Below are 72,089 nucleotides of genomic sequence, written 5' to 3'. Positions count from 1 at the left end.
GTTAGTGGGAGCGGTATTATCAGTAGTAGAGATTCAACACCCTATTCTAATGGATTTGGAGAGGTTAGGCATGGAGTTGATAGAGGATGATCACCAATCATTCATTGCTAATTTGGTGGTTCAGCCTATATTGCAAGAAAGAGAGTTAAAGCTGGCCAGAATTTTGATCCAGAGTTACCGGAGTTGATAGAGAAAGTGCAAAATAGACAAGAGGAGAATTTCAGCATATCAGATGATGGAGTAGCCCTGCAATTCCGTACCAGACTATGTGTTCCTGCAAATGTTGAGATCAAGAGAACTATATTGGAGGAAGCTCACAGATCCCTATACATCATACATCTAGGAAGTACTCAAATGTATCACGATCTATAGGAATCTTTTTTGTGGAGTGGCATGAAGAAGGATATTGCTGAATTTGTAAAGCAGTGCTTGACATGTCAGCAGATAAAGGCTGAGCACTAGTGACCCGCGGGGCTGTTGCAGCCACTCTTCATTTCAAAGTGGAAATGGGACCACGTCTTTATGAATTTTGTTACTGGGCTACCACTAGTGCAACAAGGGTTGAATGCTATTAGGGTGAGCATTGATCGTCTGACGAAGACTGCTCACTTCATCCCTATTAAAGTTAGCTATTCCATGGACATACTGGCAGAAATATATGTTTGGAAATAGCTCGTGTCCATGGTGTACTGGTATTTATAGTCTCAAACCGAGTTCCTTGGTTTACTTCACGATTTTGAAGAAGCTTTTAGGAAGCTATGGGAACACAGTTAGCATTCAGCATTGCTTTTCATCCCCAGACGGATGGTCAGACTGAGAGGACAATCCAGACATTGGAAGATATGCTTCGTGCATGTGACAGTTTTTAGGCTAGCATCAACATGGCACCTTACGAGGCACTGTATGGTAGGAGGTGTCGTTCTCTATTTTCTTGGATGAAGTAGGTGAGAGGTGAGTTTTGGGTCTAGAGATTGTGTAGCAGGCATATGATAAAGTTTGACTAATTAAAGAAAGAATCTGTACAACTCAAAGTTGGCAAAAAAGTTACGCAGGCACTCGCTGCCGGGAGTTAGAATTTGATGTGGGGGATTAGGTATTCTTGAAGGTAGCTCCTATGAGAGGGGTTATGAGATTTGGGAAGAAGGGCAAGTTGAGCCCCAGGTATATTGGCCTTTTTGAGACACTAGAGAGAGTGGGGTTAGTTGCCTACAGGTTAGCTCTGCCACCAGTTTTATCTAGAATACATGACGTATTCCATGTTGCTACGCTAAGAAAATACGTCGTAGACTCATCCCACATAATCAGTTACACAGAAATAGAACTTAGAGATTCACTAGCCTATGAGGAAGCACCAGTACAGATCTCAGATCGAAAGACACAGGAATTGCGTACCAAGGAAATTCAGTTGGTGAATGTTTTTTGGAGAAACCATGCTATAGAAGAAGCCTCGTGGGAAGTTGAGGAAGAAATTAGATAGAAGTACCCATATTTATTTAATGAATTATAGTACTAGTTAGTATTGTTTAGATAAAGATAAAGTTTGTTTAGTGTAGAGTGATATATATATATATATATATATATATATGGTTGTATTTTAGTTTATAGGGTAGGTAATATTTTGACTTTGGGAGTAATCTCCTAGGACCTTGAATGTAACCATGATATTCCTCCACTACAAGTGAGGGTAATTAATAAAATAAGTAGTTAATTTTCTTCAGAGAGTGGTGTATGGTACAAATAGTAAATTTCAAGAACGAAATTTTATAAGGAGGGAAGAATGTAATAACTCGGATAATTATTGAAATTAAATAATTAAGAAAAGATAGGGGAAAAGAATTTTAAAAGGGGATATAGCAGGGCCTTATCGACGAACGCTCTGTGTTTGTTGACGAATCGTCTGCTTGGGCTCGTCGACGTGGACGCGTCTCTCGTTGACGAGAATTTACCGAGAGGCTATTTTTCAAAGTCTGAAATTCGTCGATGAGGGCACCGTCTTCGTTGACAAAGCGCCTTTATGGAATCTTCGACGAGGTGATGAGGCTCGTCAACGAGACGACGTGGACAACATTTTTATATATAGCCTAAATCAGATTTCCTGCGAAAATATCATTTTCCCCAGTTTCTTTCTCTTTCTAAAATACACGTTCTCACTTCTCTCTAGATTTCTGGTTTCGATTCTCCCCGATTCGATGATCAAAAGTTACCACGATGATCCTGGGGGGATTGTCTACAACCTAAGTGGAGCGAAAAATCGATTTGAGGAGTTTGGAAGCCATCCTAAAATTAGGGTAAGTAGATTTTTAGGTATTTTTAGTATTACCAGTATTATTTGAGGCCAGATTTGGTATACTATGAGAATATACTGGTGTTATATGGAATAAATTTGGGGTGTCATATTTCCAGGAATAGGGTGTTTTGGGCCCCTATAGTCATGGGTTGAGGACCCTAGCAAGTATATGTTTGGGAACCCAGGTAAATTATGGTTTAAGAGATTTATGAATAGGCAATTTCTAGAATTATGGGCGTGTTGATTTACTAGAGAATATGTGTATATAAATGCAAGTTTTTAAGGTTGATACACCAAGGGTGCGAGAGTGGAGTGTTGAGTGGAGGCCAGCCTCACAGTCAGATAGGTAAGGGAAATATGCTATTATAGGGATTTTAGAACGTATATCAGAAGATTATATATATATATATATATATCAGCATATTAATTAGTTATTCTAGAATATTATTATTATTATTATTATTATTATTACCGCAGGAGTTATAGATTTTTGAACATGAGAATCTAATTGCTTAATTGTGTGGCATGAGTTCATAATAGTTTAGTAAGTATTAATATAGTTTTACAAATATCATGTTTTACAGTATACCAGCAGAAGATATCTATATACAGTTTCTAGAAAATATAGTTTATAGTATTTTTCAAAATGCCATGACTATAGAACCAAAACACTCAGTTATTTAGTTCTTCAGCTAGATATACAGATTATGCAGATCATTTTTGAAATGTTATGGTTATTTCAATATCATGATAAAAATAGTAAGATAATTATATATATATATAAGTACTAAATAGTATCAGACCATGTGGAAATATTTAGTTAGATTCTGACAGTAAAGCATGGTACCATTACTATTTTAGACCAGGGTGCAACCACATATCTCAAATAGTGTGTGGATTCTGTCTAACCATGCTAGGAGAGATTGCAGTCTCCCCAGAAAACTGGGTTTAGGTGGCCGGTTTGACGAGATAGAGTAGTATTGTGCCCAAAGAGACTACAGTGGACCAGATTGTTGATTTATAGAGATTCAGATTGACTTACCTGGTAGGTCAACCAGAGTTAACTCCCGCCTATGGGCAGTACAATCCTGTCATGAGGGGTTAAATCATGACATTCAGTTCTTAGGGTGTTATCACATTAGTTTCTATATATATATATATACAAATTTACAGTGCATCAGTAGTTTTATTATATTATTAGAACTATGTGTAACTAGAAAACTTAGATATACAGTTGTATTTTAAACTATAATAAATGAAATCTGCACAATATACTAGACTATCAGTTTGATGATGTCATTGGGTACTTTGTGATGTATATTTGGGACTTTTTAGATTTTTGGTATTGTATATATATTGTTTACAGTTTTATGTTTACCGCCGCTTAGGAAAGTAATGTGGATAGAGTTTCCTCTGTGCTCCCTTGGGGCCTAAAATGTTTCAGTAGTTAATACAGAAAGATTTGCTGTATATTTTTTTTTACATATATTAAGGAAAAAAAATATGGCATGTAAAAGATGGTCGTTACAGAAATGTTAGGTAACTTGCAAAAGGGGAATGTAGTGGACACAGAGGATGGGAATGTGTCGCATATTGGTCTTGAATCTAGTTCAGTAGGTAGCATACCTTATGATCCTAGTCAGTTAAATCAATTCAGTAAACCATTTGCTATTCTTGTGAGGGATGTACAGGTGCCACTATGTCCAAACTGTAAAAAGTTCTCAAAATTGAAGTTCCTGATAAAGTTGCTTCATTAATAAACAATGCATTGTCAAACTTAGAGTGCATTCAACATGAATTTGAGGCTAATTAAGGATGAATTTCTTGATGGTGAAATACTCCTAAAGTATTTTTATGAGGCGAAGACATACATGCGTGATTTGGGTCTCAGTTATACTCCAATACATGCATGTAGGTACGATTGCGCACACCTTTTTATGATGAATTCAAAAATACAAATGATTATCTAGAATGTGGAGAAACGAGGTACAAAACTAATCACAAGAAGGGTAAAAAGATCCACCAAAAAATTTTGCGATATTGTCCATTGATACTCTAGGCTTCAAAGATTATACATGTCTAGAAAGACTGCTGCAGATATGAGATGGTATAAAGAGAAACGTCTTCAAGAGGAAAACACCCATTGCCATCCAGTGGACTTGCAAGCTTGGGCTGAGTTTGATAAAATGCATACGTGGTTTTCTAGTGATCCTCGCAACATTAGACTTGGCCTTTATTCAGATGGTTTCAATTCTTTTAGTAACATAAACAACCTGTATAGTATGTGGCCATTTATGATGATTGCATACAACTTTCTTCCATGACGATGTATAAAAGAACCTTTTCATTTACATGTTTTTGCTTATTCTTGGATCGAGGGCACCTAGTAATGATATTGATATTTACATGAGACCGTTAATTGACGAGCTGAAAGAACTATGGGAAAAAGGAGTGGAGACATTTGATGTGGAAACTAGGAAAACATTTCGATTGCATGCTATACTGTAGTGGACAATTAATGATTTCTTCACTTAAGACAATCTACCAGGATAGGGCACAAAAGGATACTTCGTATGCCCAGTTTGTAATTAGGATGTTGGGTCCTTATCCTTGAAGCATGGACGAACGTTATGCTTTTTGTGTCATCGTCGTTTTCTACCACCGGGGCATCCTTGAAGGGCTTGTTCCAATAGAAGCTTTAATGGAAAACTTGAACGAAGGTTTTAACCAAATCAACTAAGCAAGAAAGAGATATTGAACCATTGAAGTTGATAAGAAATGTGAAATTTAGGAAAGCATCGAGCAGTTGAAAAAAAAAAAGGAAATGTACCAAGAATGAGTTAAATTAGACAAAGAGAAGCATCTTTTTTGAGTTTCCATACTGAAAGGATCTTCCACTACCCCAGAACTTGGATGTTATGCACATTGAGAAGAACATTTGTGAGAATGTGATTGGTATATTTTTGGATAAAACTGGGAAGACAAAAGACAACACAAATGCTTATTGGGATATGGAAGAGATGGGAATACGACCTGAGTTGCACCTAATTCGTGATGGGGACAAGCTTTCTTATGCCATCGGCATGTTACACATTATCAAAGGATGAAAAAATTAATTTCTTTAAATGGTTGAAATCAGTGAAGTTCCTTGATGGATATGCATATAACGTATCTCGATGCATAAGTACAAAGGAAGGTATGATGTTAGGAATGAAAAGTCATGAATGTCATGTCCTTCTTCAAAGGGTTCTACCAGCTTTCCTTTGTGGATACTTAACTGACAATGTTTGCTCAGCGTTGGTTGAGTTGAGAATTTTTTTCCTGAAAGTTGTGCTAAAAGAAATCGGCCTTAAACACACTTGAACGGTTAGAGGAGGACATTGTAATTATACTATGCAAGCTTGAGAAAATATTACCACCAACATTCTTCGATGTTATGATCCACCTAGCCATCCATTTACCAAGCGAGGTCATAATTGCAAGACCAGTGCAATATCGTTAGATGTATCTAATTGAGAGGTAATGTTTATGATGCAACAATTTTCACATGATTTCCTGACTTTATTTTGTAGACATCACTAATATTATGTAAAATGAATACGTTCCCTTCAACTTTAAAGAACTATGTGTGTCATATGGCACGACCGGAAGACTTAATTATTGAGACATACATTGATAGTGAATGTATTGCGTTTTTGTAACAACCTGCTTAAATATTCATATAATAAAACATAATTAATAATAAAGTCAACCCGAACATGTGGGTATCGGGGACACTTGTCATACACAGTGGAAACCTAAGCACCAGTAAATTTAAATCACATTTTCATAACCATAAAATCCAAATACCAGAGTTAACTACATTCCCAAATATCTATGTTTATATATAATCTTCAAAAATACAAGATATATTCATATCTAGGAACCCATCACACCAATCTATGGCTCCTAGATAAAAAACTTACCCTCCTAGTAGGGTAGAACTACACTATATCAACGGCGGCCTCGATCCTCTGGTCCTCCTAGGTTTCCTGAAAATTATTTAAGTTCGGGGGTTAGAAACTTCTTAGTAAGGGAAAATAAACTAAATACAGTTGTGTGACAACATGAACATTTAATGCAATTATACATATACAATACATTTCATATATCTGTAAACATTCATCATAATTTTTGAATAATCATATACTTTCGTATTTTCTAATAAATCATATAGTTCATAAAATGTCTATTATAGCTGATAATACTAAAAACATACCCACGATGAATAGCTAACTGGTGTCATGTATTACGCCCCATGTATATAATACATGATAATATAGCATTTAACATAAACGAATTGGTAGCATTTCTATAATTTCATAAATACGGCCTCACGCCAAACATTTCATAAATACGATCTCGCGCTGAACATTTCATAAAAACGGCCTCGCGCCGAACATTTCATAAATACCATTCAGAATAAATAAATCAATTATCATGTATTTTCAAAACCATAAGGTACTGTATTATTTCATAATCCTTAAAAACATGCTTTACTCATAAAATTGCTATAACATAATACTTGTCACGTAAAATAATGTTCATGCCACACAATGTTGAGAAAAATCATACATTTCATTCTAAAATTACATTTCCTATATAACAGCAGTTTTTTCCCAAATATGCATTTTCTCAATAATAATCAAATATATCACATGCTTTCCTAAAAATTAATTTTCTAATAAATAATACTAATTTGCATGGAAAATTAACTGCTTTAGTTTATTCCCTTACTTGACACTGAATAGAAACCTTCTAACAATTCCAATCCTGCACTCGCAGGGTTCCTCGTTCAACTCCCTAAAATCAATAACTCTCAGAACTAAATTTCAGTATTTTCACGTGAGTATCATTTCCTATTACTGCTAAAAGATCAAATTTGGCATAAAAAGCCTTACCTCAACTGAGGGATGAACTTGAACTTGCTTCCACCAACGATCCGCTTCGGTAGATTTGGAGAGAACTTCCCTAGGAGCGTCGTGGTGGCCTTAGATCATCGATCTGGCGAATGATGGAGCCGAAATCAAAGAGAGAGGAGAGAGAAACCATAGGGAGGGAGAGAGGGAGTGATTTTTGATTTTTTTTGCGTTAAAACCGAGTTGCACACTATTTATACTGGGGGCTTAGTTGACGAGCCACGTCACCTCATCGACGAGGTCAATAGGCAATTCGTTGATGAACTCTCCCCTTCGTCGACGAAATTCAGAGTTGCGCAAAAATTCTCTCGGTATCTTCTCGTTAACGAAATTCACCTTTGTCGACGAGCTCATAATGCAATGTCATTGACAAACGTGAAGCGTTCGTCGATGAAGCCTGCTCCCTTTTCCCTGTTTCCATTTTCTACTCTCTTAATTATTATTTAGATACCATTATACTTTGGGTCATTACATTCTCCCCTTCTTATAAAATTTCATCCTCGAAATTTATTATTCATACAACTCATCATCCCTTAAAGGTAAAGTGGTCTACTTATTTTATTACTTACCCTCTCTTATAGCGGAGGAATACCGTGGTTACATTACGATTTCTGGGAGATTACATATATCAAAAGAAAATTCCCCCAAAACTAAAATACCACTTACTAACAAAAGTATTACATGTACATGCAAAGGAAATACTACATATTTACTTACATTTCTTAATTACATTTGAACTTTTTGGAAGAATTGAGGGTACTTCTATCTGATCTGTTCCTCGAGCTCCCAAGAAGCCTCTCTTATTGCATGATTCCTTCTTAAAACTTTTACTAGAGGAATCTTCTTATTACGTAGTTCCTGTTCCTTTTTGTCCAGAATCTGCACTGGTACCTCCTCATAGACTAGTGAATCACTGAACTCTAACTCACCATAACTGATAATATGAGAAGGGTATGGGACGTATTTCCTCAACATTGATACGTGGAATACGTCGTGCATCTTGGATAGTGTAGGTGGCAACGCTAGCCTATAGGCCACCGACCTCACTTTCTCTAAAATCTCAAATGAACCGATAAACCTAGGGCTAAGTTTACCCTTCGTTCCAAACCTCATAACCCCTTTTAATGGAGCTATCGTCAAAAATACATGATCACCAACATCCAACTCCAAGTTCCTGCAGCAATTATCGGCATAACTCTTTTGTTGGCTCTGAGCTGCACTGATTCTATCCCTAATGAGTCGAACCTTATCGTACGCCTACTATACAAGCTTTGGTCCCACAACTCGCCGCTCACCCATCTTGTCCCAATATAAAGGAGATAGACATCTCCTACCGTATAGTGCCTGAAACGGTGCCATACCAATGGTGGCCGAAAAACTGTTATTATATTCCACCAGCAGCATGAACTGAGTCCAACTACCCCCAAAATCTAATACACAGACTCGGAGCATATCTTCTAGTATCTGTATCGTCCTCTTAGTCTGCCCATCTCACTGAGGATGGAATGCCATGCTAAACGATACCTGAGACCCTAGAGCTTCATGTAAGCTTCTCTAGAACCGTGATGTGAAACACGGGTCTCGATCTGACACTATGGACACAAGCACTCTGTCAGAACAAACTATCTTTTGGACGTAAATCTTTGCCAAACGGTTGATGGAATAGCTGATCTTGATAGGGAGGAAATATGCAATCTTAATTAACCGATCCACTATCATCCAAATCGCATTCGGGCCATGCGATGTTGATGGCAGCCCTGAGACAAAATCCATAGATATATAATCCCATTCCCACTCTAGGATAAATAGCGGCTGCAACTGACCCGCCAGCCTCTGGTGCTCAGCTTTTACTTGTTGGCATGTCAGACACTACGCTACATACTCAGCAATTTCTCTTTTCATACCACTCCACTAGTAAAACTCTCGCAGATAACTGTATATTTTTGTACTGCCGGGATTAACCATATACAAATATTTGTGAGTCTCCTCTAAAATACTCTTCCTAATGTTAGCATTAGCAGGAACACATAATTTAGAATGGAACCATAAAGCCCCATCATATGAAATGTAGAATTCCTCTCCCTGACCAATCTGCACTCTATCTATCACCTATGCTAATTCTGGGTCTTCCTTCTGAGCAGCTATAATTCTTTCTTACAGAGTAGGCTGCACCACTAAATTGGAGATACATACTAGAGGATCACTCTCTACTAACTCTATGCCGAGTCTCTCTAGATCCATCATGATTGGATACTGGATCTCCATAGCTACCATCACTGGTCTTGCAGACTTCCTGCTTAACGCATCAGCTACTACATTTACTTTCCCTGGGTGGTAACTAAGAGTACAATCGAAATCCTTAATAAGCTCCAACTATTTTCTCTATCTCATATTCAATTCCTTCTGGGTGAAGAAATACTTTAAACTCTTGTGGTTGGAGAAAATCTCACACTGCTCACCGTATAGGTAATGCCTCTAAATCTTCATTGCGTGTACCACTGCAGCGAATTCAAGATCATGGGTAGGGTAGTTCTTCTCATATTCTTTTAAATGTCTGGATGCATACACCACCACCCTGCTTTGCTGCATCAATACACAGCCAAGTCCTTTCAAGGACGCATTATTGTAAATAGTATAACCCTCAGCCCCTGATGGGATGATCAGCACTGGTGCTATGACTAGCCTCTGCTTCAATTCCTGAAAACTTTGCTCACAGCTGTTGTCCCATTCAAATCTGGCATTCTTCCTTGTTAGTCGTGTTAGAGGCCATGATAAAGCTGAGAATCCCTCAACAAAATGACGGTAATATCCAGCTAACCCCAAGAAACTCCTGATCTCTTGGACGTTTCTCGGTCAAGCCCAATTCACTACCACATCAACCTTACTAGGATCCACAGAAATTCCATACCCTGAGATAACATGCCCTAAAAACACAACTTTATCGAGCTAGAAATCACATTTATTGAATTTGGCATACAACTTCTTCTCCCTGAGCATCTGTAAAACCTGCCTCAAATGTATCTCATGCTCCTTATAGCTCCTTGAATAGACTAGTACATCATCAATAAAAACAATCACAAACTAATCTAAATATGGATGAAAAATCCAATTCATCAAATATATAAATATCGCAGGAGTATTCGTCAAACCAAATGGCATAACAAGGAACTCGTAATGCCCATACCTAGTCTTGAAAGCTGTCTTTGATACATCTTTTGCTTTTACCTTTACTTGATGGTAGCCTGACTTGAGGTCGATATTAGAATATACCCGTGTGCCTTGGAGCTGGTCAAAAAAATCTTTGATACGGGGTAGAGGATACTTGTTCTTGGTGGTCACTTTATTAATCTCCCTGTAGTCTATGCACATTCTCAAAGACCCGTCCTTCTTCTTCACGAACAGTACTAGAGCTCCCCACGGAGATACATTAGGTCGCGTGAAACCATTATGAAGAAAATCCTACAACTAATCTTTCAGTTCTTCCAACTCTGCTGGTGCCATTTGGCACGATGCTTTAGAGATTGGCGCTGTACCTGGAAGTAGATCAATGGGAAAATCTACCTCACGATCAGGTGGCAAACCTGGTAATTCATCTGGAAACACATCAGTAAACTCCTTTACTACTGATGTACTGGTGAGCTTCACTTCATTCCCTGTTGTTTCCTTCAAGAAGTCCACGAATCCTTGACAACCACTTAAGAGCAGTCTCCTCTCCTGAACAATTGAAACCATCTGAGGTAGAGATTACACTCATGACCCTGTAAATTTGAATTCTAGCCTTCTTGGCGATCTAAAAATTACTTCTCTCGCATGGCAATCTATACTCGCAAAATTAGCTTCTAGACAATCCATGCCGAAAATAATATCAAACCCATGCATGTCCAACACTACCAAATCAGCAGATAGAATCCTCCCCTGAACATCAACTAGACAACCATGAAGTACCTTACTACATCTCACCACTGACCCCACCCATGTCGCTACAAATAATTCAACATTTAGTGTCTGTGTTTCAGCCCTACACAATTTAACACTTCCCACAGATACAAATGAGTGTGTGGCCCCTGAGTCAAATAGTACAATAACTTTAAATGAAAACGTAATAACCGTACCTGTCACCACGTCTCCAGCTGTCTCAACATCACCTGACCTTAGAGCAAAAACCCTGGCTGGAGCCATATTCCTCTACCGGCCTCCACGTGGCGCCTGGTAGCTTCCTCGAGTAGGTCTAGGAGCAGGAGCAGCACCAATCTGAGCCTGACAATCCCTCATCATATGCCCTGGCTCCCCACACCTGTAGCAAACACCTCGCCCGGCACGACGCTCCCCCATGTATCTCTTTTTGCAAGATGAGCAAGCTGGAGATGGCCACGCACCCTGAAAATCGCGATTCCTGGTCTCCCACCTCCAATCTCTGTAGTAGCCACCTCTCTTCCATGAACCACAACCAACTTCCTACTGTGAACCAGAAGGTGTGGATCTCTTCTTCTGGCTCTGCTCCTCAGCCTCCAACCGCTCTCAAATCTCTTCTGTAGTGGCTCTATCCACCAGCTTTACAAAATCCTGCAACTTCAGAATTGACAGTTGCTTATATATTTCTTTCCTCAAACCTCTTTCAAACTGTTGTACTTTTTTTAGTTCATCTGGTATAATGTACGGAGCGAAGCGAGATAGTTCGATGAACCTCGCTGCATACTGTTGTATAGTCTGCAGTTTCTGCTTCAGATTCAGAAACTCTTCAATCTTAGCTTCCCTGGATGAGGCTGGAAAATACCTATCAAAGAATGTTTCCTTAAACCGCCCCATGTCATCTCCACAAGTACCATCCTATGCTGCTCAAGGAGTTTCACCGTCGTCCACCACCTCTCGGCCTCTCCAGTCAATATGTAGGTAGTAAACAACACCCACTGCTCCTCTGAACACTGCAGCACTGCAAATATTTTCTCTATCTCCTGCACCCAGTTTTCACCAACTGCAAGATTTGTTCCCCCTAAGAAAGCCGGAGGATTCATCTTTATGAATTTTTCTATCGAGCTATTGTGACCCACCAACAAACCACCCTATTCCCTTGAACTCCTGGCAATTTTTGCCATAACCTACTATGCCATGTTGCCTAAGACGGCATCCGAATCACTACCTGCAGTGCTTGAAGGTCCAGCACCCTCATTCCCACTGGCATGGGCACTACTGCTACTAGGGTCCATCCTAAAAAACAAGTAACTTAACTCAGAACCTCTTCACTATACATATCACCCAACCAATATAGTATATATATACATTCCTAATTAATTCATCTCTCATGATCTTAATTCGAGGTTCAATCCTACAACCTAGATACCCAACCCAATGATAGTTTACCATGACTTTCCTGAAATTGTCACCCTAGGAAAATCACACAAACCATCACGGAAGTCCTACATCTAGACTACAAAACCAGACCTTAAATTCCCTTATCCTATACTATGTTATTATTATTGCTGCATTCTAAAGTCTACAGAACCTAGTATCCTAGGCTCTGATACCAAACTATAACGACATGCTTAAATATTCATATAATAAAACATAATTAATAAGAAAGTCAACCCGAACTCATGGGTATCAGGGACACCTGTCATATACAGCGGAAACCTAAGTAGCAGTAAATTTAAATCACATTTTCGTAACCATAAAATCCAAATACCAGAGTTAACTATATTCCTAAATATCTGTGTTTATATACAATCTTCAAAAATACAAAATATATTCATATCTAGGAACACACCAGTCTATGGCTCCTAGATAAAAAACTTACCCTCCTAGTAGAGTAGAACTACACTATCTCAATGGCGACCTTAATCCACTGGTCCTCCTGGGTTTCCTGAAAATTATTTAAGTTCTTCGACGGTGAGACACTTCTCAGTAAGGGAAAATAAACTAAATACAGTTGTGTGGCAACATGAACATTTAATGCAATTATACATATACAATACATTTCATATATCTGTAAACATTCATCATAACATACTGAATAATCATATACTTTCGTATTTTCTAATAAATCATATAGTTCAAAAAATGTCTGGAATAGCTGATAATACTGAAAACAAACCCAGGATGAATAGTTAGCTGGTGTCATGTATTACCCCTCATGGAGGGTTGTGTAGCTCGAAGGCGGGACTCGACAATGGCTGGCCAATCACTGCAGAGTCAAAAATGTTTGTAAGTACGATGGGCCCGCCACACCCTGGTCCAGACTTTAAGATGGACGTATACAACTTTACACTAAAAGCCACATTGACTATCCATCTCCCACCCCCTCGTGTGATGGTTAGCACCAATCTGAACATAGATATCTGATCTATATAGCTACGGTACCGTGCTGCTGAGCTGAACTAAACTAACATCCGGGTTCTGATAATATAGCGTTTAACATAAGGGAATTGGTAGCATTTCTATAATTTCACAAATACAACCTCACGCTGAACATTTCATAAATACGGCTTCGTGCCGATCATTTCGTAAATACAGTCCTGCGCCGAACATTTCATAAAAATGGCCTCACGCCGAACATTTCATAAAAATGGCCTCACGCCGAACATTTCATATATACCATTCTGAATAAATAAATCAATTATCATGTATTTTCAAAATCATAAGGCACTGTATTATTTCATAATCCTATAAAATATGCTTACTCGTAAAATTGCTATAACATAATACTTGTCACGTAAAATAATGTTCATGCCTCACAATGTCGAGTAAAATCATACATTTCTTTCTAAAATTACATTTCCTGTATAACAACAGTATTTTCCAAAATATGCATTTTCTCAATAATATTCAAATATATCACATGCTTTCCTAAAAATTAATTTGCTAATAAATAATAGTAATTTGCATGGAAAATTGACTGCTTTAGTTTATTCCCTTATCTGACACTAAAGAGAAACCCCCTAACAATTCCGGTCATGCACTCGCAAGGTTCCCTATGCAACTCCCTAAAATCAATAACTCCCAAAACTAAACTTCAGTATTTTCACGTGAGTATCATTTCCTATAACTGCGAAAAGATCAAATTTGGCATAAAAAGCCTTACCTCAACTCAGGGATGAACTTCAACTTGCTTTCACCAATGATATGCTTCGGCAGATTTGGAGAGAACTTCCCTAGGAGCATCGTGGTAGCCTCAGATCATCAATCCAGTGAATGATGGAGCCGAAATCGAAGAGAGAGGAGAGACAAACCGTAGGGAGGGAGAGAGGGACTAATTTCTGATTTTCTTTCTGCGTTAAAACTGAGTTTCACACTATTTATACTAGGGGCTACGTTGACAAGCCACGTCACCTTGTCGACGAGGTTAATAGGCAATTTGTCAATGAACTCTCCCCTTCATCGACGAAATTCAGAGTTGCCCAAAAATCCTCTCGATATCTTCTCATCGACGAAATTCACCTTTGTCGACGAGCTCATAATGCAACATGTTCGAAGCCTGCTGTGTCCCCTTTTCCCTGTTTCCATTTTCTACTCTCTTAATTATTATTTAAATACCATTATGCTTTGGGTCATTACAGTTTTGCTCAATATATCTACATGATATTGAAACAAGGTTCACTTGTGATGAGAAAAATGTAGACGTTCATGGTAATGATGAAGATGAAGAACCCATCAGCTCTGTATTCGGAGAAAATATTCAACCATTGGGTGGATGGGTATATGATTTCATTGATATGGAGGACCTAGAAAAGGCGCATTTTTACGTCCTTAATAATTGTGATGAAGTTGTTCTATATATCTAGTAGGTGGTTTCTAAATCGATACTTTGCATTGTACATATATACATACGTACATACATATATACATACATATATATATATATATATATATGTACTATTGTTGCATATAGTGAACATAAAGTTGAACTTGTGAAGGAAAATGAAAGGAATGTTTTCACATAAGAAAGAATTTGTCAATTGGTTTGAGACATAAGTAACAAATTTTTTGTGAGTTTGAAGCAACATAAATTTTCAATGTGGATTAACTCATCTAAACTTCTTTTTACTAGATGAAAGTCATGTATTATAATAAAGAACCAATAGAAAGTAAGGATTTTTATGCGTTGGCATGTGGCCTCGATCAACTAGTTAACCACTACACTGGTTGCATTGTCAATGACTTAAGATTTCATACGAAGTCTCTTGAACTGCATAGAAGAACCCAAAATTGTGGGGTTACCATGTTATGCATAGAAGGAGATTAGGATATTGACTATTTTTGTATCTTAAATGAAATTATTGAGCTAAAATATGGAGCCAATAGACTTGTCTACTTGTTCAAGTGTGATTGGTGGGATATTAGCAATAAAAAGAGTGGGATAAACATATATACCTACTTTACTAGTGTCAATTTTTGTATGACATGGTATGAAGATGACCCTTTTGTACTAGCAACGTAGGAAGAACAAGTGTTCTACCTTAAAGACACAAAGTTGAAGGGTGATTGGCATGTGGCACAAAAATTTTAGCCTAGAAGTTTGTATGATATAACAGAAGCCCCAGATGGGGAGAAGAATGTAATTGAAGATGCTTTCTAACAAGATGAACCATTTTTCAGTGCAAAAACTCAATATGATTCGAATGTGGCATCGTTTGATGAAAATTATGTTACATAGGAAGGAGCTAATCCTATACCATTGAATAGCGTTGGTGCCACGGCAGAACACGTAGGGATTGTCGACATTGAAATTGATGATGTACATGTTGATTTCATTAATAGTGATGAAACTGATATTGAAGATGAAACAATGGTGGATTATTGTACTGAGGAGGAATAGATACTAGAAAGTGATAATGATACCGTTACTAAGGATTTGTAATCATACTGCACTTCATAGAGGGTAAGCATGTTATGTTGTCATATTACATTCCATATATCTGATCTGTATAAATAACTAAAAATATATTTACTATAATTCCATTTAATATGCAATTATATTATTCAATGTTGTTTATAATGCAGACATGGCACTAGGAGGTCTTAGACAACTAAGGTGTAGGTCAGTCAGTATGACTAGTCAGGACCATGCTGCGGCGCTGATACAACCAAAGCATGTTCGTACCAATGTGTCACTAACACAGCCACAAGAAAACCATGCCGATGTGGATCCATCAGCTGAGGAGACCAGGGCGATTTGCACACCCACATGAGCAGCATTGGTAAGATTATGATTCTTTATTTTTTTAATAAATTGATTGTCTTAGATAGGTGTGTGTGTATATATATTATGAATCCTTGAAATCTATTTTTAGCATCGACCTCATCATCATAGATGAGGTTATGGTGTGGTGTAGTGAAAAATTCCACGCTTAGGAGGCATCTGCAACTAATGAAAGAGCATACTAGGATAGAGATTCCTGCTAGCTACACGACACCGATGGATGATTGGTGCTAGCCCTGGGTGCGTGAGTCGGCATTATATGCTGACAATTTTCCAATCACGTGCTATAGTTGGCAACAGGTGACTGAGGAGCATTGCTTGGTTCTATGCGAGTGCATATTGGTAAGCTTTCCAATAAGTTTTATTACTTTTAATATACTTTATTATTTACTCTTTAACATTCTATATGTATTTCATATGTAAGCTTTGTTTGATATTGACATTTTCACCTACCCTAATGTCAAAAAAGCGGTGAATAGGAACTTATGCTTTCGGTTTAAGAGTCATCGACATAATATACACAAACATTTTAAGAAGATAGGTGATGAAACTGAACGACACCCGTTCGATAATATCTCCCATGAAGATTGGGAGTTGATGTGTTGACATTTTCGTGATCCTCACTGCCAAGTGAGGTGTTTAAATTAGTACTACTTTTTGGTATCAATGTGAATTATTATCTCATTAAATCTTTTCTATAAGAAATATGTTGAATAAATGCTAAGAATCGAAGCAAAGTAGATATGCCGCATTGCGGTGGGTCAAGGTTATTTGTGCATCATAGAGGGGTAATTTCAATTAAACTAGCATAGTATTACATTACTAGTGTTATATATGTTTACATATACAAAGTTGTTAATATATGGTTTGATATAATAATGTAGCGTGATCTAGTCACTAGAGAACCAGAGAGCAGGTCTAGTCTCTATCAGAGAATACATCAAAGGAAGTTGGGGAAAGTGGTGCCAGGGTATAGTGAGTTAATGAATGTTTGAAATGAGGAAATGATTGATTAGCTAACAAAATTTCGAGGACAAAATTTCTTACAGGAGGGAAGAATGTAATAACCCAAAAAAAAAAAAAAATTAATTAATTAAAATTATCAATCAATTAATTTATTAAGTATTATTAAATTTGATTTGTTGATTAAATAATATGATATATATATATATATATAAAATATAATATTATTATCAAATATGATAAAGTAAGTAAAGGAAAAAAAAAGAAAAGGGAAAAAGATAAAGAAGCTTACCTGAGAAGCTTCCTTTGCAGATTGAATTGCAGAGAGAGAGCTACTACGCTCTCTCTGTGTGTGTCACTTCCTCCGTCCCTCCTTCTCTCTCTTCTCAATTTCTTGACAGATATTTGGTCGATCAAGAAATGGAAGGTACCGTTGGATTCTTAATTCCGCCTTTGACATTTATACTGGAGCAGATTTATCATGGGAGCGACATTGACACTACTCCTGGGGAAAGGTATATATCCTCTAAATCCTTAATTTCTCCTTAAATTTGTCGTTAAATCGATGATCAGGCACCACTATGTGGTCCTAGTCGCGATCGTCGTCATTTTTTCGTGAGTAAATTTCCAATTTGGGTTTTCTAGGCCCCACTCTAAAGCGAGAGTGAGATTTGGGGAATTAGGTAAATTGGTTATATTTGAGGGTATAACTATTTATTTGGAATTTATGGGTCTAGGAAATATTAAAGTAATATTTTATTTATGGTTGATTTAATGGAGCTATGATTTTTGATTCAGGGCTTGGGTGAGCAGCCGCAGGTATGTTTTCAGGGTCCCTGTTGGTATAGAAACTAGGTAAGGGGAAAAATATATAATAAATCAGAATTTTTATGAATTTAATGGAAAATGAATTGTGTTATATATACATGTATATGTTTTGGTATGAGTTTAAAATGCCAACCATTTAAATTATGTTTTTCCAAGTTTAGGGCTATTTATTAGATACGTATATGTGAAAATAAACTGATGAAAGTGGAAAATATTTTAAAGATAATTATGTAAGAAATGAAAGGTATTTTCAGTATATAAATGTTAAATGTTGGTTGGATTATTATACAAGTAATGTATGAATTTTATTTCTAAATTGTGTGGCATGAGTAAATATAAGTTCTGTGCATATATATGTTAAATGTATGAGATGCAGACTAAGTAAGTAATGCATTGAGAATGAAATATGATATGAACTATGCTGCTTGTGTACGTTAATGCAACCATGTAAATGAAAGATAGTTGAAAAGAGTCATGTTAGCAGATTCTAGCGCATTTCCATGTGGACTAATTGATGACGGCTAAAGAGCAGCTGTAGTACGAGTGAATGAAATGAAAATGAAATGAAATGGCAATGAAATGATGGTCCTGCCATACCCTGGTCCAGATTTCCAAGTGGACGTCTAGAACTCTACACTGAAAGCCACATCGACTATCCATCTCCCACCTCCTCGTGGGGTGGTTAGCACCAATCGGAATATAGATATCTGATCTATATAGCTACGATTCCGTTCTCCTGAAACTGAACTAAACTAATATCCGAATTATGATAATATATAGTACATGATAATATAGCATTTAACATAAATGGATTGATAGCATTTCTATACTTTCATAAATACGACCTTGCGCCGAGCAATTCGTAAATACGACCTTGCACCGAAAATCTTATACATATCATTCTGAATAAATAAGTCATTTATGATGTATTTCAAAATCATCATATACTACATTATTTCATAATTCCTGAAAACATGCTCATTCGTAAAATTGCCATAATATAATTCATATCATGTATAAACAATATTCATGCCTCACAATGCTGAATAAAATCATACATTTTATTCTAAAATCGTAATTCATGTATAACAATAGTATTTTCCCAAATATGCATTTACTCAATAATATTAAGACATAATACATATTTTTATAAAAATTACTTTGCTGATATTTTATAGTAATTTGCATGGAAAATAACTGCTTTAGTTTATTCCCTTACCTGACTACTGGAAAGAACCCCCTAAAATATGCCGGTCCTGCACTCGCAGGGTTCCCCGAGCAACACCTTGAAGCCAACAACTCTCAGAACTAAACTTTAGTATTTCTCTGTGAATAACCTTTCCTATAACTATGGAAATACCAAATTTCGCTTAAAAAACCTTACCTAAAATCAGGGATGAATTTCAACTCACTTCCACCAACAATCCGCTCTGGCAGATTTGGAGAGAACTTCCCTAGGAGCATTGTGGTGACCTCAGATTGTCGATCCGGTGAACGACAGAGCTGAAATCAAAGATAAAGGAGAGAGGAATCGTAGGGAGGAGAGAGAGAGAGAGAGAGAGAGAGAGAGAGAGAGAGAGAGAGAGAGAGAGAGAGTGAGAGAGAGAAAGAGAGAGAGATTTTTTTCTGATTTTTGCGTGAAAAATTCAAGGTTTACACTATTTATATAAGGGACTTCATCGACGAGCCACGTCACCTCATCGACGAGGTCAAGAGGCAATTCGTTGACGAACTCTCCCTTTTGTCAACGAAATTCAAAGTCGCCCAAAACAACCTCTCGGCATCTTCTCATCGACGAGCCACGTAATCTCGTTGACGAGGTTATGAGATAATTTTTCGATGAACTTCCCCTTTGTTAACGAAATTCAGAGTTGCCCAAGTTGTGCCTAATATATTATTGGTTGATGGTTTGAAACATAATTTGTTAAGTATTAGCCAATTGTGTGATAAAGGGTATAAAGTATCTTTTGAAAATGATAAATGCATTGTTGAGAGTAAATATGATAATGAAGTACTTTTTACTATTGAATGTCATGAAAATGTGTATGCAACTAGTTTTGATAATTTAGCTTCTCAACAAGTTACCTGTTTTTTTGTAATAAACGAAGCTAGTTGGTTGTGGCATAGACGTTTAGGAAATGCTAGCATGGATATTTTGTCAAAACTTGTGAAAAAGGACTTAGTTAAAGGCTTGCCAAAAACACATTTTGTGAAAGATAAAATCTATGATGCATGTCAAATGGGTAAGCAAACTAAATCAAGTTTTAAGAAAAAGAAATTCATATCTACCACTAGACCACTTGAAATGCTACACTAAGATTTTGTTTCTTTCTCATAAAGATGAATCATGTGAACAATTTAATAAACTATGTAGAAGAATTCATAATGAAAAAGGCTACAAAATCACACACATAAGAAGTGATAGGGGAACTGAATTAAAGGTATAGAAAACTATTGTGACTTAGAGGGCATTTCATATAATTTTTTTGCACCTAGGACCCCACAACAAAACGGAGATGTAGAAAGAAAGAATAGGTCCTTGCAAGAAATGGGTAGGACTATGCTAAATGAACATAAATTACCTAAATATTTATGGGCGGAAACTGTGAGTACTGCATGTTATGTCATGAATAGAGTGTTAATCAGACCTTCACTTAATAGGACTCCATATGAATTATGGAACAACCATAGACCTAACATTTCCTATTTTCATGTCTTTGGTTGTAAATGCTTTGTACTTAAAGATAATGAGCACCTAGGGAAATTTGACTCTAAATTTGATGAAGGTATTTTCCTAGGTTATTCACTGAACAGTAAAGTATATAGAGTTTTTAATAAGAGAACTTTAAAGTTTTTGAATCTATTCATGTTGTGTTTGATGAATATAATCTTTTAAAAAAAATGATGAAGAAGATATTGATATTAGAAAAGGTTTAGATAAGTTATTTATTGAAAATAATGTGGATATCAATTTAGAAGAAAACGATAAATCAATTGAAAATGACAAAGTTGAAAGTGAGGTTCAAGAGCTGCCTAGGGATTGGAAATTCATTAGGAACCACCCTTTAGACCAAATTATAGGTGAACCTTCGCGTGGTGTAGCCACTCGATCTTCCTTAAGAAATTTAGTTAGTCATTTTGCATTCTTATCTCAGGAAGAGCCCAAAAATATTAAGGAAGCCATAGAGGATGAGTCTTGGGTAATGTCTATGCAGGAAGAGCTTAACCAAGTTGAAAGGAGCAAAGTCTAGACCCTAGTTCCTAGGCTTGACGATCATACTATTATTGGAACTAAATGGGTTTACAGGAATAAAAATGAAGAAAATGGGATAGTAACCAGAAGTAAAGTTAGACTAGTTGCCCAGAGATATAATCAGGAAGAAGGGATAGATTTTAAGGAAACCTATGCTCCTGCAGCTAGAATGGAAGCCATCCATATGTTGCTTACATTTTTCGCTTTTAAGAACTTTAAATTGTACCAAATGTATGTTAAAAGATCCTTCTTAAATGGCTATATAGATGAAGAAGTGTATGTAGAATAACCTCCCGATTTTGAAAATCATAAATATCCTGAAAATGTATACCGGTTGTCCAAAGCCTTGTACGGATTGAAACAAGCTCCTAGAGGTTGGTATAAGAGGCTTAGTGGTTTTCTATTAGAAAATGGGTTTACTCAAGGCAAAATTGCACAACACTTTTCATCAAATCCAAAAATGATGATATGCTCCTTGTTCAAATTTATGTTGATGATATTATTTTTGGAGCAACAAATGATGATTTGTGTAATGAGTTTGCCAAATGCATGCAAGGTGAATTTGAAATGACCATGATAGGTGAATTGAGTTTCTTCTTAGGACTTCAAATTAAACATGCTAAATATGGGACTTCATTTCCCAATCTAAATATGTTAGGGACTTGCTAAAGAAATTAAATATGGGAGATGGTAAAATTCTTAGTACTCATATGAGTTCTTCCACCAAACTTGATAAAGATGAGCAAGACATCCTTGTTGATGTTAAACTATATCATGGCATGATTGGAAGTCTCCTATACCTTACAGCTTGTCGACCTGATATCATGTTGAGTGTGTGCATGTGTGCTAGGTTTCAGGCCGCTCCTAAGGAGTCTTATCTATTAGCTATGAAAAGAATACTTAGGTACCTAGTTGGATCTATAAAATTAGGCTTATGGTACCCTAAGCATACGAAATTTCAGATTGTTAGTTATACTAATGCTGACTTTGCTAGTAGCAAGGTAGATAGGAAGAGTACTAACGGCACTTGTCATTATTTAGGACAATCTCTGGTTTCTTGGTTCTCCAAGAGACAGAACTTTGTTGTCTTATCCATAGCTGAAGCTGAATATATTGTGGCTAGAAGCTGTCGTGCTCAAACACTTTATATGAAACAACAACTTATGGATTTTGGATTGCACTATGATACGGTTTCGAATAAATGTGATAATACTAGTGCAATTAACATTTCAATGAATCCTATCTCATATTCACAAACCAAACATATTGAGATTAGACATGCTTTCATTTGTGATCATGTACAGAAAGGGGATGTGGCACTTGAGTTTGTGTGCATTAATGAGCAATGGGCTGATATTTTCCCTAAACCTCTTCAAGAAGATAAGTTTATACAGATTAGACAAGAGCTAGGTCTAATGCATACTAGAGAGGTCGCATAGAAATTTAATAGAGTGCACAAACTTAGGGAAAGCTTCTTATCATAAAAAAAATATGGCTCCGAATAATTTAAATCTATCATTGCTTCATAATTTTTGAACATGTTTGTGGTCTGGAATGCATTGCTATCATATCTCTTGATAATTATACTTATGTCTTCTATTTTGATTATAATGTTTGAGTTGTTTGTTGTGGATAAATTGTAAACTTGAACTCAAATCAGGTCATTTCTATAAAATTTTTTTTTGGGAAATGTTCTATTTTCAAATGGCCTGTTGCCAAATTTTTTAAAAATCTTCCCAACCATATCTTGTATATAAATGATTCATACTTAATGCCTTGTTTATATGCTTTAATTTTATTATGAACCTTTTTACTGTTGTCAAAAGGGGGAGAAGAGGCAAAATTGGGTACATATGATATGTGTTTAAAATTTTAAAACTTTAAATTTATGATTATGTGAACTGTTAGGGGGAGCCTTTCTTGGCTGCACCCACTTTTGCATGATGTATTTGTCATCATCAAAAAGAGGGAGAATATTGACCTTTTAAGTAATACCCTGTTTTGATTATGAAAAATATTTCGGTAAATAATGTCAATCAAGTTTGTGTTCAGGTTCATATTAGCAAGATCGTATGATGGCAAATGTAATCTTAAAGCAAAAGAAGACCTAAAAGATTCATTTTTTGTAATTTTATATTAAGCTTAATTTGGGTTTGTAATAGTAAAGTAGGAAAGGTCTATAATAATTAATGCATATCATGTATATAGGAACTAATAAGCTCAATGACCTTAGAAACACCCTAGGTCCTTGCACTTCCACTTACGATAGTCCCCATTATCACATATACTATCAGGGGAACTTATTGAATTAAAACACGACTTAAGGTATTATGTTATTAGGGTTTCGGGCAACCGAACCTTGGTTTTCAAAACACCTCGGTTAATCGAACCATTGAATGGTCAAAAAGTTGAGCTGACTTCGCGCGGCCGAAATCAAATGAACAGAGAATCCATAGTCGATTGAACTCAAACCCTAACTTTTTTCAACAACTCGAGCTCCCAAACTTCATGTTCAAAATACCCCCGGGCGATCGAATGTTCAAGTTTGGCAAACCAAACTTGAGACCAGGCAACCGAACCTCGGATAGAATGGAAAATCGCCTTGGTCAGCAAACCGAACCCTTATTTATGCACCTGAAGTTCAAAATTTACTTTTTTTGTTGTGTATGTTCAGGTGACCGAACCTATGACTCGGTTGACCGAAGCTCTTGGGTTGGCTTAAATTTTGTCGCGGTTAATTGTGGTTAAACTGGGTTAATTTTCTTAAACTCATTTAAAACAAATTTAATTATTCTATATGTATCCCTAATGATTATAATTTAGGCCTTCTATATATATATATGAGTTCATTTGCTCAGATTAGTATGTAATTAGAAATCCAATTAGCAAAACATTCTCTCTATTTTTGAGAACCTTCTTGCAAAATACAAAGCCTATACTCTCTCATACACTTATTCGTTTGCTAAACCAAACCTTGTGAGAGTTATTTGAGTGATTATACATTGCTAGAAACTCTCATTGCATTGTTGTTGTTTGATTTTCATATTGAGAGTTGAGCAAAGATTTTTCCTCCGATTTTATTTAATAAATCTGTGTGTAGGAAAAATCTTATAACTGGTGAGTCCTTGCATCTTCATTGCAAGACTCATTGAGCTTGCATTTTTGAGTGTGCAAAAATTTCTTCACAAACTTACTTTTGCTTGAATATTGAGAAAATATTTTTGAGATATTAGATTACTCTTGGTAGAAATCTTTGAAACCCTAAATTGTGATTGAGATTTTCATCTATACATAGTTTCGAAGATTTTCTTGTTGATACACTCTTATGTGTGATTGAATATAGACATTACTCTAGGTGTTGTTTGCACACATAGACATCTGAGCTTATAGTTATTACATTATTGGTATGTGTTGATTATAGTGGTGCAAATATGCTTTGAGAAGCATATAATTTGTACACATTTTGTATAGTGATTCTGTTGTATTCCAGGCATGGCCTAAAGGGGCGTTGATCCAGCTTAGAAGAATTGGTTGTAAAAGGTTGAGGTCAGTCTTGTGTTAATTTGACCTGGTTGTATTACGGTGCCGCTCCACCCATGAAGTGAGCCTTAGTGTAATCCTTGTGTTTGTGAGCCAAGGCCGGGACGTAAGCAATTTGCCGAACCTCGATAACATATTCGATGTTGCCTCTCTTTACCTGCTTTACCTTCCATGCATAATTAACTTACTTGTGTAATTTAATTTCAACATATATATATTGCTTTATTTTATATCTACACTAGACTGACCCTAGGATTGTGTAATACTGCTGCTGGTTAATTGACTTAGGGGAGAAATTTTAAAATTCCAATTCATCCCCCCTCTTGGGATTACAGTAAAACTAACAGTTATATATATGCTTAAAGTTTAAATAATTTTAAATATATCATATTTTTTTTGTCCACCAAATTGAATTGAGTTTTAGGAAATTAATCTAGTGCTATGTATCATATAGCCCTAAACTCATAATGGAACTTAAATGATTAATCATATTTAAGTTTATTTAAAACTCATCTCCTTAGTTGAAAATATTAGCTTAAATCTTAGAATAAAATGTCAAATCTAAGGGGAATTTCTTTAAAATTCATCCAATATGCAATCAAGTGTATAGTGCTTAATTTAGAAATATTTTATTGTTTCATTTATATTGGATGACTTGAGAGCTAAATGTCGACTATCCATTCTTAGCTTTAAAATTACATCAATTGATGGATGGTTAATTATGATCCTTTGAGCTAAATGCAAATATCCATCTATGCTGAATGTTTATATTATGGATGGATAACTTATAACATAAGCTGTTATTTGAGCTTAAATAGATTGAATGCTATTTGAATTGAATTCTATATGCTCATTCTTGTTTAATGCTTATATTATCTGAAGATTGGATATCTTTTAGCATGATATGTTATTTGACCTTCATACTTGAACTAGAACGCCATTTGCATGGCTGATGTAGATTTTTGAATTGTATGCTGGTAGTTGACTAGGTTTTGCATGTTATTTTGAATGATCATATATAGACATACGTGCTAGCTAGATGACTAGAATTAAAATTCCATAAGACTTATTTTAAATTTTAAATATGTTTTACAAGTCTTATGTAGGATCAAAATAGTGACCTTATTGAAGAGTAGTTCTTTAATCTTAAAATGGTCACTAAGACCGGTGCATGCACATGGTGATTATTGAATATCTATAGCCGCTACATACTAAATAAAAATGCTTTGACGCTTATTGCATGCTAGTTAGTTTTTGTCTCGCCCTGAACCTAGAAATGGGCCCCATGGTGTGATTTAGTAACCTATCCTGTCCTTGTATCATACAACCATCCATGATATAATACAATATAAGGGTCCAACCCTGTAGGGTTCATGTATACCCTATCCACAATCACATTGACAATATTCGCAATGGAATAATTCAACCTATTGCATAATAATAGCATACCATCATACCATACCAGAGTCTATACAACATTAGGATCTAATCCTATAATACAAAACATTATCCCCGAGTATCTACATAACCCAAAATGACACCTCAACCACCGTTCAGTACTCACACTAGTACCTAATTACACTACCAAATATCAGGGTATTAATGACGGTTTTCAAATAATTGCTATATGTGCCGTTACTACTAACTTTTAGTGACGAATATAACTTTCGTCACTAATAATGGAATATTAGTAACAGATATAATCCGTCACTAAAACCCTAACACTATCACTATATAGTATAGAATGACTCAACTCAAATTCGTCACTAATAGTAGGGGTATTAGTGACGAAATAAAATTCGTCACTACTAGAAGAGTATTAGTGACGAATTAGAAATTCGTTACTACTAGTAGAGTATTAGCGACGACTTAGAAATTTGTCACTATTAGTATGGTATTAGTGCTGAATTAAAAATTCATCACTACTAGCATTGTATTATTGACGAATTCGAAATTCGTTACTAAAAGTAAGTTATTTGTGAAGGATTCAAATTCATCACTAATACCCTACTATTAGTGATGAATTTGAATCCTTCAGTAATAATTAGAAAAATAAAAAAAAAACCTTTTAATACTAATTTTTTTTAATCATGAATTCTTATATAAAAATCTATAATTACATTTTCAAATACATAAACTGAAACCATTCAAAATTTCATACAAATTCAATTAAAATTAAGAAATAACATATGTTCAGATAACAAAAATTATTTAAAAATATTCAAAATTCAAATACAAATACAAATACTAGTACAAATTCAAATTAAAATACAAAAACTCCATTTGTTCAAATAACAATTAAAACTGTAAGAGACAATGTTGTCTGATATATTCTAATGAGGCATTGAACAGTAACACAAGAAACAAAGTTCAAATAGACAAACAAATTCATATGGAAATCTTTTGAGAGTCCAATGGCTGAAATGAGATATGGGATTGAGAAAAATGAAAATGATCTCTAGGCAACAAAACTTTAGGTAGCACCTGCTCCCTTTCCCTTCTTTCTCTTCTTCCTCTGGATCTTCTTCATGTAGAATTCTAGCTCTTTCCCCTCCAAAATATATCTGCAAAACCATTTAACCAATGCATTTAGCCGAGATGCCCAACATTAAAGAAAAATCAAAACAAATACAACAATATTCAGTAGTATAAATTGATGCTTGACAAATTTTCCTTGCAAAAGATACCCCCTCATCGTTGAGTATCAGAAAATGTAACAGCTAGTTTAGTATTGGAAAATAATTTTTATTTTCTATTTTTAAAATATAATGAAATAAAAAATGTCAGCACATTTCCCTGTTTTGAAGACATCTATATTAATTCAAAACAAGGTTATATATTGATCATTTTAAATCTAGAAATGAAAAATGAAAAAAAAAATTTGACAACTAAACAAGCCCAAGCTACTTTCACAAGCTGACCACAAACAACTAACAAAAATAGGGCACCTCACCACATGAGAACAATTGACATTAGATGATGAGTGGGATGCCTCATAAAAGTTCACCAGATACATTGAGGTTTTGTTGGTTCACTGAATAGCTATTCTTACGAATAGGACGGAATACAAGAAGATATCTAGGAATAGAGATAATAGTCATTTCATATTTATTCATCATTCTTCCACTCAACATGGAATATGGAAGGTATATCTATGATGAAATTATAGTCCTTCCTTGTCTACTCTTTACTATGATTGATAAGAAATTATAAATTTTCACTTGTGCATTATAATACATTTTTAATAAAAATTATCAAGTTCTTCTATTACAACTATCTCTATTCCTAGGAATAAGCATTTTGCAAACTAAAGATAGTCCAATGGATTTATAATGTTCACTCAACAGCTGAAAAGCCACTAGATCACGGCAATTTTTTTTTTGCTCGGACATGGCAAATGTTTTTACTCAACTTTTCAAAAATATTTTAACATTAAACTAAGCGTATTCCTTTTTTTTTTTTTTTTTTTGGAAAAATTTTAACGCAATTTTGGCAGCATGTCATCTATAAATTGGACGTTTTCTCATAAAACCTGCCCCTGATAGGTTCAAATAGATCATTTATAAGAAGTTGAAGGCACACGAGAACCTATATCCACTACCAGCATGTAATACGCATCAACTGCATCCGTCATGCAGGAGGCATTCTAGACTAGCATGCAATCATATAGCATATTTATGACAGTAATACATGTAACCATATCTTAAATTTAGAATATAAATAGTAGAGAACAGTGGATAGTATTGGGTTCAGTGTAGTATTGTTATTCATCCAGGCATTTGGACATGAACGTTATGAGATGATGAGAGCATTTAATTTAAATAATTATGAAATTGATGCTCCCTGTGAGTTATGTATATATTCAACGTATGCCTTTTTCAAAATTTTCAAATTCTTAGCCAAGTGTATATAATATTTTCAATGATTTCGGCACGACAATGAATGCTTTAAGCTTACTAGATCAAAAACATATAAATGAATGTCTGTTCTAAATGAACTAAGTCTACATTGCTTCATTTATTATGATTCCTAAGTTTCACTCATCCTTTCAAAAATATTTTAACATTAAACTAAGCCTATCTTTTCTCTTTGTTTGGGAAAACTTTAACGCAATTTTGGCAGCATGCCATCTGTAAATTGGACGTTTTCTCACAAAACCTGCACCTGATAGGTTCAAATAGATCATTTATAAGAAGTTAAAGGCACACGAGAACCTATATCCACTACCAGCATGCAATACACATCAACTGCATCCTCCATGCAGGAGGCATTCTAGACTAGCATGAAATCATGTAGCATATTCACGAGAGTAATCCATGTAACCATATCTTAAATTCATAATTAAACAAAAATTGTTATCTCTAGTCATCTGATAATATGCTCGTTGAAAACCTTTTAAATGACTTAAACATATCCTGAAAAATCGATGTGAAACCCAAATAGACATGAATAAGCTTTTCCACTATTGTACTATATACAAAATAACATGCCTCCGAATCATATGGGTATTGAAGTAGCTAATGAATTGAGACACAGATGTTTTATTATCATATGCGTAAAACTGAAAATTGACATAGTCTATGAGGTTCCCATAACTCTTCCACGGAGCCAAGTAATGTTTCTGAACTTTGTTTTCATCAAATGGAGCTAAAGAAGCAAAAGAGATTACCCCATTCTCCTTAAGGGTCGCTATGAGCTTCCTTATGCACTAAGCAAAAGTTTTAGGATCAGCTTTAAAATGCTACTTTGACATTCGAATGTTTACCCTTGATAGAAGAAACATAGGAGGGGCTGAGATCATCTGAATCCCAGAAGATGCTTAAGTTTCTATTTGTTGGACGAGGAGAGGATAAGGCAGTGTAATGAATGGCAAAGGAGATAATGAAGTTGAATTGGACTTGTGGGTTAATGGGTATGTCTGAAAATGTGACATGTTTGAACTCAGCTCCTATGTATTCACTGAAGACACCGGAGGTGTTGGGTGCTGTCTGGGTTGATGAAGAGGGAAAGGTATACAATAAAAAAAAAAAAAAAACTCACTAATTGATCAAGATTTTATATAGCAAATGGCAATTTAGAAATTATAATAAATTATTAATATTTTCCTAAGAATTCATATACCAAGATTTTTATTAAAAAAAAAAAACAATGAAAAAACATCTTATTATGTAAATATTAAAATTTCAATTTTTTTCAAAAGGTTAATAAGAGCATTAGTGTCATAATCTTTTTTATTAAGATTTTTCACATCCATAAGTCCTATATTTATATGGTATTATAATAATATCTCATATCAATGTTTGTATTTTATAATTTTTAAACAAGGTGTTAATTTTTATAAATAACTCTAAATATTCACACTTTAATATTGGTAAACTAAATTATGACAATATATTATCAACTCATCTTGAAAATATATCTAAAGTTTATTGAAATTATAAAAATATTTTAAGCATTATTATTTACACAAAATTACATGCAATACATATGACCTTCCAACTAGCATTGAACTACTTCTTAAAGAATAAAAGAAAATTTTGGTAGTCCTTAAAGTGATAAATATGTAATGTTAAGTTTACCCTTATATTAAATAGAAATTTCACATCTCAAAACCTACATTTTAACTCCATTGAGACCCTTCCTCTCATGATCTATTCGGCTCATAACTCTTCGAATTTTAGTCCAACCATCTTCTATGGAACCCAAAACATTCACAATGGTGAATTAGCCTTCAAATTTATGTTGCCTATTAATGCAATACACATCAACTGCATCCACCATGCAGGAGGCATTCTAGACTAGCATGATTTAACATGAAACTCAATTTGTGATCATAATACCTTATAATTAATCAGAGGAGCCACCCGCATCATCTGGTCCAGATTGGCGCATCCTTTCCTCTAACTACGTTTCCTATCCATCATGGCTTGCATCTGGGCACAAAAGTTGGAGACCTCCGATCTTAATTCCACGTTCTCCATAGTGATCATCTGCATCTGTCGAGCCATCTCCTACTTGTCATACTCGGCCACTCGATGCTGTCATTTCATCTCTGCACGAGTTGCCGCACCTATGGATGATGATGCTGTTGGGGTGATGTAACCACTCCAAGACCTTTCACCCAGCCCCCCACTCGTTGCCCAAGCACTTAAGAAGTGATCTCGAAATCTGTCATGTGCTGACTCCCCTCTGAAATAGGTAGCAAGACTACAACTTTGATGTTTTGAATAAAGTAATAAACTAAATCTTTTGCTTCACTTACATGTCTGTCCTGTGCACCCTCACACCACTCCCCCGATTGCTGTTGGTGTGTTCTCTGATCCGGCAGTGGCTCCTCTGCGCCAGTCTTGGGATCACGCTACATAATGATATAAGGGATCATTAGTATTATGTTATGTAATGGTCAGATAATTTTATATATAGTAATTACCTGGCGATGATTTACGAATAGCCTCGATCCAATGCAATGCGTCATAGGGAGTTCATTGCGATTCGCATCATTTGTTTCACATATGACCTACAAAGAAGATGTAATGACGACATATTAGCGACATCATTGTGAAAAATTAATGATTATAATACAAACACATCACCTGATAGCGCGGGTTGTGGAAATGGCGACACACCACGTCCCAATCTTCTTGGGATATCTTATTGTATGGCCGCACTTCTACTTCATCTCCCATCGTTTGAAAATGGGAGTGCATTTTCGAGCAATAGCTCTTAAACTTATTACACAATTGGACGTCGGTTGCCCTCCTCACATGGTCATCCTCGAGGATGTCCATATCAAACTCTTTCTGTATATATAGGTAATACAATTACAACGTTAGAAAGTTGTTAATTGGCTAGTATAGTAAAAGTAAAAAAGCATTTAAATTAAAAACAACTTTATAGGGTTTGGGAACTTACCAAAATGCACTGCTCCTGAGTCACCTGCGGCCAGCTGAATGCGGTGATTGGAGCATACTGTCGGCATATAATGTCGAGCTCCCTCGTCCACATGGTGCACCAATCGTTTAGCGAGGTGGTGTATCCTAGAGGAATGTCGATCTGAATCCGCTATTTAGTCCTATCCAGGTGCTTCTTCAGCAACATGTTCTTTGCTACACCACGGTCTGACCTGATCGTGGATGTAGATGCTGAAAGTAGAGTTAATTTAAAAACAACATATAATCATACATGTGAATAACTATCATCAACAGTTGACATGTAAATAAATTAATATATCCATACCAACACTGCTCATGACGGTCGGCGACTCACCCTGCGTGTCAGTCGCATAAGTGGTATCCATGTCTGGCTGAGGTTCTGATGGCTCAGACAATGGTGTCCCCGCATTAGGACCGACGGGGTCCACCGGTGTGGAGGATGTTAGATCATCCTCATGCGATATAATCGTGTGCTTGAAAGGATTTCTCCAATGTTGGCCTCCTGGTGCCATATCTGCAAATTAATAGACAAGTAAATATAAGAAGTATGAATATTAGATGGATGCAGCATACATCTATTTTTAAGTTATTTACACATGTTAGAAACATAGTGACAAAAGTAAAATGCTTACCCTCCCTATACGTCCTCAATATCGGTATCATCCTCACTTTCTGAAGTGTCTTCTCTTCACTACAGTACTCGACTCCTGTTTCATCTTCCCCATCAGTTTCCTCATCGTCGATGAAGTAAACATCTACAGAAGGTTCAATTGTAATGTCAGAAGTCTCTACGTGTTCTGCCTTGGCACCATCCCTATGCAATGGTATAGGATCAGCGCCTTCTTCGACAACATCTGTAGCAGATTGCGCTGCTGCATGGACAGATGACTCATCTTCTTGGAATGCAGTCTCACTGGCACTCATCTCACTATCTGCAACTTTTGCAATAGTGTACAAACTTCGGGGAGGAATCTTTTGGGCCACATGCCATTCACCCTTCAATTTGGTGTCTTTAAGGTAGAACACTTGTTCTACCTGCGTCGCAAGCACAAAAGGGTCATTTTGATACCAGGTCTTGCTAAAAATGACACTGGAGAAGTAGGCATCTTTGTTTGTCCTAGTTTTTTATTGCCGATGTCCCACCAGGTACACTTGAACAGGTGGACGACTCTGTTTAGTCCATAACTAAGCTCTATAATGTCATCCAACACACTAAAGTAGTCAATTTCTTCATCTCCTTCTGTGGCTAGCACCGCCATCCCACAATTTTGGGTTCTTCTATGTAGTTTGAGGGACTTTGTATGAAATCATAACCCGTTAACAATGCAACCGTTGTAGCGGTTAACTCATTGATCGGGGCCACATGCCAACGCGTACAAATCTTTACTTGTCGTTGGTTCCTTATTGTAAAACATGACTTTCATCTATTAAATAAATAGGAGTTTAGAAGAATAAATCGTCAATAGTGAAAACATACATTGCTTCTCACTTAAGCAGTTTTTGTTACTTACACGACTCCTAAACCAGTTGATAAATTCCTTCTTATGTCTTTCGTCAACATTTCGTTCATTTTGGATCAAGAGTTCAGTTTTATGTTCGCTATATGCAACAATAGTACATGTTAATGTCAAGTAAGTATATAATTATGCATATGTAAATACAATGCAAAGTATAGAGTTTGGAACCACGTACTCGATATATGGAACAGTTTCATCACAATTGTTGAGGACGTAAAAATGACCCTTTTCTAGGTCGTCCATATTAATGAAATCGTAAACTCGTGCACCGATAGGCCAAACATTTTCTTGAAATATAGAGCTCCTGGGTTCTTTATCTTCGGCATTAATAGCATGAATGTCTACATTTCGCTCATCACGAGTGAACATTGTGTCAATATCATGTAGATACATTAAGCAAAATGCAAGACATTCATTGTCAATGTATGCCTCAATGATTAAACCTTCCAGCCATGCCTTATTGCGCACGTACCCCTTCAAAGTGGACAAGAACCTGTGCATTTTACGTAGCATTATAGACTTGTAGACACAATAGAGAAAAAAAAAATAAAAACAAGGAAATCACGTGGCCATTATACAAGGACTTTATACTTTACCTCTCAATAGGATACTTCCAACGATATTGAACCGGTCCTCCAATTATGGCCTCCTTTGGTAAATGGACAATTAGGTGGACCATCACATTGAAGAATGCTGGTGGAAAAATTTTCTCCATCTTGCATAGTATGATCACGATATCATCTGCTAACCATTCAAGTAAATTTACGCTCAATTTTTTTTAGCACAACTGCCAAAGAAAGAATCCCAACTCAATCAGCACCAAGCGAACATCTTCAGTCAAGTGTTCACGAAGGAAAACGGGTAGAACCCGTTGTAGAAGGACGTGGCAGTCATGACTTTTCATTCCTAGCATCTTCCCTTCCTTCGTGTTTATGCATCGAGCTATGTTCAATGCATATCCAACGGGGAACTTCACTGATTTCAACCATTCGATGAATTTATTCTTCTCATCCTTCGAAAATGTGTAACAAGCTGATGACATGAGAATTTTCTCCCTATCACGAAACAGGTGCAGCTCTGGTCGTATTCCTATGTCTTCCATATCTCGACGAGCATTTGCAGTGTCCTTTGTCTTCCCATTTATATCAAGCAATGTACTAATGACATTCTCACAAATGTTCTTTTCGATGTGCATGACATCCAAGTTATGGCGTAGTAGAAGATCTTTCCAGTATGGCAACTCAAAGAGGATGCTTCTCTTTGTCCAATTCAACTCTCACTTAGCGTGCTCTCTTTTTCTACTAGTCGGTGGTTTCCCAAATTTCACATCTCTGATCAACCTTAGCTGGTTTAATATCTCTTCCCAACGTAGCCGCTTTGGCAGTGACCTTCATTCAAGTTTTCCTTTGAAGCTTCTGACCCCACGAGTCCTCTAAGGATGTCTAGTTCGTAGAAAACAACGATGACACGTAAAGCATAACTTGCGGCCATGCTTCAAGGATAAGGACCCAATATCCTTATTATATACTGGGCATGCTAAGTAACCTTTTGTGCTCCAACCTGACAGGTTGCCGTATGTGGGGAAATCATTAATTGTCCACAAGACTGCAGCATGCATCCAAAATGTTGTCCCGATGTCCACGTCGAATGTCTCCACTCCTTTTTCCCATAATTCTTTCAACTCGTCAATTAACGGATGCAGGTAAACATCAATATCATTACCAGGTGCACTCGGTCTGGGAATCAGTAGAGAGATATAAATGAAAGGTTCTTTCATACATCGCCATGGTGGCATATTGTATGGCATCATCATAATTGGCCACATGCTATATGGGTTGGTCATGTTACTGAATGGATTGAACCCATCTGAAGCAAGGCCAAGTCTGATGTTGCTAGGATCACTAGCAAACCACGAATGCATTTTTTCAAATTCGGCCCAAGCTTCGGAGTTCGATGGATGGGTAAGGGTGTTTCCATCTTGAAGACGTTTCTCTTGATGCCATCTTATATCTGTAGCAGTCTTTTTGCACATATACAATCGTTGCAGCCGCGGGATTAATGGACATTATCGTAAAACTTTTTTGGGGATCTTTTTACCCTTCTTCTGATTAGTTGTATACCTCGGTTCACCACATTCTAGGCACTCGTTTGCATTTTCATGTTCACCATAAAAGAGTGCACAATCACCTTCATGCATGTATTAAAGTGTAACCGAGACCCAATTCATGCATGTATGTCTTCGCCTCATAAAAAGACTTGGGAAGTGTTTCACCATCAGGCAGTGCTGCCTTAATGAGGCTTAAATGCATGTTGAATGCGCTATGAGATAACCCATGCATTGTCCTTGCATGAAGCAACTTTAACAGAAACTCTAATTTTGAGAACCTTTTACAGTTTGGATATAAGGGCACCTGTGCATCCGTTATGAGATTAGCAAATGGTTTACTGAATCGATTCAACGTACTAGGATCGCAATGTATGGTACCTGCTGAAGTAGTTTCATCACCAGTACGCGACACACTAACATCACTCGTGTCCATTGCAATCCCCCTTTGCAAGTCACCTAACATTTCGATTAACCCTTCCAAACGTGTATCACCACCTACTACATTTGCCCCTCATCTTCATCATCATCATTATCGCTCTGAACTATGTAATCTTCACCATGGAACACCCATCTTGTGTACTTTTCTCCATTCCAAAGTATAACAAATGTGAATGGACCAAATCAATGTGTTTGAATGTTATGTTCTGACATTTCTTACAAGGACACCTTATTCTACTAGCTTTGTCTGCACGAGGACGCGCGAACTCTATGAAATCATCTACTTCTTTCATGTATTCTGCCAAAAACCTACCCCGAGCATTCATCTAACTCTTATCCATGTTCATTAATTACCCTATAATATGTTCAAGTAAATGGTGTTCATCATATTCTCATAATGTTTATCATGCATGCATCGTGAATCCTATAATCAACTATCATACTCTAAAGGGTACAGATCCTATCTCATTCAGAAATGTTGCATTTACATTACAATCAATCTCTCAAATTCCTTCATCGTAGTCATTATAAATTTCGAAAGCATCTCCCCATGGCTCTCCAAGTACACGAGATGGGGGAAGTGAAAATTTTGCTAGTTTTCCATCACTAACAAATTGTCACGACACCCCATTATGCACCTAGAGAACACAACTAGAGACGCGCTTGAAATATATAATGACAATTGACAAAGCGTGAACAATGACAACAATGTAATTACAACTTCCTGAACTATCCACATTGGACAATCCATGAATGGTTGAAATACAAACATTACTAATCGTAAATGAAACAAATAATTAACATGTTCAAGTGATTATTAGTCAACATAGTATGACTAATAATCAATTGAAATATAACAATTGATTTGTCTCACATGCACGATTAGGAATGAATGTATAGTAACCGTTCTTGGACGAGTCTAAGGTTCAATGAATACATGAAATGACAATAATTAATTTGGCATTTTTCTTCATCTTCAATTTAGTTCTTGACCTTTCACTTACGATTGTTGTTCTTAGCCAAGTCTTTTTTAATTTCAATTGTAAGCCTAAGATCATCTCTTTTCTTACAAATTTCAACACGTGAGAGATGCGAGTTAGAATGACTTTAAGTTTTAACTGATCATGCATATATTTCTTTGTACATAGTTTTATTATGGACAAACTTTAATGAAATTTAGGCAGCATGCCGTCTATAAATTGAACATTTCCAAAAAAGTTACTACACTAAAACTTGATAGTTTCAAGCAAACAAATCACAATAATACGCATCATGAAGAAACCAGTGAGTTTGAGTATGCGAGAACCTAATTCCACTACCAGCATGCAATTCACAATGTACTACATTCGCCATGCAGTTGGCGTTCAACACAAGCATGTATTTCAGTAGTTCAATTTGGAAAATAAAGCTCCATCTGAACTATTTATTAGACATTTAAAAATATAAACCAATCTACTATATTAATTATCAAATTTGATTTGATTTTTTTTTGTTTTCATTGTCATTTAACTACTTTTATCTTGAATCAGGTCTTGATTTCATATATACAATGCATTGCCTTCACGCTAATTCATACAATAATATATATATATATATATATATATATGGATATCATAAATGCTAGTTAATTAAGATTATAGCTACAACAATTAATGATGTCCATGATGAAAAGATAAAGATACAGATTGTATAATGCCATAAAACTAGTTTAAATCTAACAATTGACCAACTACGAATGATGAGATATTAAGCATGTGAACCTTGATGGCATAAAATCTTCTTATTTTTTAATTCTTATGATATTATAAGATTATCAATGCAGACGTGATAATCTTTTTGTATTATTCTTTATATACCCTTTTAAAGATTATATTCTGAAAACTTTTGAGTTTAGTTATTGAATGTGCTATGCTAAAATTTTCCGCTGAAGGCTTGTATAGGTATGAGTTTATAAAATAAAAGTTTTAGGTAGTATTTGAGAGCATAGATCTTAAAACATAGATTTAAACTTATGTACATTTAAAAAAAAAAGGGAAAGAAAACTCAACATAATTTTTTATATACATATTCTTTAAAACCAATATAAATTGAAATTTAAAATCTTAATTTCATACTTCCAAACAGTTCCCTGGCCTTAACATAATGGTGAGTGAGGAGTCATCACTCGTTGAGGAGGCAGGTTGGTTTGGTTTTTTTCGTGAAGAGTGTAGTGCTGGGAGGAGTCATGAGCAGGGGATTGAAGATTAGGATCTGTTCTGGTTTTGTTTGTATTGGCGATTGGGGCTTAACTTAAGGGGCCTACCGTTTCTACTGCCGTTTGAAATAATACATGTCTATTTATCATTTCTAATGTAACTTTGAGCATAAACTTTGAAAACTCAAAGATGGCTCTCAAACTCTAAGTGTAGTTTATGCATGCTTCACTTGCTAGAAGCAAAATAAATATGCTCATATTCATTAAAAACTTTGATTGCCACTTGTCAAATCTCCATGAAATGCATGTGATCATGTTGCTTGCATAGAAAATGACTAAAAGATTAATCGGTAGAATAAGATCCATTAATTGCTATAAGAGCGGAAAGAAATATAGCAAACAAAAAGTTAGAAGATTCCCTAATTTTTTTCTAACCATGGTGACTACAAGAAAATAAGCAGAGGAGGATTAGATGAGGAAAAAAGTATATTAGAAAATGAAGGTCACATGGGTATTAAATGGGTGATGATTCATATTGCAATAGCGGGGTAATTTTAAAGATGGAAAAAATCACCCGAAGTTGAAGAAATGGAAAAATATAAAATGTGGAAATTGATTATATAAAGTATAGTAAAACTATATTTGTGTGTGCAATAGCTAGTTTAATTAATTAAGAAAAAAATTATTATGTCAAATTTTATTCAAAAATATAATTTGAAACTTAATTCATTTGTTTCATGAAATAATAATAAGAAAAACTATGGTCCATTCAGGTTGTAAGTGGGAAGAACAATTTTCTTCATGCCTAAGGCTAAGAGATACAAAAATGGTCCTACCCAACACAATTGTTATCTTAATAGGATCATTTACATTTAAGCATCTATATAAATATGAATTAGTATAAATCTTTGATTGTACTAATTAAAATATAGAAATTAAAATAGATTTTACAGTACAAAAACAACTTGTTTTTTCACTCAAATATAAAAATAATTTCAACCTCCAATATGACGATGAAAAACAACAAGTTATGTGGCAAATTATGAAAAATGAATGGGCCTTCTCTTTGTGCGATTTAAACTTGCTTTGTATGCACCCCGTCAGATTGCAACTAGAGTCTGTGAAAGTCTTTTTTACCCAGTAGTTTTTTTTTTCCTAGAGTAACCAAACACTTGAAAAACAATTTTCAAAAGAAAAAAGTACTTGTATTAATCAAGTAAGCACAGACAATACTAGATCCATAAGGCTACAACTGTTGGTAAATGTTTTGGAGTTCAGAATAATGTTCATGTATGCATAGAAACAGATCACAATTCTAACCTAGCTTTGCAAGCATAAATTGATAGAATCGCCCAAAATTTGAAATGGATACCCAAAATTTTTACAATACACACTAAAAGTAATTAGTCCTAGAACATGCATAACACGTTGTCTTTCTAAAAATTTCATTCTTGTTTAAACATTACTTATAGTTTAAAATTTTTATAACTTATTACTTATAGTTTTATAAGTTTTTAAAAAATATTTTTTTTTCCATTTTTGTTTCAATAAAAATAAATAAATAAATTAAGAGATAAACTACGATGTATTACTCAAAATAAAAATAAAAAAAGGAAAAGAAAGAAAATAAATTTTGAGTATTACCTGGGAGTAGCAAGAGACTGGGAGAGAGGGTTCGACAGGGATCACGAGTTGGCTAGGGCTCCGACCAAGGTGTCTGGCGAGAAGGCCATCAGTCGGCTGGGAACAGCGGGAGGGAAAGGTGTTAGAATTGGTGTATTCCCAAGGGGGGGGGGTGAATTGGAATTTAAACTTTTTCTCCTAGGTTAATCTATCCTACAACAGTATATACACAACCTAGGGTCTGTCTATTCAATTTCCAAATGCGTAGATAAATATAATGTGAAATTTAAGTCATACGCATCATTCACCCATAACATACATGTGCGGTAAATATAAAGTGCAGAAATATAAATGAACACATGATATGTTATCGGGGTTCGGCCAATCGTGCCTACGTCCCCGCCTCAAGCTCGCAAGCCGGAGGATTCCACTAAAGGCTCACTTAAGGGTGGAGCGACACCGTTTACAACCAGATCAAATTAACACAGGGCTGACCTCAACCTACACCAGTTCAATTAGTGGGGGTGTCCTCAACCTACACGCCTTAACAGGACGACGCACCTAGCTTTCCTAACCGGGTCTAAGCCAATCCGGGACTATTCCAGGGCTAGTCTCCCTCTTCAGGCCCGTGACTGGAAATACAACCAATGTGTATTATACTGAAATGGCACAGTGATTGTGCTTTCAAGTAAAGCAGATATGTACCCAAATTCCCGCAAAAATATACACCACAGTATGAAATAATTTGTAAGCTCAGTGTGGTCTAAGATGTTAACTCTCAAATAGATTTACTATCAGTGTAATGCGTACGTGAGAGTGCAAACCTAAATGATCTTTGTATCACAGGATATTCAATTTAAGTGCTCAAACAAAGATATCATCCAGACTTCATATATTTCAATCAACAAGTTTTCTTAATACACATATGTATATGAAGTTATAGCAACGTATAAGTTTGGTTTGCAAAAGGATATTCAATCTTTTTATTCAGCAAGAGATATATGAGTTAACGAGTATTGCAACAAAGATTTTATCACACTAGCAAATATCTCATCAAATATTTTCAAGATTAATAACACAGTAGATATTTGAAAATGTTTTGCAACCAAAATACAAATACAATCTTCTTAAGATGTTGCAATGGAGGTGCAAATCTTAGAAGATCTATCAAAGTTTTCTTAGGATAGACTTATTAATAAAGTCCCCTAAGAATACTCAAGGTTTAGCTCTCAAAGATAATAAAACAATCAAATATGAATGGGAGAGCAAACCTACTTAGACTAGCACTCAATCAACTTACAAAGGGTTTAATTTGTATGAGAAGGTAAGTATGAGTGTAGGAGGTTTAAGAATGAGTAGTATGGCCTTTTGGATTTTCAGAGAATTTTTACTTAACCAAAGTGGCTAATCCCTCATTAATCTTTGCAAATGTACCCATATATATAGCCATGGAAGGAAATATGACCGTTGGGGACCTATAGGGTATTATTAGAAAAGTTTAATGACGTTTAAGGCATTTTAACCCTGTTTAGAAAAATATTAACCACGGTAAAAATTGGACCAACCCGAGAGGTCCGGTCGACCAAAAGTGGTTCAGTCGACCAGGACTCAAGTGGCTCGGTCGACTAGGGGCATTTTGAACTGAGTGGTCGGTCGACCGGGCAAAGGCGATTTTTTAAAGCTCCGAGGTTCGGTCGACCGAGGCCTTTTTGAACTACGTGGCTCGGTCGACCAGACCGTTGGGAATTCTCCCAAGACCCCTCGGTCGACTAGGTTGTTGGAGTACAAATCTGGTCGGTCGACCGGGAGGTCAAACTGTTGACTCCCAGGTGGTTCGGTCGACCGAGGTCAAATGACCTATAAGGGCTCGGTCGACCAGGACTGGGTCAAATAGTTGACCCGGACCGGTTTCGGTCGACCGGGACAAATTGAACTGAATTGGCCGGTTGACCGAAAGTGCACCAAGTGTGCATTTCGGTCCCGAATTGACCCAAATGAGTCTATTTCAAGTGCCTAATAAACATATGTGCATATGTGCGTGTCCTAAGGTCACTTGGGGTCCAATTTAGAGACACCGAAAAAGTCTGGTGTCGGTCGACCAAAGGTCAACCGAAGGGAAAACCCAAAGGTCTTTCTAAAGTCCATTGTCATTCATGGTTTGTTTGAGCTTACGTATTATCATGCATGTGATGTGTGTGAGCTTATTACAAACCAAAGACCTATTTACTATTACAGACCTTTCCTACTTATGTATTACAGACCCGAATATAAATTACAACAAATCAATTATATCAAGGGTCTTTAGAGTCTTCGTTTTCTCCCGGGTCTCCGAGTGCCATCATAGGATACTGCCAAGATAAACCTGCACATCAACTTGACAATCATTAAATACCTGAGTATTTGTCATAATCAAAACAGGGTATGACCCATAGGGTCAATAAAAGGGGTTCGACGGGGGTCGCAGTGGGAGACTGGGAGAGGGTGTACCAGGCCGGCAGTCCACTAGGAGGTTCGCGAGAGCACGAGACTGAGATGTCTAGCGAACAAGGTACACTAGGCGAGAGCAGCGGGAGATTGGGAGCCAGAGAGATTCGTGGGACAGGTGGAGGCAAAGAGGCTAGCTGGAGCAGGAGGGAGGGAAAATATCGCGCGAAAAGGAATAGTGGTCTTTGGGCATTAGTGACGGTTTCAAAACCGTCACTACTACTCTCCGTCTATTTTTTTTTTATATAAACAACATAGCATTAGTGACGGCCCATATTTTGTCACTAATAATGGACTAGTTGTGACGAATCTAGAAATTTGTCACTAATAAGGGACCAATGGTGATGAATTACCAAATTTGTCACTAATACTCTAAACTGAAAACTTTTTATTTTTTATTTTTAAAAACTAGTAGTGACGAATTTACAAATTCGTCACTTTTGGTCCCTTATTAGTGACGAATATACAACATCATCACTAATACTCTGAACTTAAATTTTTTTATTTGTTTTTTAAAAAGGAAGTATTAGTGATGGTTCTCAAATCCGTCACTAATAATGGACCAATAGTGACAAATTTATAAATTCGCCACTAATATTCTGAACTTAAAATTTTTTATTTTTTTAAAACATGAAGTATTAGTGACGGGTCTCCTAATTCGTCACTAATACCCTTAACTAAGTTTTTTTTATATTTATTAAATTAAAAACACTAGTAGTAACAGTTTCAAAATTGTCACTAATACCCCATTAGTAGTGACGGATTGGGGGATCCGTCACTAATACCCTTAACTAAATTTTTTTCATATATTCATAAATATTAGTAGTGACGGTTTGTTAATCATCACTAATAAGTGACTTTTAGTGACAAATTTAATTCGTCACTAATACCCGAGAATCGTTGCTAATATATTCTCGAAAAAATTTTTGTGCGAAAATTGTTTACTGCGCATTTTTTAGTGACGAAAGTATTAGTGACGGTTCTTAAAAATTGTCACTAATACAACACTATTAGTGATGATTTTAAAACCGTCACTAATACTTTCGTCACTAAAACCCACTTTTTTTGTAGTGTAAACAGTGCTAATCAACACCCACGCTCCTGGAATGCTAGAACGCTAGGGTCGGCTACTCGAAGGACCTGAAAAAATGTTTGTATTGTAGGGGTGAGACACCTCTTAGTAAGGGAGAAATAGGTTTTATCAGTGTGTGGGCACATGAATGTTATTTCAACTGCAAAACATAATACTTCACAATTCCAGTATTTTCACAACATAGTTCTAGTATAGTTCACAACATAGTTCCAGAATAATTCACAACACAGCGATTTCACAAAAACATAGTATATTTCACAACGCATAGTATATCTCACAACACATATCCACATCGGAATTAAACCGGATGTTCCAACTCATTTATAACAACCCATATGAGCGACTTGTTGGTACTAAACACATCAGAATTAAACTAGATGTCCCAACTCATTGGTAACAACCCAGATGAGTGACTCGTCGGTATTACACCATCGAAATTAAATTGGATGTCCCAACTCATCGGTAACAACCTAGATGAGCGACTCGTCGGTATTACACCACCAGAATTAAATCGGATGTCCCAACTCATCGGTAACAACCCAGATGAGCGACTCTTTGGAATTATAACCAGGTGTCTCGGCCTATCGATAGTGAATCGGATGCCCTAGCTTGTCGGTAATTAAACTAGATGCTTACCATATAATAACAATCATCACATAAAATCCCCGGTATTTAACCGGTATTAGTTCTCTACAGATTCCTGAAAACAATTTTGGAACCATCGTTCCTATATCTCATTTCACGATTTCATAACTCAACTCATTTCAATATACCAACTCATCCCACACTTATTTGGGTTACAAATAATCACATCATAATTAATCCGCGAATACAGTTTAACATAAAATGAAGGTACAGTCATCTCTATATTACCATTTATTCAAATACGTGATTTTCCAACAGAAGCTGAGATGAAATTCGATAACCCCAAATTTCCCAAAAACCATAAACCCAAAAATCCCGTAATTTCACCCGATAGATTTTCCCAAATAAGTAACCAAAACATCCATAAAATCATAAACCATAGTTTAACCGATTCTGATTGTAAAAATAACTAATATAAACAGAAACTCTTTACCTTTCCCGAAAACTAAAACATTAACTTAATCAGTCCAAAACACTGACACAGGACCCCCAAACCTAAAAACCAAAGAAAAATACTTCAATATATTCACAACTACTATAGATCTACTGAACAAGAAACAAAGTCAAACACTTACCTCGATTTAGGATCAAAACCCGAAAATCCTCGAAAAGAAATTCCGATCCACTATAAACATAGAGATTCCCCTCCTGATCAACATGGTAACGTCGGATCATTGATTCGAGTAACAAATGACCTGAAACCCTAGAGAGAGAGAGAGAGAGAGTGGTTCGAGTTCTAGAGAGAGAAAGAGAGAGAGAGAGAGAGAGAGGATTTTAGTTTACTTAGCAATGAAGAAATGAATAGATATTTATGACCCCTTTGACCTGGCCAAACTCATCGACAAGATGGCGTCCTCGTCGACGAGCATAAGAAGGAAGTTCATTGACGACGAACTTGCCTCGTCGGCAAGCCTGAGATTTTAGAATTTTCAAAAATCCGCCAGCATCCTCTCATCGACGAACCTCTGGATTTTGTCACCGAGCTGTAGAAGGGACCTTGTCGATGAGAAAAGGAGCCTCGTCGATGAACCTTGCTAGTTTTCCTTTTTTTTTTTTTTAATTTTCTTCCTTCTTTATTATTTATTTAATTCAAAATTCTCAGGTCGGATTCTTAAAGTTTTTATAAATATAATTAGGCATGCAAAATAATTTAATAAGTTGGTACTTGTTGAATTTTAAAATGGTATATGCATATTTGAAAAACATGTACAATTTTTATGTTCCTTGATTTTTCCTTGAATGCTCAAAACTTACACATTCTATGTACCTAGGAAAGTCTAGTTCATGGATACCATTTGGTCCTAATCCTTGGATTATGAATTTCACTTCGGACCCAAATGTTTGATCATCATATAACATTCAAGTCCATGTAACTAGGGGATATTGCATGACATAGGTGTATTGTTCATTTCACACACACTTTTTGGAGTTGTGCTATCTTATTTTGAACCCCAACTGAATTGCTACTGCATTATTTTTGAAAATAGCTTTGATTGACTATCATGTGCTAATTAAAGTGCAATATGTTATGCGTGTGTTCTAAACGATTAATATCAGCTGCATGCTGAAATCCTTTGAAAGGATGAATATATGATGAGTTCGTGTAAATGAACATCATTCTTAAACTAATTTCATTCATGTATGCATGCAAATATATAGGGGAGCTTAAGCCCCATCCTTATGAAAAAGGATTTAAAATCACCTGCCCTGTGGACTCATATGCACTGATCTTCCATTGTTTTTATCTTTGAGTCCTAATGGTATTTTGGAATACCTTGTGTGCTAAATGTCTATAATCTCTCGCATGCTAAGTTTTATTATAAAGGATGAACATATGACGAATGTTTTTGTTAAATGAAATTCATCCTTAGTTATAAATGTGCTTATGTATGCTTGAGAGTATACATGGGAGTTTTGCCCCATCATTAGAAATTAAAATAGAGCTTTATTGTAGCATATGCATCATTGTTTTTGTTCTTGAGTCCTAATCTTTTAGGGATCCATGAATATCATATCCTATTCTATAGAATGATTTTACTGGTTGGATGAAATGCCAAATCTTTATCCAGTAAATTTGTAAAAATTGTTGCTTATACTGTCATAATGAATTTTTCACCATTGGTATCAGTATAAGTAGATAAAAGCATCTAAGTGAGGATTCAAATTGAAAGGGGGAGCATCTGAAATTAACTTTCTATGTTATTATGCTCACAAACATTTTTGGCTTAGATCTATTTTGAAATTTTCTATGGCTTGTGTACTTTAAAGCATGATGATTTTATTGAAAAACTTAAGTGACAACTTGTTGCTTGCCACAATCTTTCAAAATTTGCCATATGATCTCATTTTAAAATTTCAAAAAATTTTTAGATCTATATGGTTGGGTTTTCTGGTTAAATTATGGACTGTTCTTAAACGTATACTACAAAATTCTTTGCTTGCTTAAGTCCTTATGTGGAAGTTTCTTTTTTTAGCAAGCATTGTTCCCAGAACTTGTTAGTAATATCCAAGGGGGAATTTGTTTTTAAATTTTTATGGAAAGAATGAACTTATAATTTCTAAATTTTATCTCTTACTTGTGAGCTTAAATTCCTTCATGACATGTTTTACTAAAATTTGTTTGTGTCATGAAATATTACATTTTAAGGGCTTTACAGCTTTAAATGGTCTTCTTTTTGAAGGAGATATTTTTTTTTTTTTTTGCCCTTTTGCTTATGAAAAAAGGAGGAAAGGTTAAAGAGCAAAATTATATTTCATTCTCTTACCTTTATGTTCAAAAATGGAAAATGAACTTTGTACTTAATTGAGTATTTTTTTTTTTAAGAAAGCTTCAATATATAAACTGCAAATTAAACTACTAAGCTTAAATGCATAACTTGGAAAATGATGAAGTCTATATGTTTGAATTTAATTATATTGAATAACTTTTTGAATTATCCATAATGTGAGGGGGAGCCTTTTCAAGCTAACCCAATTTTACTCATCTGTTTGTCCTCATCAAAAAGGAGGAGAATGTTGACTTTTTGTGTCCGATCCTTGTTTTGATTATGACAAACCACATCTCATGTGTGCGTTTAGTCTTTGAACAGATTTATAATGCAGAAGGCACAAATGAGAGATGTAATATGGAAGCCTTGAATGCACACTAATGATCATATTCCAAGGCGTATTCCATGGACAATCAGAGGAGCAGAAGACTTGAAGACTTTATTTATTATTTTCTAAGTTGAAATAATTATTTAGGTTTAATATGTGCATGCATATCATATGATCAAAATTGAAGCTCAACCGTGACCTTAGATTGACCATAGAACCTTCAAGTAATATGAAAAACCTTTTTCATAAAATGTCTAATTTATACAAAGGTTTTAAAATAGTTTTGAAGTTAAAATAAGGCAAAAACTATTTTTTTACAAAGGGGTTAGTTGACTGGCCAGCCGACCATACAGTAGAAATGAGCATTTTACTCAATTAATAACATCTTGTCTTAACAAGTTGTGGGATTTTCTCTTAAATTTTTGTTGATACTAAGAACGTCCAATTTGGAGTCATATAGAAAAAGTTATGGTCAAAACACAAAAAGGTTTATGCAGTAGAAAAATTCTCTTTATGTTTCTTTCGTCTCATTGATGGGCATTTTTATCAATCCATAACTTCTTATCTTAAAAAGTGTTAAACATAAACGTTGTGGATTTACTCTTAGATTTCTTTTGATATCAAGAACGTCTAATTTGGAGTTCTATAGTAAAGTTATGTCCAACAAACTAATGGGTGTTCACGCAGAAAGCGCCCCAACGGACAAAAAAGACTAGTTTTTCTAAATATAATATTATATCTTTCCCCAATGGCCATAAAACGGCTAGTTTTGGTTTTAACCTATAAATATCAACCCTAAGAACTTGTAAAATGTGGAAAAAACCCCTTGAAAGTATACTTGCTCATTATTTGTTTCTCCCTCATTTTTAATACCCCTTTGTGCTTTAAATTTCATATTTCTCCACTATTTCATTTTGAAAATTCTTCTTGGGAGAAAATCTTGTGTGTTATTGAAGAATGCTTGGAGCACTTATAAACTCATATATTTATACTACAAAGGCTTCTTTTTCTTGAGGTAATTTTGAAAAGGCTTGAGCATATATTCAAGTTTCTATATATTGCTTGAAGGCCACTACTATTTATTCTTATTGTTTTTCAAAGATCAAATTTCTTTTACTCTTCTTCAAAATCTTTTTGGAGAAAAATATTTTGGAGGTTTTATTTAGAAAGACTTGAGCTTATATTCAAGTTTATATATATAGCTTGATAGCATTTTTATTATCATGTTTTTCAAAGATCAAATTTCTCCCATACCTTTTATTTGAAAATATTTTGGTGAAATTTATTTTGAAATTGTTTTGAAGGTTTAAGCATATATTTAAGCTCATACATATATTGCTAGAAAGCCTTACCGAATTTGTTTTTATAAAGATCAATCATTATAAATGAAAACTCTAACTTCTCCTATTCATTTATTTGAAAATATTTTTATTGAAGAAAATCTATGGGTTAGTTCAAGGATGCTTTGAGTATATATATTTAATGATATATATATCTTCTTGAAAATGGCTTGAGCTAATATTCACTTTCATATATTTTGCTCGGGAGCCTTAAATTATATTTTAAAAGGTCATATTCATAAAGAAAATCATTTTCCATACTCTCACTGGTTTATTTGAAAAATATTTTGAAAGGAATACCATACTCGATTGAGCTTCATTTTAATATTATATGAGAGTGTATTTTATTTCTTCATTGAGTACATCTTTTCTTAGTTTGAGAAGCACTTATTTGTATGCAAACTTTTATTATTATTATTGTTGTATTCCCGACATGTGGTCAAAAGAGGATTGTACTGGCCTTTAATGTGCACTGGATTGGTTCAGACCTGATTAGGAGAACCAGGAGCACCATCCTGTAAGGTGTAGTTATTGGGGTGGCTTAACCCTGAAATTTGAGTTGGAGTTTACCTCGCCCTTTAAGAATAGGTTGTCGCTGTGTTGCTCCACCCGATAAGTAAGCAAAGGTAGCGGAATCTTCAAAGCTGGTTTGGCTTGAGGTGGGGACATAAGCAGGATTGGCCAAACCTCGATAACAAATATTGTTTGTGTGTGTGTGTCTCTCTCTCTCTCTCTCTCTCCTCTCTCTCTCTTTATTTCTCTCACATTTAAATCTTGTACTTTAATTTCTACATATTTATGAATGTTTATTTATTGTCATTCTCATTTTCATACACACTTTAATTTTTAAATTAGATTTAATGTGGAGAATTGGTGAAGTTTTAATTAGAAAAATATTTTTTAAATCCTAATTCACCCTCCTCTTGTGATCACACCATAACCCTCAGACCTCTCATAGAGAATTTTGAAATTTGCTTTGGGCTCGGTTGGCCGTGGCAAGTGACCGGTCGGCTGACCAAAGTGATTTGCTGAACCTTCGTAGGTTCGGTCGTCCGGGGCTTTCTTTATTTCTTTCAGGCTGGTCGGCCGAGGGTTAAAATTGGTCAAGATTGTATGGCCAGTCGGTTGGCCATTTCAAAAGAAACATTGGTCGGTCGGCCGAGGCTTTGTAAATGGACAAAATTTGCTAGGTCGGTCGATTGAGGCATTTAAGAATTGCATAGGTCGGTTGATCGAGGTTATTGAAAATATGAGTTTTTGCCCTAATTTTGACCTCAAAATTGTCGAACCTTATGTGTATGAGTATGACATTTTAGTTAGAGAGTTTTTCATGAAAAGTTTTGGGCCATAAGGTTAGTCTATGGTCCTGAGTTTGAGCTTGCAATTCTCATCATGTATGATATGCATTATTACAACCCAATAACTAAATGCTATTACAATTGAGAAAAATAAATGTCTTCTTTCCTTTTGCTTTTCAAATCTTTGTGGAATACACCAAATTTTGATGATCTTTAAGTCCCTCGGGCTTCCATGTATCATTCTCCATATGTGCATTCTGAATTATTACCATGTTCAAGTACTAGGTACACACATGAGATACATGTGCTTTGTAAGTATTAAAACACGGATCGGACTCAAAAAGTCAACAAGATATTCTAATTTTTTTTAAATAAAAAATTTTCAAGTAACAAATAATATGCAATATAATCAAAGTTCAAGGTGTTTTTGTGTTATTATTTAGAACAAAAGATTTAGAAAGCCTATTAATTGCCAAGTATGTAGACATATACAATTAGATCCAATACATTAAAAATATAAGAAAAAAATGAAAGAAAAATTAAAAAAAATATTTTAATTATATTTTATCTCTTTTCCAATTCTTATTAAAAATTTAAATTTATTCTAATCTAAAAAAGTAAGGGCCCATTTAGTTGTGAAAATATTTCCTCTTTTTTAATTTTTTAATTTCAAAATTATTATAAAAATATTATTTTTTTATTTCTGTATTAAAATTTAAAATTTATTCTAATCTAAAAGAGTAGGGCCCATTTAGTTGTGAAAATATTTCCTATTTTTAAAATTTTAATTTTATAAATTATTATAAAAATATTATTTGTATTAAAAATATATAAAATAATAAAGAGTTGTTTAAATGCGCAAAATATTTTTTATTTTTAGATTTTAAAATAATTACAAAATGGACAACTTCAATTTTATAAATTTTATGTAATTTTATATTTATAATTGTATATTCTGCGGTTTGGATTTAGATTTGTATGGATTTAGGAGAAACTCTATGTATAAACTACACAAGTTAAAGTCTAAAATTTGAATTTCATGCTTCCATACATAAAGAGCTGGAAATCTAAAAAATAACAAAAATTATTTTTCAACTTTTCTATATACATTTAGAAAATTGAAAAACAATGTGATATTTTTGTAATTATTTAAAATTTCAAAAATAAAAAAATAATTATTTTCACTAGCAAATAGTGACAAAAAACTGTTTATTATTATTCATATAGATATTATAAAAATAAAAAAATTAATTAATTATTTTAACCCTTTTAATTTAAATCACCACAACCATTATAATATTAAACACAATAAACTAATCAACAACCGTATTAAACCACTCAACAATCCTAAATGTAAATATGAAAGCTGAAATTACAAACCAAACATAACTTTAATTAATTCAGTATTCAATTAGTATAATATCAAAATCTGAATTTCAAAAACAATTAATATCCTCAAGAATTCAGTAATCAGAAAAAGATAACAAGATATTTTACTTTGAATCAATATAAACAATCACAATGGTATTTACCTTAGTTAATCTCAACAAAATGTAGATTTTATAACTTGTCTTAATTTTCAGCCAACAAGACAAGTTATACCACCATTCAAAGAAACTAAATTATTAACTTGAGTTAAGCACAATCAATAATACTCAGTGTTTAGAAAGTTCCCCAATGAATTCAAACTCATACACACATATTATAATTTGCAAGAATTAAAGAGATAGGGAAGAAAAGCAAAACGCCAAGGTTTTTTACGAGGTTCGGCTAGAGCCTACATCCTTGCCTCAAGCAACTCACTGTAAGAATTTCCTTTACCACTTTGTTGAACAAGGTGAAGCACCCCTTTCTTCGTTTGAAGGTGAAGACCTCTCTCTGACAAGAACAACCTCTCGCTAGGCAACGATTCAACAACCCTGAACCGTCAAAGTTTGCACAACAGAAAAATACAATTTGTACAAGAAAATAACTCACAAAAAAGCAGAATTTGTACAAATTTAAAGCACAATATACTTCAGATAATCAACTTAAAAGTGAAGCTCACGAATATATCACAAGTATTTTGAGTATAGAATGTGGATTTCAGAGAATTAAATTAGAATTTCTCTAGGTATTTCAGCAAGAACTCACAATAGCTTTTTCAGAAAGTATTTCAAGAGTATAACACGAATTTATGAATTGTATGTGAGTATTGGTTACCCTAAATTGCGAAAATATAATAGTTATCATTTTCCCCAAGTTTGCTTTAAGTTTGGAAACTCAAACGTTCAAATTTAGAAACAAAATTCGTGTTGTTATAAGTTTAAAACATCGACTTCAGTCGCTTGATCCATAAGGTCACTTGTAACGACCTGAAAATTCATGCCATTTTTTTTTTCTAATAATATATAAAATATACTAATAATCATTTTACTCTGATACCCCTATATTATCTGCTATAACATCTCAAGCCCCAGGAGGGCACTATGGAAAATCCTATTCACAAAATAGCATACCTATGCAGCGGAAACATAAAGTCATACATCCATATTTACAATACCAGAATCTAGTATTAACCCAAAACATACATATATAATTACACATCATCCCAGAATCTTCTACCCAAACACTCTTAAATACTACTAAAAAATGCAATCCCCTGATAACACTTACCCTACAGACAAGGTAGTGTAGACGACCTTTATACCTGCGAGCCTGATCTGCTCGTCTAACTGGATCACCTGAAAAATGTTGATTTACTGGGATGATACAACGCTCAATAAGAAGAAATATGCTATTACTAGTGTGTGGCAACTGAGTTTACATAAATAATTTACTAATAAATAACTGAACGAAGATATCAAGTAAATACTGTGTAACTCACACCTACATGGCTTAAAATACAACTATATTATTTGGTTTTTCTATTTATTCATACTGCTAAGAATATAATATACCTATTGTTATTATGTAAATCCATATATATATATATATATATATATATATATATAACTAAGTAATATCCTTAGAAACCTGTATATTGTTGAAAAGTAAGGTGTAGTCCCAAGAGGGGGGTGAATTGGATTATAAAACTTTCTTTTAATTCCTTTTGAGAATTCTTAAACTTCTTTTATTTCTTTTAAACAATTCTTGACTTGTTTGTTTAATTCTTTAATCACAAAAGAACTTAGATTCTTTTATCCAATCAACAATACTATTTCTTAGCCAAACAAGTAATCAATCATTCAACCAAATAGCCAAGCCAATCAATCAATCACAAATTAAAAGTAAAAACCCAAACCAAAATTAACACATACACCACTTTGGCAATGTAAGGACTTAAAATAGTTTGTTTGTTTATATAAGCCCTGTATATATGAAATTTGTACTTGTTGATATAAAGCCCTGTATTGATAGTTTTGCTTCTTTAATATGATGTGCAATATATCATCCAAACAACATAATATCTACACTCTTCTAATTATTCAGAACTCAACTAAACTCTCAGTTAATTTATCCTTGGACTGTTAACCAAGTAATGCACTCCCATATGGTTTCCGCAAGATATGGTATAACCAACGTACTCCCTTGCGGTTTTCGAAACCCAAATCAAAATTAGATTTCAAGTTTACTTGATTCCCAAATATACGTAGTATATATGATTTTCAATTTAAACCATCCACGCAATTTAAATATGTATCGAAAATAAAGAGTAAGGGAAAGAGAGAGTGAGACCAGGATTTGTACGAGGTTCGGCATATACCCAGCCTACGTCCTCGCCTTTGGCAAACCACCAAAGGATTCACTAAACTTGTTCCTTTGACGGGCAGAACAATACCTTTACAACACTCCTTAGTTAAGGCTAGAGCCCGCCTTCTCCAAATGATATCCCCTCATTCAGTCACTCCTTTAGGCTAAAGCCTGCCTCTCTAAGCAATACCCCCTTGCTTAGCCAACGATCCAAACAATCCTTGGAATTGTCAATCTACAAGAAATAAATCAAATAGATGCGTACAAATAATGCTCACACAAAGAGCTAATTAGTACACTTTAGAAACTAATATATTTCAAATTCAAAATACCAAAAGAATGAAGTAACAAGTTCAATGTAAATATCACTGGTTTACTTCTCTTTGATGACGATCAAGAACTTAAATCAGACACTTTAGAGAAGATGTAAAAGTTCAAAAATTTGCCAAGAAATTTGCAGCAATTCAGCACTTAAAGTAGATAACAAGAGCTTTGAGTAAGAGAGATTTTGAAAGAATGTTCAATGCTTGGTGTAAATGTGAAGATCATAAAACATGTATTTATAGACTTGAAAAAAATTCACATTCGCCCTGCCCAAGTTTACTTGGAGTGCCCTTCACGTTTCCAAAAGGATTGGGGTGCAAGTCAATTAGATTTGAAAAATAGAAGTTTAAAAAATCTGCCTGTTGCCGTACTTCAGTTGCCTAAAGTGCAACCTCGGTCACCTGAAGCGAGTTCAGGAGCCTGAAGTTATAGGGTCAGGTGCCGAAGACACACTGCCTGTTTTGATTTTCTTCAACAAAAATCCTCGGTCGCCAGAGGATTTCACCTTGGGTCGCCTGGACAGTACAAAATTAGTTTCCTTCTTTATTTTTCAAAGATATTTGGCTTCCCATCTTTCTTACTTTTGAAAGAGATTTTCCAGGGTTTTAAAATAAATTCTCAAAGTCCATTTATGTCCTAATGAGCTTCATTTCATTCATAATGATATTTTTACCTTTGAAGTACTTACATGAAGATTTCCTAACAAATTAAACACTTCTTGTTCTTTGAAAACTTCATGGTCATCTTGAAGCTTTGAGTTCATTCCATCTTCAGATGTCTTTGAGCTTCCCTTTTTGATCACTTCATGACATATCACGTACTTTTAATCTTGTTGGTGATCTTTCGAAGCTTTGTTGGTTTTGGCTTTCTAAGTTGCCTGAAAAACATCATTACTTGAACACACAATGTCATCAAACCTTTCCTTCATTTGTTACCATCAAAACAAGAGGTGAAAGCCTTATTAGGCTAACAATCTCCCCTTTTTTGATGATGACAAATAAGGAGCAAAAATTTAGAAATACTTGTAGAACGCTCCTTCTTACAATAAACATAGATTCAAGTAATGTTTTAAAGTAAGCCAAAATAATCCAAAACTCCACAAGGTTTGTGGATTTGAAAAGCTTTCATGTATATATGTATATATACAACATTCATATCGCATTTACAACATGTAGCATTTTCAACACTCAGTTGTATCATAACAATTTCAGCATATCATAACAATTTCAGATTTCGACATTCAGTTGCATCATAACAATTATATCATAACAATTTTAGAATATAGCATGTTCAACATCATATTTTTGCTCTCTAAATCATCTCTCCCCCTTTGACATCATGCAAAAAGGGATACACATTTTAGTACAAAGCACAAAGTATCATAAAAAAGTTATAAGTAATACAAACCAAAACACATCACTAAGATGTGACATATAATCATACAAAACATCACAATGAGAAACTGTTTTTAGGTTTACATTTTTTAGAGCTAAGAACATTTAATCATCATCTCTTTCAGCACCATTAGAAGCTTCATCGTCTTCTTCCTCTTCTTCTTCATCTTCATCTTCCTCCTCATTACCAGCTTCCTTTTCTTCTTGATCCTCTCATTCTTTCTCTTCTTCAGATTCTTCAGCTGATGAATCATCACTATGGGGTATGGAGCTAGTGTCCATAGGATCACTGTGTGAAGAACTACCCCGAATCTGCACAATGTGCATAAGACGCTGATCTAAGGAGGAATAGTTATCTTGTAGAGTTTTAAGACCCTCACGCATATCTCAGCTAAAGGAGGTGAATTCATTATAGAACGGTGTGAACCATGAGGGAGCTTCAGAGGCTGAACCTTCTGACTAATCCTGAGGTGAAGGAGGAGGTGCAGCAGCTGCCCTCCGTTGTCTCCCTCCTTTTAAAAGCCACTCTTGATTTCATTTCTCATATCCCATCTAATTAAGAGTGGTTGAAGTAAAAAGTTCATATCTAGTTCTCTTGAAGAATAGGTTCGTTGGTGAGGCAATACTTAGTTTTGAAAGAATAAGGCTGAGAGCTCCACTGTATGGAAGAGTTATTTGAGATGCATCAAGCTTAGCCCACATCCATTTTATGATAAGGCTGGCTAAGTCAAGTTTCTTTTCTTTTAACAAACACCACATAACAAAACAATCGGCATATGAAAGATGATCGTAGGATCCAACTTGTGGTAGAATGTTATTAGTGATAATTTTCTAGAGGATTTGAGCTTTCAGGTTTAGTTGCTTATACAATGGTGGGTGCCTAAAGTAAGTTGGTTGATTCTCCATGACCAATGGCAAAAATTCCTTAGGTGTAAAGTCTTGTTGGAGTATCCATGATTGTCCTAATGTTGGGCATTCAAAATTACCAGAAGAAACATTCAGAATGGATGTTAAGGATTGAGGTGAAAGCATTATTTTCTTACCCTTCACATCGGTTGTTAAGGAATTTTCCCCGGGAGTCATATTTGCATAGAAAATCTTTATCAGGTTAGGAAAGATCCCTTTGGCTTGATAGTCAATAAAATTTTTCCATCCAATGTTTCTGAATAGAGGTAAAATCTCAGGGAATTCAGTATTGAAGAACTGAACATCAAGCACTTTACCAAATATTGGTTCAATTGTAAGAAGTTGGGTCCTACAAAGATGTTTAGCTTGAGAGGATACTAGCCATTGTTCAATATTCGGATCATCTCTACCAGAGGATGAGCCACGATTCGTTGTTTGCTTTATTCGAGGCATCGTGAAGGTTTCTTGGAGCAACAGTTGGCTTCTTATCATACCCTAGAATGGGTGTGATTGAGCTGAGGAGCTTGGAATCGAAAGTTTTAGCACTGGAGATTGAATGATTTATGGTGTTGGAAACTAAGGTGAGCGAAATACCAGGGTTTAGGAGCTTGAAGTTTAAGAAAAAAAAAATAGGGTTTCGCGCGTTAAATATTAGGGGAATCCGTGACTTTAGGTGCCTAAAGAATAAGTATAAGTGCCAAAAGAATTTTATGGGATAAAATTCAACAGGCAGTAGTTGTTCGGTCGCCTGAGGTCTAGAGCTCAGGTGCCTGAAGTACATGTAGGAGCCTAAAGCTATCAACTCAGTCAATAAAAGTTCTTCAACTTCTGAAATTTCCTTATTTCTTTGTTTTGAACCTTTCTAACTTAATTCCCTTATTGTATAATGGTTTATGTTTCTCTTTTTATTGTTGTACACCTATCTTTTAACAGTACTTATATTATCAGCTTTTAGATTTTTTTTTGGTTTTATTTGGACATGTAACCTTTATGTTTCCTTCTACTCTCAATTTTATTTTTGTAAGAAGTTATTATTTCATTTTTGGTACCCACATTTTCTTGGTTGCTATTGATTTTTCAAGGGATGTTTCTTTTATTTTCCACACCTATTTAGTCTTCACACCCTTTCTTTTTAAATGGACATTCAAATTTGATATGCCCCTTTTTCTTACATTGATAGCATATTGTATTGGTGTAGGCATTGCTAGATGTGGTAGCATAGTCTTTGGATTCTTTTGAAAAATAACCCATATAAAGTTTCTTTTTCCTTATATTTTCAATTCCATTGAAACCAATACCTTCTTTATTTAGAGTCAGCCTTTGTGAGCCTATCATCTTATCAAAGTTTGCTTTTCCTTTTGTAAAGTTATAGATGATTTTTCTTTGTCTTCAATCTAATTTTTGTGATCATTTAACTCTATCTCTTTCTCATTGTCAACCTTCTTTAATGATTTCTCTAATTCTAGAGATAATTTTCTTACTTGATCCTCTAATTCAGAAATATATATATCTTTCTTATATCCTATAGAGGATAGGGATCGTAGATCTTCTATCATTTTTTCATTCTTGCTTTCTAATTCTTTAATTTTTAAATCCTTTTCTTTTTCATCAAGATCTTTGGCTTCTAACTCCTTTGTCATAACTTCATTCTTACTTTCTATTTTCTTGATTCTAAATCCTTTTCTTTTTCTACAGCCTTAAGGAATTCTAATTCTTTCATTATTCCTTCATTCATATTTTTCAATGAAGTATTTTTTTAGTTACTTTAATCAGCATCTTATGAACTTTGAATAAATCATTTTGAAGTTCTTCATAAGATGACATGCTCTCATCATCGGATTCATCACCACAAGAATTATTTGAAGATTTAGATGAGGAACTTTCCTCATTGTTCTAAGCCATAAAGCATGTATAAGCAACCTCTTGGTCACTTGATTCATTTTCTGAACTACTTGTACTCATCATGTCCCAAGTAGTGGCTTTCATGGCCTTTTTCTCTTTCTTCTTAGATTCTTTCTTTAGTAGTAGTGGACATTCTGGTTTTATATGTCCAACTTTATTGCAATTGTAGCACGTAGGAGTTTTATTCTTTGATTTTTTGCTAACTTCTTCTTCTGATTCAGAGTTTTGATTACTTCTTTTGAATTTGTTTCTCCTTCTTAGTATTCTTGCTAGCTTTTTAGATATGAAGGCTACTTCAGTTTCATCCATTTCTTCTTCACTACTTGAGTTGTCTTTGAAGGCTTTGAAGGCTATTGAATCTTGGGTTTTGGCTTTTCCATTCTTTTCATTCATAGTCATTTCATATGTAAGTAGAGAACCTATAAGCTCATCTAAGAAAGTGGTTTTCAGATTTCTTCCTTCAGTTATGGCAGTGGCTTTTGGTTCCCATTTTGGTGGCAGCCCTCTAAGAATTTTCCTAATCATCTCATAAGAAGTGTAGGTTTTTCCTAGAACATTTAGGGAATTGATTATGTGTGTGAACCTAGTAAACATATTAGTTATGGATTCATCCGGGTTCATTTTAAAAGCTTCATATTCACTTGTAAGCATATCGATCCTATTATCCCTAACATCTATAGTTCCTTCATATGTTACTTCTAATTTGTCCCATATCTCCTTAGCTGATTTGCAAGCCATTATTCTATTAAATTCATTGGCATCTAAAGCACAATATAGAGCATTCATGGCACTAGAATTTACTTGCAACATCTTTTTGTCTAAGTCTGTCATATCAATTTTCTCCTTAGGGACTTGTTCACCATCAACTATCTTAGTGGGCATTTGATCACCTTCCATGACAACCTCCCAAGTTTTCCAATTCATAGTTTGAAGATATATTTGCATTCTCTTTTTTCAAAAGGTATAGTTCAAACCACAAAAAATTGGTGACCTAGTTGAAGATTGTCCCTCTCCAGAGGGAGATACGCCTAATTAATCCATTTAGATCTTTTTATAGCTTCTAATTAAGATTTGCTATAACCTGGCTCTGATACCAATTGAAAAGTAAGGTGTAGTCCCAAGAGGGGGGGGGGGTGAATTGGATTATAAAACTTTTTTTTAATTCCTTTTGAGAATTCTTAAACTTCTTTTATTTCTTTTAAACAATTCTTGACTTCTTTGTTTAATTCTTTAATCACAAAAGAACTTAAATTCTTTTATCCAATCAACAATACTATTTCTTAGCCAAACAAGTAATCAATCATTCAATCAAATAGCCAAGCCAATTAATCAATCAAAAATTAAAAGTAAACAACCAAACCAAAATTAACACATACAAAACTTTGGCAAAGTAAGCACTTAAAATAGTTTGTTTATATAAGCCCTGTATATATGAAATTTGTACTTGTTGATATAAAGCCCTGTATTGATAGTTTTGCTTCTTCAATATGATGTGCAATATATCATCCAAACAACATAATATCTACACTCTTCTAATTATTCAGAACTCAACTAAACTCTCAGTTAATTTATCCTTGGGCTGTTAACCAAATAACGTACTCCCATATGGTTTCCGCAAGAAATGGTATAACCAATGTACTCCCTTTTGGTTTCCGAAACCCAAATCAAAATTACATTTCAAGTTTACTTGATTCCCAAATATACGTAGTATATATGATTTTCAATTTAAACCATCTACGCAATTTAAATCTGTACTTAAAATAAAGAGTAAGGGAAAGAGAGAGTGAGACCGGGATTTGTACGAGGTTCAGCTTATACCCAGCCTACGTCCTCGCCTTTGGCAAACCACCAAAGGATTCACTAAACTTGTTCCTTTGACGGGCAGAACAATAACTTTACAACACTCCTTGGTTAATGCTAGAGCCCGCCTCTCTAAGCAATATCCCCTTGCTTAGCAAATGATCCAAACAATCCTTGGAATCGTCAATCTACAAGGAATAAATCAAATAGATGCATACAAATAATGCTCACACCAAGAGCTGATTAGTACACTTTAGAAACTAATATACTTCAAATTCAAAATACCAAAAGAATGAAGTAAGAAGCTCAATGTAAATATCACCGATTTACTTCTCTTTAATGAGGATCAAGAACTTAAATTAGACACTTCAGAGAAGATGTAAAAGCTTAGAAATTTCCCAAGAAATTCGCTGCAATTCAGCACTTAAAGCAGATAACAAGAGCTTTGAGTAAGGGAGATTTTGAAAGAATGTTTAATGCTTGGGGTAAATGTGAAAATCATAAAACATGTATTTATAGACTTGAAAAACATTCACATTCGTGCTGCCCAAGTTTACTTGGAGTGCCCTTCAAGTTTCCAAAAGGATTGAGGCCTGAACTGCCCGTTGTCCTACTTTGGGAGCCTGAAGTTACAGGGTCAGGCGCCTGAAGACACACTGCCTGTTTTGATTTTCTTCAGCAAAATCCTCGGTCGCCTGGACAGTACAAAATCAGTTTCCTTCTTTCTTTTTCAAATATATTTGGCTTCCTTGCTTTCTTTCTTTTGAAAGATATTTTCTAGGGTTTTAAAATAAAGTCTTAAAGTCCATTTATGTCCTCTAATGAGTTTCATTTCATTCATAATGATATTTTTACCTTTGAAGTACTTACATGAAGATTTCCTAACAAATTAAACACTTCTTGTTCTTTGAAAACTTCATGGTCATCTTGAAGCTTTGAGTTCATTCCATCTTCAGATGTCTTTGAGCTTCCCTTTTTGACCACTTCATGACATATCAAATACTTTTAAGCTTGTTGGTGATCTTTTGAAGCTTTGTTGGTCTTGGCTTTCTAAGTTGCCTAAAAAAACATCATTACTTGAACACACAATGTCATCAAACCTTTCCTTCATTTGTTACCATCAAAACAAGAGGTGAAAGCCTTATTCGGCTAATGGTCATTATTTAACCCCTCATGACAGCGTTGTGCAGCTCATAGGCTGGACTTAACTCTGGTTGGCCTACCAAGATAAGTCACCTGAATACTCTACCAATCCTTAGTCAAACCTTTACTGCAATCCCTCCAAAGGCAGGTACCATATCTATCTCGTCAAACTAGCCTCCTCAACCCAAGAATTTGGGGAGACTGCAATCCCTCCATAGGAACGGTAGACGGAATGCACACACTATTTGAGATATGTGGTTGCACTCTGATACGAAATAGCAATGGTACACCGTGCTTTACTGACTGAATCTGTATGAAATAAATAATCTAACTAAAATAATTCATTAGGGATCTGATTCTGCTTAATACTAATATATATATATATATATATATATATAATTATCTTACTGTTTCATCATGATTCCAAAATAATCATATTACTATAAATCTGATCTAAAATATTGTAATATCTAACTGAAATAACTATATTATTTGACTATAATATTTGACTAAATAATTTGTAATATCTGAGTGTCGTGGTTTTAGAAAGTCATGGAATTCTTTAAATACTGTAAAATATCTATTTGTAAAATATATCTGTTTGAATAGTATCTCTCTGTAAAATATATCTATCTGTATAATATCTGTCTATAAAATATATCTATCTGAATAGTATCTATCTGTAAAATATATATATATCTGTATAATATCTAATAAAACATATTTCTGTGCAAAAATACTATAAATCATGATTTTCTAAAAACTACATAAACACTGTATTGAGCAAATACCTACTCATGCCACACAAATAATAACACTCATATTTTGGAATCAGTAAAACTGTATTGTTTATACCCTGTATCTTAATAAACAAATACTATACTTTACTGATAAAATTTTCTGAATTTACTAGCATAGCATATTTCCCTTACCTTGGCTAACTGAACTCGTATACTGGTGCTAACTTACTCCCACAGCGTTCATAATTTCATATTCCTGAAATTACACACATACATATATATATTTTCCTGTCAAATAACTGAATACCTAGAATAGTTTTCCTACTCATATTTCCTGAATTATAAACTTTTCCTCATCATACCTAGTTTCCTAAGAACACCCTCTAGATTCCTCTAACTTGCCTACAGTAAAAGTCCCAAAATTCTAAATTCACAACACCTACATAAGTCGTCCCAAACACTAGTATAACAAAATTTACTATTAAATATAGGTTCGAAAAATCCTACAAACCTAATAACCCTTAAATAATCTACTTACTTTGATTTTGGGATGGTTCCCAAACTTCTCAAATCAAAATTCTGCTCCGGCTAGGTTGTAGAGAATCTCCCCAGGATCATCGTGGCTTTTGATTGTCGAACTAGGGTGAAACGAGGCTAAAAATCTAGAGAGAAGCGAGAGAAACCAAAACCAAGTGAGAGAGAGAGAGAATCGGTTGATTTTTTTTTTTGTCAAAAATCTAATTTTTGTGCTTATATAGATGGCTAGCCATATGGCCTCGTCGACGAGGTGAAGAAGGCAGTTCGTCACCCATTTCATCCTAGTATAGTAGAGAACGACTTATCCTACCATATAATGCCTTGAAAGATGTCATGTCGATGCTGACCTGATAACTGTTATTATATGTGAACTCTACCAGCGGCATATACTAGGTCTAACTATCCCCAAAATCTAGCATGCATGCTCATAGTATATCCTCAAGTATCTGAATCATCCTCTCTATTTTCCTATCAGTTTAAGGATGAAAAGTTGTGCTGAATGATAATTGAGACCCCAAAGCCTCCTGTAAGCTCCTCCAAAACAGTGATGTGAAACGTGGGTCACGGTCTGATGCTATAGATATTGGCACTCCATGGGGTCAAACTATATCCTGAATGTATATCTCTACTAGTCTGTTCATGGGGTAACTAACTTTAATAGGGAGAAAGTGGGCTATCTTCGTCAGCCGGTCTACAATCACCCAAACGACATTCTGCCTGTGTAGTGCCAGTGGTAACCCTCAAACAAAGTCCATGGATATATGGTCCCACTTCCACTTGGGAATGTGGAGTGGTTGTAATTGTCCTACTGGCCTCTAGTACTCAGCTTTTATCTACTGGCATGTTAAACATTGCTCCACAAATTTAGCTATCTCCCTTTTCATGCCGCTCCACCAAAAGAATTCTCAAAGATCTCGATACATCTTAGTACTGCCAAGATGAAAAGTGTGTAGGGATTTGTGTGTCTCCTCTAAGATATCACTCCTAATCTCAGCATCTACAGGAACACACAGTCTAGTATGAAACTGCAGGGCTCTATCATCTGATATACTAAACTCCTCTCCATGTCCGTCCTGCACCTTTTCTATCAACTCTACCAACTCTGCGTCATTTTTTTTGAGCAGCTTTAATTCATTCTTGTAAGGTAGGATGTAACACCAGGTTGACAACAAGTGTCTGGTGACCATCCTCTACTAACACTACACCGAGCCTCTCTAGGTCCATCCGAATTAGATGCTGAGTCTCCACTATTGACAATACTGCTCCCACTGACTTCTGGCTTAGTGCATCAGTCACCACATTAGCTTTCCCTAGATGGTAGCTGATCGTACAATCATAATCTTTAATAAGCTTTAGCCATCTTCTTTACTTCATATTCCATTCCTTCTGAGTGAAGAAATACTTTAAACTTTTATGGTCTGTAAAGATTTCACATTTCCCACCACAAAGATAAGGCCTCTAGATCTTTAGAGCATATACCACTGCAGCTAATTCTAAATCATGCATAGGATAGTTCTTCTCATATTCTTTGAGTTTCCTAGATGCATAAGCAATAACCCTCCCGTGCTGCATCAACACGTACCAAAGTCCCCTCTAGGACGCATCACTATATATGACAAATCCATCCTCCCCTAATGAAATAGCTAACACTGGAGCAGTAACCAGCTGCTGTTTCAACTTCTGGAAGCTCTGCTTACACTCATCAGACCATTCAAACCTCGCATTCTTCCTTGTGAGCCATGTCAAGGGACCTGATAATCTGGAAAATTCATCTACAAAACGCCTATAGTACCCTACTAAACCAAGAAAACTTCTAACCTCCTTAACGTTTCCCAGCCATGGCCAATCTACCACTACTTCTATCTTACCTAGATCAACTAATATGTCGTCTCCAGAGATCACATGCCCGAGAAAGGTGACCTACTCAACGATAATTCACATTTCTTGAATTTTGCATACAACTTTCTTTCTCTCAATAACTGCAACACCAGCCTCAAATGATGCTCGTGCTCCTCAAAACTCTTATAGTAAACCAGTATGTCATCAATAAATACCACAAAAAATTGGTCTAGATACTGATGGAACACCCGATTCATTAGATCCATAAACATTGTCAGTGCATTAGTTACACCAAACAACATAACTAGAAACTCATAATGCCCATACATGGTCTGGAAAGCTGTCCTCAAAATGTCCTACGCTTTAACTTTCACCTGGTGATATCCTGACCAGAGGTCCATCTTGGAATAGATTTGGGTCCCCTGGAGTTGATCAAACAGATCATCAATTCTGGGAAGAGGATATTGATTCTTGATGGTCAATTTGTTTATCTCTCTATAATCAATACACATCCTTATGGTCCCATCCTTCTTTTTCATGAACAAGACTAGCGTTCCCCAGGGCGACATGCTGGGCCTGATAAAACCTTTATCTAACAACTCTTGTAGTTGATCTTTCAATTCTTCCAATTTAGCTGGAGCCATTCTATAAGGTGCTTTAGATATTGGTATCGTCCCTGGAAGCAAATCACTTGCAGACTCTATCTCCTGCTCTGATGGTAATCCAGATAACTTCTTTGGAAAAACATTTGGAAATTCTCTAATTACTGGAATATTAAACTGTTTCAGTTCTTCTTATGGCATTTCCTTTATATAGGCAATATAACCTTGGCAACCACCTAGAATTAAGTTCCTCGCCTGAATAGCTGACACTAACTGTGGCAAGGGCAACACATGTGAACCCATAAATCTGAATTCTTGCTCACTTGGGGGGTCTGAAAATCACTTCCTTTCGATGACAATCTATGTTGGCGTGATTAGCTGCCAACCAATTCATACCCAATATTACATCAAATCCCTGCATGTCTAGTACCACAAGATCAGCTAGTAGTACTTTCTCCTAAATGCCCATTAGAAAATTTTTTAGTATCCTCCTATACTTAATTACTGATCCAATCGGCGTGACAACTAACAATTCAACATCTAACTGTTGTTGCTCAACCCCAGATAACTTAGCATATCCTGATGATACAAAAGAATGGGTGGCACCTGTGTCAAATAAAACAACAACTTTATATGGTAAAGTAGTAATAATACATGTCATGACGTCTCTAGCAGCCTCAGCATCTCCCAGCTTCAATGCATAAACCCTCGCTGGTGCCTTATTCCTCTGCTGGCCCTCCGTGAGGTGCATGATAACCACCTCGAAATGGTCTACGAACTGGTGCTTGGGCTAGTTGTAACGCCCCAACCTGGGTCGACCAGGGAGCACTGCATCTCATCTCCTCCACTTGGACCAGACAATAAGGGGGCGAGCCTTATCGGACTAATGACTGGCCCCAGAGATCAACACGTGTTCTTTTCAATGTGTTTTGTCCTCACTCACATACTTCCTAAGAAAACTTCCCAAGAGGTCACCCATACCAATATTGCTCCAAGCCAAGCACACTTAACCGTGGAGTTCTCATAGGAAAGCTCCCGAAAAGAAAGGTGCACCTTGTTTTTATGGGTAGTAACATCTAATATTTTAATTCTTTTCATCCATGGGGTATCACATTCTCCCCCACTTATAGAACGCAACGTCCTCATTGTGAACCCACATTTCCAAAACCAGGCGATGTGAATCTCATCACACTTCCGGCTGAGTGTTGGCTTTTATATCATTTGTAATGCCCCAACCTGGGTCGGCCAGGGAGCATTGCATCTCTTCTCCTCCACCTGGACCAGACAACAGGGGGCGGGCCTTATCGGACTAGTGACTGGCCCTAGAGATCAACACGTGTCCTTTTTAGTGTGTTTTGTCCTCACTCACACACTTCCTAAGAAAACTTCCCAGGAGGTTATCCATCCCAATATTTCTCCAAGCCAAGCATGCTTAATCATGGAGTTCTTATGGGAAAGCTCCCGAAAAAAAAGGTGCACCTTGTTTATATAGGTAGTAACATCTAATATTTTTAAGTCTTTTCATCCATGGGGTATCACATTCTCCCCCACTTATAGAACGCAACGTCCTCATTGCAAACTCACATTTCCAAACCCAGGCGATGTGAATCTCATCACACTTTCGGCTGGGTGTTGGCTTTGATACCATTTGTAACGGCCCAACCTGGGTCGGCCAGGGAGCACTACATCTCTCCTCTTCCACCTGGACTAGACAACAGGGGGGCGGGCCTTATTGGACTAATGACTGGCCTTAGAGATCAACACGTGTCCTTTTCAATGTGTTTTGTCCTCACTCACACACTTCCTAAGAAAACTTCCCAGAAGATCACCCATCCCAATATTGCTCCAAGCCAAGCACGCTTAACCATGGAGTTTTTATGGGAAAGCTTTCGAAAAGAAAGGTGCACCTTGTTTATATGAGTAGTAACATCTAATCTTTTTAAATCTTTTCATCCATAGGGTATCACACCAGTAGTCCCTGACATGACCAAGACCTATGATCGGGTCTTCTATAACGATAGTAGACGTTCTCACCCATCCTACATTCACCTGGATGCCTAAGGCTACATCTAAGGCAAATGGGGTGAGCCTACTCACCCTGAAACCCTCAGTTTCCTATCATCTGCCTTTAACCTCCTCTATACCGATCTCCTCTCCATGGGCCTCGACTGGAACCCGCCTGAAAACCTAGAGGTGTGGGCCTTTTCCTTTGGCTCGTACCCCCACATCTGTCTGCTCGCTCTCCTCTGCTACTATGGCTCTGTCAACTAACTCAGAGAATTCCTATATCTTTAGTACTGCCACCTGCTTAGATATATCTCGCCTCAAGCCCCTCTCGAACATCCTGACCTTCTTGACTTCATCTGGCACTATATATAGAGCAAATCGTGATAGCTCAATAAATTTTTCCGCATACTACTGAACTGTCAATGGCCCCTGTGTCAAACATAGAAACTCCTGCACTTTAACCTCTCTAATAGTAGCAGGAAAATATCTATCAAAGAATATGTCTTTTAATCGAGTTAGGTCATAGGCACGGGTATGGGTCTCTACTTCTCCAGTAATCTAGTGGTCGTCCATCATTTCTCAGCCTCCCCTGCCAACTTATATGTGGCATAATGAACCCTCTGCTCATCAGTGCAATGAAGCACCGTCAGTATTTTCTCTATCTCCTGCATCCAGTTCTCAGCAACTGCAGGATCAGCTGCTCCTAAAAACGCTGGAGGGTTCATCTTTGTGAACTTCTCTATCGTATATCCCTACGCCTACGCCGAAGATGGACCTCCCTGCTCCCCGGAGTTCCGTGCAATCTCAACCATGACCTGCTGAGTTACACTGTGTAAAATAGTATTTGAATCTCCACCGCCCATGCTAAAGGGCCATGCTCCATCATCGCCGCTAGCGTGAGCACTGCCACCTTTAGGGTCTATCCTGTAATAATACCAAATTTTTCTGAGAACCCAAACCTCATAATACTATTCTAACTAAAATTTCCTCATACCACCTATCACTAATTTAAGGTCTAGTTCTATCGTATAGAAAAGAAACCGATGATAGTTTACTATGGTTTTCTTGAAATCATCATCTCAGGAAAAACATAGAAACCACCTTGAAGTTCCTGCTTCCAGACTGTAGAACAGAACCCTAGATTCTCATCTTAATTTCCCAACATGAACTCACTCATATTTTGTTCTATCTTTCTCCAAGAATTCCATTCCTATATTATGGTATTGTTTTCCGCTGCACTCCAAAGTCTATAGAACCTAACAACCTAGGCTTTGATACCAAAAATGTAATGGCTTGAAAATTCATACCATTTTTTTTTTCTAATAATATATAAAATGTACTAATAATCATTTTACTCTGATACCCCCATATTATCTGCTATAACATCTCAGGCCCCACGAGGGCATTATGGAAAATCTTGTTCACAAAATAGCATACCTATGCAGCAGAACACATAAAGTTATACATCTATATTTACAATACCAGAATCCAGTATTAACCAAAAACATACATACATAATTATACATCATCCCAACATCTTCTACCAAAACACTCCTGAATATTATTCAAAAATGCAATCCCCTGATAACACTTATCCTATAGACAGGGTAGTCTAGACGACCTTTCTACTTGCGAGCCTGATCTTCTCATTTAACTGGATCACCTGAAAAATGTTGATTTACTAGGATGACACAATGTTTAGTAAGAAAAAATATGCTATTACAAATGTGTGGGAACTGAGTTTACATAAATAATTTAATGATAAATAACTAAACTGAGATATCATGTAAATACTGTGTAACTCACACCTACATTGCTTAAAATACAACTGTATTATATGAGTTTTCTATTTATTCATATTGCTAAGAATATAATATATCTACTGTTATTCTGTATATATATAATTGAGTAATATCCCTCGAAATCTATATGTAATGATTTAACCCCTCATGACAGGGTTGTGTGGCCCGTAAGCTAGACTTAACTCTGATTGGCCTACCAGGATAAGTCACTTAAATACTCTACCAATCCTCAGTTCGACCTTTACTGTAATCCCTCCAAAGGCACGGTACTGGTATCTACCTCGTCAAACCGGCCTCCTCAATCCAGGAATCTAGGGAGATTACAATCCTTCCATAGGAACGGTAGACGGAATCCACACACTATCTAAGATATGTGGTTGCACTCTGATATGAAATAGCAACGGTACCGTGCTCTGCTAATAGAATCAGTCAGAAATAATTAATCTGACTGAAATAATTCATTAGAGATCAGATACTGTATAATACTAATATACATATATATATATATATATATATATAAAATTATGTTGATGTTTCATCATGATTCCAAAATAACTATAACACTATAAATCTGATATGAAATACTCTAATATATGACTGTAATATCTAACTAAATAATCTGTAATATCTGAGTGTTGTGGTCTTGGACAATTATGGAATTCTTTAAATACTGTAAAATATATGTCTGTAAAATATATCTATTTATATAATATCTATCTGTCTGTTTGAATAGTATTTGTCTATAAAGTATATTTGTTTGTATAATATCTAATAAAACATATTTTTGTGTAAAAATACTGTTAATCATGATATTCTGAAAACTACATAAACACTGTACTAAGCAAATGTCTACTCATGCCACATAAATAATAAAACTCATATTCTGAAATTTGTAAAACTGTATAGTTTATACCCTATATCTTAATAAACAAATACTATACTTTACTAATAAAATTTTATGAATTTACTAGCATAGCATATTTCCCTTACCTTGGCTAACTGAACTCGTCTACTTTTTCTAACTCATGCCCACAGCATTCAAAATTCCATATTTATGAAATTACACACATACATATATATTTTCTTGTCAAATAACTTAATACCCAGAATAATTTTCCTACTCATATTTCTTGAATTATAAACTATTCCTCATCTTACCTGGGTTCCTGAGAACACCCTCTAGATTCCCCTAACTTGCCTACAGTAAAAGTCCCAAAACCCTAAATTCACAACACCCACATAAATCACCCCAAACACCAGTATAACAACATTTACTGTTAAATCTAGGTTCAGAAAACCCTACAAACCCAATAACTCTTAAATAATCTATTTACCCTGATTTTGGGATAGTTCTGAAATTTCTCAAATCAAAATTCTGCTCCGGTTTGGTTGTGGAGAATCTCCCCGGGATCATGGTGGTAGCTTCTGATCGTCAAACCGGGGAGAAACGGAGCTGAAAATCTAGAAAGAAGTAAGAGAAACCAAAAGCTAGTGAGAGAGAGAGAGAGAGAGAATTGGCTGATTTTTTCGCTTATATAGATGACTAGCCACGTAGCCTCGTTGACGAGGTGAAGAAGGCAGTTCGTCGACGAAAGTAAAGAACTCATCGATGAATCAATGGGTCTGAAATATACCCTCTCGGTATCTCTTTGTCGACGAGATATTGAGACTCGTCGACGACCCGTATAAGGGTGTTCGTCGACGAAGCCAGGGCATTCGTCGACGAGCCCTGCTTTACCTGCTTTGAATTTTCCTTTCCCTCTTCTATTTAATTACTATTATTTTTCGGGTCTTTACATCAGTCGCATGAACTTATTTAAAATAGCACATAAGAACAGTTAGTCGCTTGACCCCAATGGTTCAGTTGCCTAATCTCATTCTATTTTTTCATTAACACTGGCAATAGCATATCAGACGCCTGATGGATCATCATCAGTCGCCTGATCACTAAGCCACTTAGTGTTTTTCAAATTTTAATTCTAAAACTTAAATTGGAAACTTGGAAAACTTATTTTAGACCTTATGAAAATATTTTCCATGTTTTAAAACAGGTCTCTAATTCTAGAATGAATCCTAAGAGCTTCAACTTCAATATTAAGAATAGAAATATTTACATGAGAGTTAACAAGATAAAATCATCTAAGTTCCTAAGTTTTCATGTTATATAGCTTCCTATAATCATATGACTTTTGATCAATTCTACAATATTCTTCATGTTCCTTATGACTTGTAACTTCAAGTCTAAGTTTCAACAAATTTCTTCAAGTACAATTACTTGACTTCATAAATCACTTGAATCCTGAAACTTAACTTAAAAACATGGTTAGTAACCTTAATTTGTTATCAAAACGAGATTAAACCTTGTTAGACCAACAATTATGCCTAAATTAATTCGCTAAATATCACACTAATAGACATTAGAGCGTTTGCAGTAGTTTTGAATTTTCTTAAAACTTCTATGATAGAATCAAACAAGTAAACATGTCTTATTCAAATTTAGAGATCTTTTTTTCCAATTATATCCCTTATAAAAAATAAAAATGGTAAATCGAAGTGATTAAAATTAAAATAATAAATTTTAATTTTGTACAATAATAAAATATATTATTTTTATTTATAATTATTAGTTAAATATATAATAAGAAACTATTATATATGTTAAATTAAAAACTTTAATTTATGTAATTGCTCATTAATCTTATTAAATATTTATACTCTTAAACTTTGAGAAAGTTAAAACAGAAAACAGTATATAATTAAATATTAGATATAAAATTATTTTTGAATACAGTATTTAGTACTTATTACTTAATTTTAGATATATATATATGCCAAAAATGTGCAGATGAATGGTGGCATAAACTCGAGGCAGGGAAAACGTTTTCCACCCTCAGCAGTTCAGTTTGTGTCCATCTACCTGCATGTACTTCTTGGCTTCATAATCATGAATTAACAGTATGAAATTATGAATAGTGTCTGCACAAAAAATAAATAAAGTTATGGGTGGTTATTAGTAATCATGGTAGGATTTATATGTATGAAGTAACCCATTAAGTAAGAACTTTATTTTCTAAAGAAATTTGTAAAAATAAGAGGACATTTTTAGAATATAATGGACAAAAAAAGGCAGATTAAAAACTATGATGTCTTTCTTTAGCTTAATCTATTTAAATTATTACCTATTTTTTCGGAGATTGCATTTCCAAGCACAATTTTTTGGTTTGGGATTTAACTTTATGCAGTTTTGAATGAAAAACTTAACATAATTTTGTATTACGATTTATTTAAATTTAATTTTATATTAGAATTCCAAATGTCCAAACAAATACCTTAAATCCATATAGTTCATCTCCTGACTCCCTATGAGAGTCACCACGGTTCGATTCGCTTAGGGTGCATTTCCTTTTGATTTTTTTAGGGTTGTTCTTATCTTCAACAAGAAAATAAATGAGTAAAACTTTAAAGCCTCTATTAATGAACTTCAAAAATGAACCAAGCATTAAGCCCATATGGTTCATCACCTCCCTCCTTATGGGATTCGCTAGGATTCAATTCGCTCAGGGCGTATTTTC

General features: G+C 35.3%; 1 pseudogene; it reads right to left on the bottom strand.

The window, feature by feature from the left end:
- Nucleotides 1–29,484: 29,484 nt before the first annotated feature.
- On the bottom strand, nucleotides 29,485–55,493 carry LOC131162121 (chitinase 1-like; annotated as a pseudogene).
- Between the last annotated feature and the right edge of the window lie 16,596 nt (nucleotides 55,494–72,089).

Source organism: Malania oleifera, chromosome 1 (assembly GCF_029873635.1).
Source record: "Malania oleifera isolate guangnan ecotype guangnan chromosome 1, ASM2987363v1, whole genome shotgun sequence".
Classification (NCBI taxonomy): domain Eukaryota; kingdom Viridiplantae; phylum Streptophyta; class Magnoliopsida; order Santalales; family Ximeniaceae; genus Malania; species Malania oleifera.
This window is presented reverse-complemented; position numbering and strand designations above follow the sequence as displayed.